This window comes from Cryptomeria japonica, chromosome 10, assembly GCF_030272615.1.
Source record: "Cryptomeria japonica chromosome 10, Sugi_1.0, whole genome shotgun sequence".
NCBI lineage: Eukaryota > Viridiplantae > Streptophyta > Pinopsida > Cupressales > Cupressaceae > Cryptomeria > Cryptomeria japonica.
Window position 1 is genome coordinate 268,642,227 of NC_081414.1, and position 72,089 is coordinate 268,714,315.

Below are 72,089 nucleotides of genomic sequence, written 5' to 3' on the forward strand. Positions count from 1 at the left end.
CCCACTATTTGCAAACCCTACTCTATACCGCTGGTCACCAAAAGCATTTGTTTTGTTATGATCTTCCCAAACCCAGTTCGACCTTTTCCAAGCAAATGTATGTCTCTCGTTTTGGATCCCGCCACAACCTCCTTGTCAATTAGGCCATAAATCTCTCCTCAATTGCAACCCTAGCCTCTTCCTCAACACTATGATTCCTAACTATTTTCAAAAGTTTGTCAATGTTAATCTTCAAACACTTGATAATGTTTTTTATATTTTAAATTATTTTAATACTAGTAATAATTCTAGATTTTTGCATGCAAATAAATTTGTTTTCTATCAAAAAATATCATACCAATTGCTTTCCTATTTTTCTACTCTAAACTAACCATACTATTGATAGGAACTTACGCGTTGCATCTCTTGTTAAACTGAATGTAATGTTTTAGTATTTAAGATTAATTTAACTTTATTAGGCTTTCCTTTCCTATCGGGTAGAATGAGTAAAATGTTGGTTTATTTTTTCATGTTTATTACAAATTACATTAAGCTTTACTTAGGTGATCAGTTTACTTAGGTATATTTATAGAACCATCACCAATGCAATCACATAGAGCATCTTAATATCACCAAATTTGAAATCTTAGGCATTAATGAAAACAAAAATAGCCTTTAGGACTCCAGATATCAGTCCAGCCTTCTATACATTTACAAGATCATAAAATAAATCTTCTTATAGCAGCCTTATTCTTCATTTACATAAAATAAACTACCTTTTATCAGTGTTGAATACTTAACACATAAGCCTTAAATGCATGATGAGTGGGATTTAGTTAGAGAGGAACATATGCACTCGAAGAATTTAGCTACGGTGGAAGGAACAAGACAAATTCCAGTATGTGTTATTTTTCTCACTTTCAATCAATATATTAAGCTAGAGATGTACAAAGACCTCTAGAATTTCCATACAAGACACCGCAAGCCTCGATACTCGAGCAAGCTTACAAAAGAGAGGAAAAATGGGAAAAACAATTTTATGTTAGTTAAGCCAAACATAATACATTCAAATTTGATGGACATATGATCTGGGACCTAATTTGAACCCATCTTTACGAGTGTTCCTAAGACTACCTCATGAAAAAAAATTCAAATTTAGACATTTACAACTATAAATTGAAGTGTCATGTTTCATGTTTGTAGAATAAATAAACTAGTTTATTGAATTCCTGTAGTGCTATCTAGAAGAATCAAAATTGCTCTTATTAATTTGAAAAACACCATCAATTCAAAATCTGTCAATTGCATTTTTTTAATGCAAAACAAATTCAAAAATTACTCCTTCAAGGCTTCCACCAGCCACCATTGATCGAGATCCTTGAACTTCACGCATCTTGAGACCGTGTTTTTTGGCTTCAGCGGCAACCATAGTGTCAATGCTGCAAAGAGAATATTGTGCATCAGTTAGTGATCTCAAAGATAACGTTACTTGAATTTGCTACTCACAATCATGTGGAGCATATGTATAAACTAGGACAGAAGTGACAGAAGTATGATACAAAAAAAATTCAGCTAGAATAATGTTTATTAGCTATATGGGTTCATCACCATGCGAAATGTTTATATGCAGGCCCTGTGCATTTTGAAGCCATTTATGACAATCTCTGTCCTCTCAGAGCTAAAAACTCTTGCCATCCATAGAAGTTAAAAGAGATTGCTGAAATTTACTTTAGAAATAGAGTTCACAGGTCCAGCTTAAGTGATAAGAAAGGTATGACACCACATGTTGTCATGGGGACCAACTTCCTCGTATGTTTTCAAATTGAACCCATGCCCCTTCCAACTCTTCTCCAAAGATAAATCACCATGCTTTAGTCTCTTTTAAGTAGGATTCATTAATCTTGATTTTTTTTTAATTGATGCCTACAAATTCTAAAGAAAGTTGTCCAACTGCCTCAAATATAACATCAATATCCAAGGACATCCATGAATTTCAGTGTTGAGGCTTAAATGCCATTGCTATGGTATGTAAAGCCTAAAAATTACACACCGATCCTCTAGTGTCAAGGGAAACCAGGCTAGATGTCAAAATTTAGGCCTTCATTGCTTGGCCATAACTAATCCGGGATGACTAATTGAAAACCCCAACAATGATGCTTGTCAAATATACCAGCATAATCATTACTGGAGGTTCTGTGACCAATAGAACAAGACGTGCACAAAGTTGTTATCCATTCATTACAAAATATAATAAAAGTTTGGATCTCTGAAAAACATGGAAGACAACTGCAGATTTTTTTTTACAAGGGCCCAACTCCCACATTGTTGTGCACATTTAAAAGATTGTCATTTAAACAACTAGAACCTAAGAATGTGACAAGGATATCCTGGAAGGTCTGCAATTGATTCATAAGTCACTCCAGAATTTCACCCACTAATAAATCAACATCTCATGAAAATAATATAGAAAACATACTCATTTTTCAAAAAACAAGCCAAATACAACCAGTTGAAAACCTTTCCTGAAGGAGGATATCTATGACAAAATTTAAAGCATCGATCTTGAATAGCATATGAAAATGTACTAACTTCTTGAATAGGGCAAGATTTCATCAAAACCTAAAGGTACAGAATTATATTATGATCCATAACTTGAAGGTACATGTGTTCTTTGACCACATGATGAAATGAAGCTCAAATGATGACTGCTTGCATCATGTAAGAAACAAAGTTATAGTGGACATGCATTGTGAAAGTATATAAATAGGCCTACTGTGGTATTCAGCTGGAGGAACCATAACGTTAATCGATAATCTTCCACTTATGCTTAAGTTCAAAGAGATCATAGAGAAACATAAAATGGCAATAGGCCTTTCAAAACTTTCTGAGAATATCATTTTCTATCAGCAAATGCCAATTGCTCAAGAAATAAGCCCTGACATTGCATAATCGTATTACACACACAATCAGTTTGATAGCTGCAAATTTTTCATAGAACACCCAAAGAACAAATCAAAAGCAAAACTAATCGGTGGACACATTGATTTCCTCACACAACAGTTGACTAGACAACATATTAGAGATTTGAAATATTTCAATTATAAGTTCATAGGCAGTTTAATCTCTTCAAACATGTTAAACATCTTACCATGCAGCATGATTTCCCAGAAAGCCTTTTTATAGATTTTCAAGAAACAAGCAAACGGAATATCATAGTCATATGCATGAAAATTAATTGCAATGCTAACCATTGGAGAAATAATTAAAAGAATGGAAGAAAAATAGTAACCAAATTTAAATCCAAGAAGGAACAATGTATTTCTTCTGCATGATAATGGAAAAAGGAATACCACTTATGAAAGCTAAATGTGTCAAATATCGTTAACTTATTTTACTTACCTCTTAGCCCGAGAAACATAGGCAAGCATAAATTTGCTGCAACGTTTGTGACCAAATTGTAGAAGTTGCTCCACTGTGTCAAATAGTAGAGGAATGCTACCTTGTTGAAAGCTTATGTTTGGCTAAGGATGCTTTCAAGATGATAAATCAAAATAACTAAACCAAGAACACAGTGAAAGCAGTCTTGGACATATAGATTCTCTTTCTTTTGCTAGAGCTTTTCACTTTATAAATTAAAAATCCTACTACAGAAAACTGATGTGGATATAAATGTCAGCCCCAAGAACAAGATCAAAGCCCTCTGGGAATTTCTCCAAAATCTTTAAAAGCTGATCGTAGTTTCCCCATTCAAGCTTTTCAGACGTCATCTCTGCAGCATACATACAAGTATAATGAGATGTGATAGTCTACCACTCCACAGCATGGAAACAAGAACAAGTGTCCACACTGGAATTCATATTTGTCCTCAGAAAACACGTACATAATTGGTCATTTGTTTCAGCATTTGATGGATTAGCGTTGCATATTATTTGAGATTTAATCACAGAAGATTTAATTTTTAAAAATAATCTTAACAAACTCACAACCTTCTAATAACTGGTGCTCTATCTGAAATACCATACAAACCAACAGTTTTAACTGCTCACAAGTCATTGTCATTTCCTCTATTGGTTAGCATGTCTCTAACCTGCACAAGATGATGTTTCAGCAGGTGATTGGAGTCCAATATTTTGTTTCAATACCTGCACACGCATAATAGTTGTGAATAAACAAGTTGACATCATGAATGTACTAATAAAGGAGCATATGTCTTGATGACTGCAATTCATGAAATGCTGAATACTTAATTAACTGAAAGAAGCCTAGATCATCTCCACATTCTGAGTTCATAAAAAGGTATTTTGTTAATGAAAATGGCAATTGCAGATTCTCTGCACCTATCAATTATAATATACAGGGGGTAATCCATCTCTCAATTAAATATCATTTCATTCTCCTCTTAATCAAATTAAACGAGGTATACTACAGCTCTATCCCTACATTTAAATAATGAATGGCAGTCAAGGATCCAGAAGTTGGATGGAAACAGCATTACCAAACTATTTGAACTGCAAGGACATCTTTCAAGCATGCGTTGGGTTATGATTAATCAAGAATTGGCTGTTAAATAATGGTTGGGCAAGGTGAGCATCACCAACTCTTCTTTCATATTATGAAAAGATAAAATTGATTACATCTATGGAAATTCTCTGCAGCTAAGTCGTTATGGATTTGACTTCAGGCTGAATTTCAATTCCTCTTTATCCATACTCTGTTTTTTCAAGGTTCTCTGTCTGGACACTCTTGGATGATTAGAGGCAGCACAAAAAATGTTCAGCATAAATTGCATTTAGCATCTCTGAACTTCTCGTAGAAATAATGATGCATACATACAAGAGTTAGCACTGATCTTCAAAACTAGGTTAGCATCTCCAAACATTAAAATGATCAAATATCATATTACTGTCACTCCATGAATTATTTGCTATCATAACTAGATTGGTGTGTTGCTGCTCGGGCCCATAAACTTTCACTGGGCTCACAACCCATGAATGCATCACTGCAGAAGCATAAGTAAGCTCTCGCCATTGGTTTGACATAGTTGCAAATCAATCAATGTAAGAATGGATAAATATAGATTTTTAGATAAGGCCAAGCTAAATGCCAATTTGGTGTATAAGACCTGTTGATGTGTTTTTTAGGCACATGCAAACACAAAATAAAATACCCAAAAGTATCTTATCCTCTCTTGAACAAAAACTCTCAAATGCTGAAGATTAGCTTAAGGATCACTTGAGAAGACTCCAAGGGTCATGAATGTAGGGTCACTACATGTGGATAAGCTCTGTTGGTTGATGTGATTATGCTGGAATCACAAGGGGACTTACGTTGAATTGTCGAATGCTTGAATTGCTAGAACTTGATCATCTGATGTTGCAATCTTGTGATGCTTTTTGTCCTAAACTAACTTGAATTGAAAAAAAAGGGCAAAAGGAAAGGGTTGAGAGAGTCTATTCTATGACCTAGAATGTAAGAAGATAGTTGGATGATTAGCTGGAATCCTACCGAGCGAGGTCTCATCATCAAACTGAACAATTTGAGCTCAGTGCAATCTTCTAAGGACGTTTCAAAGATGTTCAAATCATTAACATCAAACATCGTTCACCATTCAAGTTAACGCATAACAATTTGAATTTAAGCTCATATCACTCAAGTTGACCACACAAGGCGCACTTACAATCAGCAAGAGGCTAGTGTTATGGACAAAACAGATTCCACACAAATGCATTCAACAATTTCTTCCATTCAATCTAATCAACATGAAAATAAATTGAGAAGTAAAGATCATGCGAATTCTTGAAGTAACAAATCAAATTCACCATAACTTCAATGAAATCAATTGTTCTTTACAACAAGGTTTGGCAACAATCTTTGCCTTCTCCTAATCTAACTTCTATTCTAATCTAGCTATTCTTCTAAAACTATCTATTTGCTCATCATTCACTATTAGCTTTTACAAATGAGAGACTTGAGCCTTTTATAGTGCTCTCAATACAATTCAATGGTTCAGATCAATTTGAAATCAATGGTCGAGATTTTACAATGAAAACCCTAATTAGGGTTTGTTACAACAAACTCAGTTCTGGCCAATGAAATAATTACAACATTTTAATATAACCAATAGATGATAAGGGTAGGTGCCTCGAAGATTGTGCCATCATTGGTGAGTCAGGTACATTGAATCAAGATGTGCTGATGTGGAACTTCTTTGATTGGCATGTGGTGATTGGGATGATAACTACGATTCGACCTTCAACTTGCACTTTGTAAGCTTGATAGATCATCATGAATGGATATTTCTTGATACTCGACATTACCCAGCTTTTGTGAAGATGATGATGATCTTCTAACTTTGATTAACTCTTCTGAAAATATGCTCTTGAGGACTTCAATCATAGATGTGCAAGGTGTAGATCTTGATTTTGAAGTATTGATGTACTTCTGATGTCACCATTGTCCCTCTCCTTTGGAATTCCTTCTCTTGTGACTCCCTTCACATCGTTGATGTCGTGGATCATGTCTTTGTGTAAGTGAATGCTTCTTATGTGATCTCCTTATTTCTTTCTTCATCTCCTGCAAAACAAACAAGCAAGTATCAAATACACTTGATATATAGATTTAATAAGAGCATATGAAGAGAATTCGCCCTCGTGAAGGAGCACTTGAAGTTGTTTTTCACTCGTAGAGAGGAGCTCTTGAAATTTACTCCACCCTTGGTGTTCATTAAGTTGCCCTTGTCTTTTGAACTTGCTCTCCTCCCTTTTCTTGAACTTCGCTCAATTCCCTCCATACATGAAGTTCGCTCATGTTATTGAATTCATGAAGATCGCTCTAAGCGGTGTGCACATAAAGTTTGCTTCTCTCACCTCATGAAGCTCGCTTGTCTTCCTCAACTCATGAAGTTTGCTCCAATCTTCCAAATCATGAAGTTCCGCCTTGTGATGTTGAAAATCTTTCATGTAAGCTTAAATATGAGGATGAAAATCACTCCAAGTGGCGTGCACATGAAGTTCATTTGTCTCACCTTGCTTATTAAGTTCGCTCCAATTTTCAAACTCATGAAGTTCACTTGTATGAAATTCGCTCCATTTCCTTGACTCATGAAGTTCGCTCCAATTTTCAAACTCATGAAGTTCATTTCAAATTCTCAACTTATGAAGTTCGCTTCAATTTCTCAACTTCTGAAGTTCGCTTCAATTTCTCAACTCCTGAAGTTCGCTCCAAATCTCTAGGTCATGAAGTTCGCTCCAAATCCTCAAGTCCTAAAGTTCGCTCCAAATTTCTAGGTCATGAAGTTCGCTTGTGTTGTTGAGTTCGTGAAGTTCATTTCAAATTGAATCCATTCAAGGTTAAATGCTATCAAGTACTCTTCGCTCCTTTACTTCCAATTTTGTTCATGAAGGCTTAAAGGTGTAGTTTGCTCATGTGTGTTCATTCATGAAGTTCGCTCCAAATCTCTCAAGCATGAAGTTCGCTCCAAATCTCTCAAATATGAAGTTTGCTCCAAATCTCTCAAACATGAAGTTCACTCCAAATCCTGAGTTCATGAAGTTCACTCCAAATCTCTCAAATATGAAGTTTGCTCCAAATCTCTCAAACATGAAGTTCACTCCAAATCCTAAGTTCATGAAGTTCACTCCAAATCCTTAAGTCATGAAGTTCACTCCAAATCCTTAAGTCATGAAGTTTGTTCCAAATCCTGAGTTCATGAAGTTCGCTCCAAATCTTGAGTTCATGAAGTTCGCTCCAAATCCTTAAGTCATGAAGTTCGCTCCAATCTTTCAGGTTATGAAGTCGCTCCAATCTTTCAGGTTATAAAGTTCGCTCCAATCTTCCAATTTATGAAGGTGAAGTTCACTCCTAAGGCTTTAAAGATGAAGTTCGCTCCTGAGGTTGAGCTCATGAAGTGGATTTCAAATCAAGACCAAACTCCTCTTTGCTTACTTTCACTTACTCTCTCAATGATAACATACTCAACATGAGGTCTTAGGATGAGTTTTTGCTCTGTGGGAGGAGTGCAAGAAGTTTGCTACATAAGGAGTATATATGAAGTGAAGTTCACTCCTCAAGAGTAGCACTTGAAGTGACCTTCTAATTAACAATCCTTCTTCATTCATAATTGAACTCATGATATCTAGACTTTGTAAACTTACTTACTTCATACTCATGCAAGACTATCCACCTTAGTCCTGGCCTCCTCACCTTATATTCCCCTTCAAATGCAAAGGCTAATAGCTAAGGACATCAAACACTACCTAGAAAGCAGGAAAAAAAAGTGGGGGTCCCCATTTGCAATGGGGCAATGTGTGAATACCTCACAATAAGACCCCCCTTGCGCTAGCGCAGAAAAGGACTTCTTCCATATCAGTAGATATAAGGTATCAATGCATACCATAGGATTTTATGTTTGTAATGTTCTAATCACATATACATCAATCATGTCTAATAACATAATTATGTAACTTGCACAATGTGAATGACAACTGATCTAACTTCCTCTCTCATTAATAAATAAGCATGCACACACATTCCAACCTGTTGATGTGTTCACTAGGCACATGCAAACTCAGAATAAAATACCAAAGTATCTTACCCTCTCTTGAACAAAATCTTTTGGATGCTGAAGATTAGGCTTAAGGATCACCCAAAAAGACTCCAAGGTTCGTGTATGTAGGATCTCTACGTGTGGATAAGCCTAGTTGGTCGTTGTGATTATTGTTTCATCAAAGGGCATTTATGGTTCGAAAAGATTCAATAATTGATTAGCAGATGGTATGCAATGAGGTTTCTTCCTAAAACTACTAAGTGATTATCAAAAAAGGGGCAAAAGATGAGGGTTTAGAGGAATTCTAAGCTACTCTAGGATGAATGGATGAAGAGATGACACAAGTGAAACTCAACTAGTCATAGCATCGCCATACATGAACAACTCCACTAGAACTAGTGCAATCTTCTAAGGATGCTTGAAAATTTTCAAATCACTGCCAACCATAGACACCATCAATTGAATGCATATCAATGATTAAGCAATAATCGAACTTAAACACTTTTAAATGCTCCAGTTGATCACACAAGGCTTGCTTACAATTAGCAAGAAAGCTAGTGGTATGGATAACAAGCTTCACAATATATCAAATACAATATTCCATCATGTAATCTCATACTTGAACTATCATCAAAAGATTGTCTTGAGAAGATAAAAGAACCATGCAACAAGCTTTAAAGATTGAGCAAAAACACCATAACTTCAATGTTTCATTTATCCAAAAGCCAAACAACAACAATTCTTTGAGTCTTTCTCTTGCCAATATTCTAACACTATTACTCTCTCTCTTCTACTCTATTGCTATAGCTATTGCTTACAAATATCACTATTCAATATTAACTCTACAAATGAAATGAGTAGAGTTTATATAGGACTCCCGAATACAATGAACAACCGAGATCGAATGAAGATCAAGGGCCAAGATTTTGTCACCTAAACCCTAATTAGGGTTTAACATAAATGAAAACCCTATCTAGATAATTATCACCATGAATCTACCAATGAGAAAATAGCACATGCTGACACGAAAATCGAGGAAGCATCCTCCAATAGGAAGGCGACATGCCGCATGAGATCATAACAAACTTTCTTCTAGAATTTTGTTTCCTTTTTCCTTCTCCTTTCTGGCATGTTCAATGAATTTGGACGCCATGCTCTCAATTTCAGAAATTGGAACCTCAAATAGATTTTTCATACGTTCCTCTAGGTGAATCACCTCAAAAGTTGTAAGAAGTGTGACATCCCATCCATGCTCAAGTTCTTTAGTCTTGTCAATAAGGAACATAGCAGTGTGCATAAGATCCAATTATTTTTCTGTGATCAGTCCACCTTCTCCCTGAAAGGTAATTTTTATATTGCCTTCTAGTTCCTAAATGTCCACATCTGTCTCTATTTCTGCCCTCTTGTCAAGAATGATGCATATCACTTCAATTATCTTGTCATGAATAGGGTGGACGATATCTTCAAGTTGACTATATTTGTTACTTAATCTTCAAAAAGGAGTTTCTTCATTTGAAGCAAGGTCGACCACTGTAACAGATTAGGAGTTGATTCTTTCCTAATTATCCCTTCTTGTGCCAGCATCTGTCTAGGTGCTTTCCTTATTGCTTGCAACACTGGAATGGTGACGTCCTTAGCATGAGTAAGGCATCAACTGTCACCATGAGATTATGAACTATCTCAAGAACTTGAATGGCTCTACCAAGTATCTTCATCATATTTCTTACAAATTCATTAGCCATTGTGAAATATTTGCTGATCCAAACCTCTAGAAGTTGGGCTGAGTTCATCATTTTCTCCATGTGATCAACTGACTCACGGGGAAGCAAGGGAGGTGGTATGGCTGCCGGACTCCGATGTGTCAATGGCTATTGAAATTGTTGGACATAGTTCCTCCATGCATTGACCTCCTTTTCTAACCTTTTGTTCTTCTCTATTTCGGCCTTTAGTTTCTCATTAACTGCCTTGACTAAGTCGGTTGCTTCCTCCATGGCTTGTTCAGAAGTGAGTGGACCTAAGTCGAATGTCTCCAAATCATATTCTTCTGTCATAATCTCATCTTCATATTTATCTACTGCTAGGGTGGTAATCTGTATCTTTCTAGAACCTGTATCATCCCTTACTATCTTAGACATCTTTGGAGCTTTCCTTCTCTCGATGACTTCTTGAGGTCCATTTAGAAGACTTTCTAGATCAAATGCTTGTTCTTCTTCTTCTTCTATCACTTCTTTGGTAAGCCTCTCTTTGAGCCATTCGGGAATGGAGGATCTTCCTTCTCTTACTTGTACTTCTTCGAGCAATAGTTCATTCCTGGGAGGGGAAGTTGCTTCATTATTATCTCCTTGGTCTTCATCATCACAAATCTGGATATGTGGGGCTGGATTTGATGATCCTTGAGACATCTTTCCTTGATCTTGCCTATCATTCTTGTCATTTTGTATTGTTGACTCCATCAATTCATCTACTTTGTGGACCATGCCTTGATTGATCCTTCAATTTTCGCCTTGATTTTCTTTCTCATGTCTAGAGGAAGCACTAGGAGGCTGATCAGGATTTGTTCTTTGCTTATTCTTGGAAGTCTCCTTCTTTCGTTGTTCATTCTTTCTCTTTGATCCTTTTGAATGAGAAGTGTTCTCACTTACACTTGCTCTTTCCTCTTCTTTTGTCCTGATCTCCAAATTGAATGTCATGGTCACATCTTGCTCCTTCAGTTTTTGGTGTTGAATATCTACCCATCTTCGTGTGCAAGTCAAAACTTGATTCATCAATTCTCTCAAATTTGTGACTTCCTTTTCATCCCAATTGATCTTTATTCCTTCGTCTTCTTTCTCATAGGTAGATTGGATGCATCAACCACTATTATGTGCTTGATCAGCCACTCTATAGATTTTGCATTTTCTGATGAGATCAAGAGGCATCCGAGAGTGCATCTTCTTCTTTATTTCAAAGTCATCTTGTGCATTCATCCAAAAGTCTTCTACTTGAGACACATGCCTATACTTCCTTCCAGCCATTTCTTCTGCATTACCATGAGGATCAAAATTATCTCTAGAGGCAAATGGTGTAGACAAATAGAGAGATAATTCTGGCTCGGTGCTTTCAGCTATTTGAAAGGAAGGGCATACTTCTATTGAGTTCCCAAGTGTAATGGAATTAGTGATGACAGCTCCATGTTTGTAACTCAAGGATCTAGTACATGCTAACAATTGCCTTGCCACCTCAAGAAGTACTATCCTATCCATGGGATAACGTGGCAACATATAAGGAGGAGAAGGACATCCTTGGATCCTTATATATGTGAACTTGGGAAATTGAATAAACCATTCCCCATATTGTTTAACTAGTTCTTGTGCGTCTTGAGACAACCTTTGATGAATTCCTCCTTGTAGAGTCCTGGAGATGTGCATTGTGAAAGTATCATTGACCAATCTATAATGTTGTTTAGGCAGATGGTGCAATATCTCATAAGAATCACAAACCCTTATCTCTCTGGGCCCTCTTTCAACTCGGCCTCTATGCAGTAGTCCTGAATATTCATAGCTCCTTGCTAAGAATATATGATATATGAGCTCATGTGGAATGACTTGGTAGGAATCAACCTTCTCAATTGTACATCTAAGCAATTACTAATGATCCTTGCCCAATTAATCATTCCTCTCCCTTGAATAATGATTTGAATGAAAAGGAACATCCACTTGTCAAAGCAAAAGGCTTGAGAAGCACCTACAACTCGGCCAAGCAAGGTGATCAAATCTCTAAATTCTTCTTGAAAGTCAATTCGATGTGGCCCATTAGGTATCTTGTTCAAGCAAGGTCTACTCTTTTGCAACCAATCCCTATTGATGATTGATAGGCACGCGTCAGGACCATCTTCATAAATTGACTTGGCTCCTTCTAGACTTCTATAGATCATGTCTCTTTGTTCTGGTAGATGGAAGGCTTCACTTATGGCTCTCTCTGATAGGTAGGCAAGAACAGTTCCTGTTTGGTGTGGAGCCTGATCAGTCTCCAAGTGGGAGATTGTTGATATGTGGCGACTGATCAGCAAAGTACTGTACACTCAGCACGTATCCTCGTCGGGGTCCGGGGCCGGGCTGGGCCCCGGGAAAGCAGGCGTAGCCCGCTGCGGGGGTTTGGGGGCCGCGCCCGCCCCCGAGAAAAAAAAAATTTGTCGTTTTTTGTTGATGAAAACCGACATTGTAATAAAACCCTAAAAAGGCCGACTTTGTTTGTTGCCCTAAAAACGCATGTTATAAGCGGCTGGGATGCTTAAGGCATTGTAAGGTTGATGTACTATTTTTGCTAGATAATAAGAAAGATTGGACGGTTGTGTATGGTGGACGTAACCCATTCTGGGTGAACCACGTTAAATCTCTGTGTTATCTGTGTCCTATTTTATTTCTTTATCTTTTGTATTTAAATCTGCATATAATTGTTAGTTCATATTTGCTTCGGATCTGCTTGAAACCCTAACAGTTCCATCCTCAGCTACAATCATCCTTGAGTGTGAATCATAATGCTTGGCGCATTCGATCATCAATTCATGACATCGAACTGCAGGAGAGAAATCGGCTGCCTTGATGATGCCGCTCTTTATTATCCTCTTGGCTATAGGTGACGGTTTGCCAATGTATGGTGCCTCACGAAAATTCTTCACATTGAAATTTCCTAGATTTGTGTCTCCAATGTTGCTCCACCGGGATGTAATCTTGGTCTCCAAATCATCACTCTTTTGGTCTTCTTTGATGAGAGCTTGCCTTGATGACGATCCACTTGCTTTAGGTGCTGCCATGATTTACCTATGAGAGGCGGTCAAGTTAGGATCTTGGTGAATTATTAATGCATTAAAACCTATAAACTGAACCTTGCATCAAATATGAAATTAATTACTAAAAAGGTTCTAATTGACTTTGACAAAAATCATTACCAATCTAAACTAGACCTGCTCCTGTCCTTAAATCTGTCTAAATGATGAACTTACCTCTGATTTAAGAACTTTAGTCTAAAGAAATCTGATTAATGGTGACTGCTAATGTTCAAGAATTCGCTGTCCTTTCAATTTCTTGCTGTTCAAATGATGAATTCCGCCTACCAATCTGCTAGACTTCGACTTTGTTGATGTCCCCTTGTTCGATTTGCCTTGCTAATGATTTAATTCTGCTGTCTTGAATTCGAAATCTGCTGACTGCTGAAGGAGTTCGCTCAATAAAATTTGCTGATGATAGTGTTTTGTTTTGATGTTAGAATGATCTTGTGAATTCCCTTTATATATGCGATCGAGGCTAAGGATATGTCTCTTAGAATGCAAGGCCGACCTGATTTAGTGTGAATAAAAATGTAAATTATTTTTCATAATGCTAGCCGACTTGGTAAAGTTTACTTTCCTTTCAATCAATTTGAATTTTGAATCTCTTTAGGCGAGAAAATACTTACTTTATAGGATTTCGCTTGGGAACTCATGCAAGTTAAATACATTTTGGTCAAAACAGTGATTTCACTCCATGTCCTTGCTAAGGACAAGCCCTAAATGGTCAAGTTCGCTCTCTATCCTTTCCAAGGACAGGACCTATGTGGAAAAATAGCTCTCTGTCCTTCCCAAGGACAAGACTTAGATGACAAATTCACTCATCGTCCTTCTCAAGGACAAGACCTAAATGAAAAATTTCGCTCCTTGACCTTATCAAGGACAGGGCCTATAGTGATTTATCATTGGCTGGCCTTTGCAAGGTACGCCCATATTAACTTTGTCTCATTTTATATGGGGATCAAGATTAAGACAAGAAGTTCGCTCTACGTCCTTCCTAAGGACAGACCCTATAGTGATTGAATTCGCTCCATGACCGGCCTAAGGACAAGACAAATAATACATTTCGCTCTGTGTCCTTCCTAAGGACAGTACCTATAACAAAACTTCGCTCTCTGACCTTGCTAAGAACAAGTTCAAATCGATCTTGGACCCTTCTAAGGACATAATCAAATGCTTAATTTCGCTCCAAAACCAAGGTAAGGACAAGGCATAACAAACTCGCTCCAAAACACTCTAAGTTCAGTCAACCATCAGCAAGGAGAACAACTTCGCCCAATGTCCTTTCCAAGGACAGGACCTATATATCATTTTCGCTCAAAGACCTCTTCAAGGACAAAGTCAAGAGGTGAATTCGCTCTAAGACCAAGGTAAGGACAAGGTCAAGATATAAGGATTTTGCTCAAGAACAAAATCAAGATAGGAGAATTTCGCTCACCGTACTTGGTAAGGACAAGATCAAGATAAAATTCGCTCAATGACCTTCCTAAGGACAGGACCTTTATGACAAGATTTTGGCAAATTGTCTTAAGGACATAAAATTCACCCCTTCCTTTTGCATCAGCTTAAGTTCTCAACCTCCATATGAAAGCATCATGAATTCAGCCTCCCAAGAATGCCTATATAGGAAATTCGCTCTATGACCTTCGGAGGGGCAGGACCTAAAACAAGTTCGCTCTAGGACCTGAGCAAGGTACGGGTCAATACACTTAGGCAAATTTCAATCCAATGATGGTTTTGATGGAGACCTTATTCTCAAATTGGGGCAATGTAGGTAACCTTATGAGTAATACTTGACTTGACTCTTCAACTTTGCTTGACAATTTACTCCACTCATTCGCTAGAAAAGAGCATAGAGAGAGAAAATACTCCTAGAGAGGGCAAAACCTAAAAAAAAGAGAGGGGTCCCCATCTTGATGGGGCGATGTGTGATGTGGTCACAGCACAACCTATGCCCATTCACCATGTGCTCTCTTTGCTACAACATTTGGTATTAGTGTCAGTGTTTTGAGACTCGCGTGTACTTGCCCAGACTCGAGGAGTCTAAGGCGAACTAGGCTGGCCAAGTTTGAGGAACTCTCCCTCGGAGTCTTTCCTAGACTCGCCGAGTGAGAGTTTGGGCTAGTCCAGAGCCTCAGACTTGGCCGCATGGCAGGGATAGAAAAAGTTAACTTAAAAAAATTAAAACAATAAAGTTTTAAGTTTGCTTTTTTTACTTATAAATATTCCTTCACCCTAAAGGCAACATTGTTTCAATTTCAAGCCAAAGGAGAAGGAGAAAACAGAGTTGTGAGACAAATTTGGAATGCATTGTAGGTAAACCAGCAAGGAGTTGGAGCAAAATCAACAGTTGAATAGAATTTGTGCAGGTTCATAGCTACTGTTTGGTGCATCTAGAGGTGTCCATGAAGGATTGGAAAGAGCTCTCTATTAATTTCAAGCTAGATTTAAGATGCAAGTTTGTATTTTGAAGATATTTTTGTGCTTTTTTTAAACAAAAAATGCATTTTTCTTTTACATTTTGTTTCTTCTTTCCATTTTACTTTAGTAGATCAAAGAACATACCCTAGGTGTGTTCGATTTTTTTTAACAAACCCAAGGTGTTTTTGTTAAAAAAAAAAATTTAATAGTTGCAAACCCTACATTTTTTTTGTATTAGTTTAACTATAAATCACAAATGTTATTTTTTTCTATTTAAAAGTTATTGCAGCAGTTTTGTGATTTTCAAATTATCTTTATCACAATATCCCGAACCCCAATTAGAAGGGACCCTTGTTGGAAACATGCTGAAATTATGTTTGGGCAAAAGAAAGGAGAAGCAAAACATTTTTAATGCAAAAGAATTTATCATGCAGGAGGCATTAATAGATTGAAAAACCATCTTGCACATATACAAGTCCATGATGCTAATCGATGCTCACAAGTGCCTCCTGCCATTATGCATGAAGTGCAAGTGCAATAAGAAACTTTTGAGCTACAAAAAAAAGTGAAAAAGAGGCAACGAGAGGAGACAGCAGTCATTGATGGTAGTGGAGAGTCTTCTTCCATGCCTCCATTTCATCCATCTTCAAGTGCTAGGCCTCGTAGTGTTGATGTTGGTGGCAATGTTGGTGTTGGTAGTGGTGGTAGTGGCAATGTTAGCATTGGGCCTAGAGTTCAAAAATCTAGGATGGATTCATATCTTTTGCCACGCACTACTCTACATTCCCAACCGTTGATTGAGAGCATGTGTTGGAACAAGGGTATACATGATGTAGCTAAATGTGCAATTGGAGACTTTTGGTACTATTGCACCATTCCATTCCATGCAGCCAAGTAATTCTTTTTTGTTTGATTGTTTTAAAATTTATAGCTTGATTCTTTGTCTCTTAACTTTTATATTTACAGGTATATCAAATTCAAATTTAAACTCTCTGTTACACAATAGTTGTTTTATTTTATTCATTTGTGACATGTGTTAGGTCTCCTTATTGGCAAAACATGGTCGATGCCATTACTATTTGTGGGGCGGGCTTTAAAGCCCTAAGTGAAGACAAAAATAAAGGGCCCAATTTTGACACAAAAGGTGGCTGATGTGAAAGCCACAACAGAGGAGCAACAATTGATATGGAGGAAGAAGGGTTGCACTATCATAACTGATGGTTGGATTGATAGAAGAAATAGGACATTGCTTAATTTTCTTATTTCTTCCTCAAATGATTGTACTTCCTAAAATGTGTTAATTTAGTGATTAATATTTTTAATTTATGTTTTACTGAATCATTGATTTTGTTTCTTTTTTAGGTGGCATCATATTCATCAAATCTATTGATGCTTCAAGAAATACCAAAAATGCCATATTCCTTTGTGAAGCTTTGGAGGAGATTCTAGTTGAAGTGGGTGAAGAGAATGTAGTGCAAGTGGTTACAAATAATGCAGCATATTATGTTGTTATCGGTAGACTATTGATGGATAGGCATCTATCATTATTTTGGACTGCATGTGCTGCTCATTGCCTTGATTGGATCAAAACATTTGTGGAGATGGCAAAAATATTTGTAAATTCATATACAATCAGACATGGGTCCTCAACCTAATGAGGCAATTCACGGGGTAGAAGGAGTTGGCTCTTCCTAGCATAACCCATTTTGCAACAAATTTCATCACATTACAATCCTCGCTTCAATCAAAGGGAGCTTTGAAGCACATGTTTGTTATTGAGTGGTTGACTTCGTCATCCTATGTTAATAGTAAATACTAAATACCAATGCAGGGGTTGATGTGGCAAATTGGATGTTTGATGAGCAAGGCTTTTGGGTACCAGCTGCGAAGATCATAAAGGTAAATGAAAATCTAAATCTACATTATGTTTTAATTTTTATTCATGTTTTTCTTTTATTTGTTTATTTTTGTTCAAACTTAAGTTAATATTTCACAATAATTGTAATTCACTGAGCCTTTGGTAGTTCTCCTACGAGTTGTTGATGGGGAGAAGCCTGCAATGGGCTACATATATGAGGGCATGGATGGGGCCAAGTAGGCCAATAGATCCATTTATGCGGGAGTTGAAGCTAACTATTCTGCCATTTGGGAAATCAATGATAGGCGATGGCACGATCAGCTTCACAAGCCCCTACACGCAACCGCTTATTTTCTCAATCCAACATTCAAATTCTGCCCTGATTTCAAGGAAAATGAGGAGGTTCTGAGTGGGTCCCACATATTCTGATGTCGGGACACAAAAAGTCCACAAGATTGAGACCTTTAAACTTGCACAAGGAGATCCCTTTTCTCATTAAATATGCAAAAATACTCTATCAACATTGCAACCAAGTAAAAAAATATATTAAGGGCATAATTTAAGTTTAAAAATAAAAACTTTTCCTCTTTTTATATTATTATTAAATGTTGAAAGTTAAAGTTGGACAATAAGATAGATTTTTTTCTTTTTCTCATCTCAAATGCATGGTGGAATATGTTTGGTGCTAAGGTACCACATCTTAAAAGGAGTGCAATTAGAATATTGAGCCAACCATGCAATGCTTTGGGTTGTGAACGCAATTGGAGTATGTTTGAGCACATACACTCCAAGAAGCACAATAGACTGTCTATGCAGAGGTTGAATGATCTAGTCTATGTTCATTACAACCTTTGTCTTCACCACAGACAGATTGTGGGTAGTGACTCAACCCCCATCACACTATAGGAGGTCAATCCACAATCTAATTAGATCACTGAGGTTGAGGATCGTATAGATGAGGACCTCGATTGGGTTGGCTAGGTGGATAGAGGCTCTAAGACAATAGCCATGGCAAAGGAGGAAAATAGAGCACGAGCATACGCTTTGGATGTTGGTGTGGGTGGAACCAAGACAGAGGCAAAGATCATGGTTGCATCATCATCCAAGACCTATCTTAGACACCTTCATAGGAAGGAATCATGGTTGCATCATCTTCCAAGACCTATCTTAGACACCTTCATAGGAAGGATGCAGGATCCTCTAAGCCATAGACTTCTAGGCTCTAGCTTTTGTTTTGATATTTGTCTGAAACTTTTGATGCCATAGATTTCATATTCCATGAGTTTTATATACATTTGACATTATTTATATATCTAAGTGTGTTATTTCCTTTAGCTAAAATTTGCATTTATACTTATGTGATCGATGTATACTCATGTATGTGATCAAATTAGCTTCTATTTGATGATCTTATTGTGTCTGTACGGTTTATTTATGAAAGGGTGCATGAAACAAGTTTTAAATCCTTAAAATCTTTGATTTTCATGGGTTTTTCAATTTGCCAAGTCTATGTGCCAAGCCTGAATCCAAGTCAAAAATCAACTTGCGGAGTTCGAGTCTCGTAACTATGATTCTGACAATAAGTAGGAACCTAAAGCAAGCAAAAAAGAAATTAAGCAAATGGTTTAAGGAGTGGCTAAGCTATAAGAAAAAGAATAATTTGACTCAAATTTCTCTTGGAGACATAAAGAAGAATTCACAATTCTACACAATGGTTCCAACATTCCTAGTATCATGAAGACTCAACATGATGATAGCACTTGGGAAGGACATCAAGAGTACAATAGCATGGAGCTAAAAGAGATACTCTCTCATGATGATATGTTTTCTACAAGGGATCAATGTAGCATTTTTAGGGTTGCTTTGGAGTTAAGGCACCATCTTGAGATAAGGATTGGTTATGACGGAAGTATCCTTCCTAGTGTAGAAGCCATAAATGCCACCAAAAGATTTCAAGAGGGCTCTTTGAAGATTAGAGTGACACAATGGAAGCCATCTATACCACAAGAGGAATAAAGTATTGGGAATGGCAAACTCCTAATTTGGGTATGGGATTCAGTTGAGAGGTTTAATCATGAAACAGATTATAAACTTGGCTTCCAGCTTGCTGAACTTTTCAAGTCAGCAAAACATCACGAAGAGGTTTCACGCATGCCCAAGAGATATATAGTTGAAGAGCATACAAATATCAAGGTAGCACCGCATCAACATGATAGAGATTTTTTTAGATAAGTCGGCAAATGTTTTCAGTTTCACAAATAGAATGGAGAAATTTTCAGTTGGTGATTGAAAGGGAAGAAATTTCAGATTCTACAGATATCATTCCAACACTTTCCTTCTCTATTTTTGTAAGTAGATTTCAGTATTGCAGCTGCTATCCTATTTTCAGATTACTGATTTTGGAAGAAAATCAGATTGTGAGTGAAGGTTTCCGGTCTTGAACAGCTGTACTTATAGTCAATTTGACTTCATAGAATTGGGGGAAAATGTTGGTAAGTTAGTAATGTTGAAAGGGTTTGTCATGTCTACCAACATTATTCATATTTGGGAGGCAATGTAGGTATGTGTAATCAATTACATAATTGATGAGCATCATTCAGTTTCATGTCCAAGGGAATCAATTCAGATGTTTACCATATTGATTTTGCGATGAATAACTTGATAAGATATGCTCATCCTTTTGCCTTCAATTTATATGATGATACAAAAATCTGGGATCCACGAATTTATATGATTGGAGGATTGCTTCACAATGTAATAGAGAATGACAGATTTGCAAGGTTTAGTTGTATTAGAGTGGTGGAGCGAAGATGTGGTAAAGCATTCTTCAGGTTCATTCAAGATCCTGGTATTGACATACAGACTTCAAGCAAGAGAAGCAACAATTCCAAAGATTGACTCGGGAACCTAATCTATTCAGAGATTGCAGACAAGGAAAGGTTCAATTGTATCAGAGTGGTGCAGCAAAGATGTGGTGGAGCATTCTTTAGGTTCATTTGGGATCCTAGTATTGACATACAGACTTCAAGCAAAGAGAAGCAACAATTTCAAAGATTGACTTGAGATCCTAGTCAATACAGAGACTACAGCAAGGAAATTTTCTATAGTATTACTTGAGGACAAGCAGTATTTGAGCAGGGAGGATTGAAATGTCCCTTTTTAAAAAGACCTTGGAAAATAATTAAATAATTAAAATTGAGTTGTCGAAATATAATAAATTAAAAGACTAACTAATTTTAATTATTTAAAAGTGATTTAAGTTGTGTTGCTAGGCATCAGGGGCAAAAAAAACAGTTTAAAGGTCATGTTTTTGGTGGCAAAATGAAGATTAAAAGGAAAATTAAAATATCCTCTCAAAGAAAGTTATAAAAGGAACTGAGGGGAGGGAGGGAATTCATTCTGAAGATTTATTATTTCTCTTTTTGGGATTGGTGCATGTGACCAAACTCCTATCAGTAGGACGAAAACCCCAATGGTTTCTTGATGGATGAAAACCCTAAAGGCTGAGGACCAAAACCCTTTCCCTTCAACAAAAAGGTTACATCCAGGGATCAACAATAAGCTAAAGATTTGGAATTTGGGGACAAAATCCCTTGGACCTACTAGAGCAATTTCATACAAAATTGCATTTGTGCTCAATAATGGACTTAACCAGTTTGTACTGAAAACAGATATCTTTTATATGTTTTGACATGATTTTTGTAGTTCCAGAATTTAAAATTATGATTCAATAAGTTTTTGCAAAATTTTGGAAATTGGAGGATTACCCAGATATTGATTTTAGAAGGATCCATTGTGAGATTCATGAATATAGTTCTAGAAATATTTATATATATGTAGAATATATTTTGGGGAGTTTGGACAAGTTTCTTGTATTGCTATATTACAGCCACCAACTCAAATCTTAACCAAGTTGAATTAGGAAAGAATGGACGAAAATGACCAAATGTTGTTATCAGTTGTAAAAGAGTGATAATGCATGCCAAAATATCAATTACTGGTGAGTTCGTGTGGGTTTATTGAAGAGAAAGGTGACCATGAATGTGGAAGAAATGGTGTGGAAGTCGCACTATTCAAACTTTTGAGCATTTATTGCTTTCAAACAGACCAGGAGAAGATTATCATGTGATTTGTGAATTCGTTTTTGAAGTATATGTCTAGACATGACTTTGGGTGGACGCTTCGGGGTAAAAACAAAGCAGTCAAGGGTTTGTAACAGTCATGGATAGCATTGAGGACTATGGAAAGGGTTAAGAAATAAATACAAACCTAAACAAACACCCAGCAATATCCGTGACTCCTCCAGTCTGAAGTTAACAGAGGTTGTAACAGCTTTGAGGTGTTTATTACGAATCTATATGGGTGCAAATATAGGGACGTGACGTAAATTTTAGCCTCCAAATTACGACGGGTCATGGCATGAAGGCATTATAACAAGGATTCCAATATTTAAGGAGGTGGTGTGCATTCTTTCCAGGGTTTACCCCTCCAATACTTATCGCGATTTGATGTATAAAGTGGCATGAGGGTGTCTTCAGTGGAGTTGTCACCTATAGGGGGAAATTATAGAAAGTTCAATACTTTGTAGCCATCTAATGTGGGTCACACCAAATTTGGGAACTTAAGCCAATATTTATAACAGCAGCAAACCTTCACAATTTTATTGGCAACTTCAGCCTTGTCCATCTTATCCAGTAGTCCAACCTCAAAGGAGCTTATCTTAACCTTAGAGGATCATTCTAAATTCTCGATTTTGATTTTTTATGTATAAAAGCTTTATCAACTTAAGGAAAGAATTGCAGAAAACTTAGAGTTATTATAGTCTGGACTCTGAACCTCATTTGTGATTTTAATTTTTATATCTATTATGAGTTTTATATAATGTTACTCTGTTAAATTTGTAAGAAACCAACAATTGTCAGTTCGGAATTTGATTAAATATCCGAAAAAATAATAAATAAACAAACAATAAAAAATCAATGAGTAATACTACACAATGCTAGGGCTTGATGGTGGAGTCACCATCTTTTGCTTCTGATACAACACTAGTATCTGGAAACTACTCACCAAAGATTTTTGACTTGAACATTCTAACGCTTCTCTTAAATTCTAAGACACACAAAATCCCTCAACACATTTGGCAGCTTCAATGTTCACACATTCATATTGCCTTCAAGTTCTAATTTATATACTCTTAGCCCTAGAGTAATTAGCTCAATTTCTTCAATTAAAGATTCTTCAATGCCTTAAAGGTTGTTCTCATATTTCGCTTTCCCCATCTATGAAGGAATCCTCAAACTCTATCTCTCAACTTACCTTATCCAAAGGGAGTTGTCATGGATTTTTGACTTGGTTTGACAAATCAACCCACACTTCATTTGGTAGTGGTAGGCGTATGGCTATCTCCTCCCACTTTGCCTTTGTATATTTCCTTGTAGTGAAAATATTTTGGTTTTTATTTTCCCAACTCATGCTTTTTTTACTTCTACTTCTTTCTTGAGATGGACTTATTTGTACAGCTAGGGGTTTTTTCTATTAAATGTCTCCTCTATTCTCTTTGTGCTGCAATTCTTAAGGACCATCTAATCTCTTAATCCTGAACACATTGTGGTCTCTTCCAACGTTTGTTGCAGTCTAAGGGCATGAATATCTTAAATCAAATACAACTTTTAAGGCAACATGCCAAATGTTTGCTCTTTTATCAGATAAAACTAATACTTGAATTAACAATGCATACTAAATAGAGTGGTAAAAGTATATCTTTATTCACACATGAAGTTATTAGTACATAGTCAGATACAACTTTATTAACAACCTAGGATGTTTGGTTCGGCCCTTTGGCCCCCTAGTACTGGTCCGGTCCAAATTGGGTCCAAGTCTAAGGCCAATCCACTTGTGGGTCAAGACAAGGTCCATGCCCACAGCGGCCGGTTCAAACCAGACAAAACAAGTTAGAACTCGAGCCGGACTTGGGCGAATTCCAACAGACCAAGCATGAACCCGGTTGGAAATGTGCTAGCAAACACAATTTTTTTCAAATTTAATAAAAATTTGACATCCACAATGGCTGTATGCTTGAAAGTGCCTGGGATGTCTGGTTTGGCCCTCTGGCCCCCTAGTACCGGTCTAGTTTGAACTGGGTCCAGGTCTAGTCCGCCTGTGGGTCCGGATAGGGTTTGTGGCCATGGTGGCTAGTTCAAACCAGACGAACCAGGTTTGAAACTGAGTCGGACCCAAGTGAAATCCGACAGACCACGCGCAAACTTGGCTAGAAAAGTGTCGGCAAACAATTTTTTTGCATATTTAATAAAAAATTGACATTCACAACCCTAAAAAGTGGTTTTAAAATGACTTAAGTTGGGTTTTATGTCTCTTTAGGCGTGCAAATAGATTGTTTTCTCTTGAGCTAGAGCAAATAGGTGGCTAAGCAAGAGGGAGTTGGAAGATTGATTTGTGAAGCTTGATCAAGTGTTTGTGCTTCATTCCTACTCCTTTGCAAGCTTCTATTGGGTGAATGAGGTACGTTTTTTTACATTTTATTTTGCTTTTGTTTGTCTTTTAAATTTTTCATCTCTTTAATTCATAATTGTCCAAAGGATCTACCTATTTTTTTTTCCATTCTCTTGTTTTTATTTTGAATATGTATAAAATTTCTTGCCATAGGAACTACAATGGCATCTACCTCTTCCTCCATAAGCAATAATGAACAGCAACCAAATTTTGATTCTCCTTTGTCGAAGTATGTTGATATTATAAGATCCCTTCCAGGAGGTGGGGGATTCTGTTGGAAATGTCTGGGTTGTGATAAAGAAAGGAACAGTTCATATTTTTGGGTGGCAGGCCATTTGTGTGGAACACCTAGAAGAGGAGTCGAGAAATGCCCTGGAAAAAAAATGCTCCTATACCGAATGACAGTATTAAAATATATCATGGAGCATGAAAAAGCATAAGAGAGAGAAGCACGTAGACAACATATGCCCATTAAAAAAAATCAAAGGGAATGCAATCCCCATATTCGAATATTGTGATAGAAGACCGCCCCTTTTATATTACCATAGCTAAGCCTGACACTGAAACTCAAGCACCCCTTCCACACAAAAGAAAGGGACCTTTGGAAACTTCATTTCAAAATGAGAGTCGGGACATTGCCGACCAAGATATAGCAAGATGCATATATGCAAATGGGTTGCCTTTCAATGTTGTTCGCTCTCCATACTGGAAGAAGATGTTGAAAAGTGTCAATGAAGCTCCAAAAGGGTATAAGGGCCCCGATTATGAGAAGACACGCAACACCTTGTTGGAAAGTGAGGTCAAGGGGGTTGAGGATGCATTGAAGCCCATAAGGGATTCATGGATTGAGACATGGGTATCCATTGTTTCAGATGGGTGGAAAGATTCAAGAAACCGTCCCTTGATCGATGTCATAGTGGTGTCCCCTAAAGGGGTAATGTTTTTTAAATCCATGGATTGCAAGGGGAAAGTAAAAGATGGGCAATTTATTGTTGATATTCTCAGCTCTACCATTCAGACAATGGGACCCAGAAACGTTGTTCAAGTCATAACGAACAACACAAAGAATTGTAGACCTGTTGGTTTGTTAGTTGAAGAGCGATATCAGTATATCTTCTAGACATTCTGCGGTCCACTCACTCAATCTTATGCTACAAAAGATTGGGAATAAAATTGGGTGGATCAAAGAGGTGTATGTACAGGCTGAGGACATCCAAATGCTCATCACAAACCACCACATGTCTCAAGGAATTCTCAGATTATTCTCAAATTTGGAGCTATTGAAGGTAAATGAACTTGAAGTAGAAATTTAATTAAAAAAAATTAAAATTAGTATTTTACATTTTCTGATTTTAATAATTTGATTGTGTAATGTGTATTATTGTTACATGTTTGTCTCTATTTAATTGCATTTTTTTGCATTAATTTCTATTACAAGTTATTGAGACTCATTTTGCATCTAACTTAATTGTCTTAAGACGACTTGTGGAAGTGAAAGCGACACTTTGCAATATGGTGATCAGCAATAATTAGTCTATATGGAAGCAAAGCAGCATTGAGAGGGAAGAAAAAATTAGGCTAAGGATATCGGATGACTCATGGTGGGAAAATGTGGAGTATCTCATTCTGTTCACCAAGCCCATTATGGGCTTGCTTCGCCACATTGACATGGATAGGCCTTGCATTGGAGAGGTGTGTGATGGCATCGACTCAATGCTTCAGAAGATGAAGAAAATCATAAATGACAAAGAACAAAACCCTAAGGAGACCTGCAATTGTTGTAGAATGATGAACAAGATGACCACTCCTCTACATCTTCTTGCCTCTGCATTGACACCAAAATATTATAGCAAACAATATTTTGATAAACCGGGAAGGCTTCCACCATATAGAGATTTAGAAGTGTCTGATGGGTACAAGGCAACATTCCTTAGACTCTTTCCTGAAGATGATATGCGAGATTTGATTTCAAATGAGTTCATAGGATTTGATTTCAGATGAGTTCATAGAGTTTGTTAAGGCAAGAAGTCTAAGTATTGACGTTCTTCGCCATTGATTTAAGAAGGAATCTCATAGTTGGTGGTACCTCCATGGCCAATGATTCCAATTGCTGCAGCCCCTTGCAATCAAATTTAAATCACAAGTAAGTTTTATTTATAATTTTAATTTACTTTGTCTTCAAAGGTTGCTAGTAGTTTTATAACTTTACTACTTTAGTTTTAATTGTTTACTTTGTCTTGTCTTCATAGGTTGCTAGTTTATCTGCATCAGAAAGAAATTGGAGCACATATTCTTTCATCCACTTAGTAAAGCGCAATAGGTTGCAATCAAAAAGAGTGGAGAACTTAATATATGTGCATTCCAACTTCCGTCTCGTTTCACACAAGAAAAATGAATACAAAGAAGGGGAGTCAAAGATGTGGGATATGAATGCAGAGCATACAGACTTGGATGCTTCCACTTCTTAGATTGCAGTCGCTGCATTGGAGGACTTGGACAGCAAGAATGTTATTGGTGCAGCTGATCCCATTGGCCTTTGCAGTATTTGTGAATCAACTAATGCCATTGAAGAAGAAGAAGAATCCATTAGATGATTTAAACTTAGTATAAAGTTCCAATTGTTGCAAATTGAATTTTGAATCAATGATACTTGAACTTGATATTATCATTTTAATATTTTGATGTTGAACTTTAAGTATATGATGCTATGATGGTATGATCATGATGCTAAGATTACAAGTTTATGGTGTTTTTGTTGTTTATATGATATTATGTGATATTCTAATCTTAATTCATGCTTATAGGCTGCATATATATATATATTGTTGGCATTGCACACTCCAATGAGAATTGTAGATAATTGAAGGTATTGTCATTGATGTCAAAGGGGGAGTAGTAGAGAAGAGAAAAATCCAATGACTTAGAGATCATCTGCTCAGAGGGAGCACACAGTTTTGGTAAGATTTTTGGACTTCAATTTTTGGATACAATTTTGAATTTTTCTCAAGGGTGTTGCCATCAATGCCAAAGGGGGAGATTGTTGGCATTGCACACTCCAATAAGAATTGTAAATGATTGAAGGTATTGTCATTGATGGCAACCTTGCAATCCTATGGCACCGACAGACTCTACACCGGCAAATAGTTCACCGGCAGCGACAAAGATGATTACTGGCACCCCAGCCGATAGGATTTTGATTATTGTATTTTGTATTTAACTGTAATATCTTTTTGTAAGCCAACAAGGCGTATTGTAATAAGAATCATATATAAGTATGAGATCTTGTAGATCATTTTAGATGCGGACATGGGAAGATTATTACAGAAGTAATGTGCGAATATTAAGGCAGATTTTGGAGTAAGGTTTATGGTTGTTGTATGAGCTTAAACCGGTACTGAACCTGGCATAGCAGATGCTGAACTAAAGTAGTACATTATATTGGATTTGCATAATCCATTTTGTAAGTCAGTGAGACTTCCTTTTGTAATTAAGCAGTGAGCTTTAGGCAGTTGGCCTTCCTGCATGTGCAGGCCCCTATTGTAAGTAATATCCATTCATTGGCTAGTGAGTGAATATTGTGGGTCACAAATCCCACCAAGGTTTTTCCCACACCAGGTTTCCTCGCCAAAAATCTTGTGTTATGGTGTGTTTTCTATGTTGTGTTTATTGTTCATATTTACTCCATTGATTCTTGCTTACCGGTACATTGTTTTGGAATGCAATTTATTTAATAAGGTCAGAAAATTTGTTAACCGGTTAGATACTGATTCACCCCCCCCTCTCAGTATCTTTGGGAATCCTAACATATATATATATATATATATAATTTACATGTTTTTGTACTAACGAACCCAAACCCCATTTCAAAATTTTGCCGTACCAGTGAACTGGTTCTTCAAACCCAAACTTGAACCTGAACCCAAACCGGCAACCTAGCCTGAAACTGATTCACTTATATCAGATCTGTCAGTACTTCCATTAACAATATTAATTAGCCATTGGTTGCCCATAAGAATGGCTTCTTCAGAAATCTTTTATGTCATGCTACATATTCTCATTTTCTCTAATCTTTCGAGTCCCTTTATGGACTTTTATAGCTATCCTTAGGTGAAAAATTTAGTGTGTAATGGAAGGCTACAATCCTTAGATGATCATTCCACATGGTGGTTATCATTATACAAATGGTGCATGAATGGTTTGAACAATAATTTGGTAATTCTAGTAAAAAGGTAATGGTGCCCATTTTTAGTGGGTTATCATTTTTCTCTCATAATTTAACTTTTGTTGTCTCAATAGTAAATACATTGTAGCATGAATGAAAGAGATTACATTGCAATGAAGAGGAGAAACATTTCTATTGTGGAATTGCAAAGTGAAAGTCTGTTACTTGGCTTCATTGTTTCAATATACAAATCTGTGGATACTTATTCTGATTTGTAGCTTCCCTCACCATATGGCCTCATCAGCAATATTTTCTTACCCACCCTGTCCTAACTACAGCATGGTTTAGTACTCCAAAAGGAGGTCTGATCTGAAAATTTTCCTGCAACAGCATGCATTCAAAATTACAGTTTGATCTACTTTCCCAACAAAAAGGAAAAATGAGTGCTACTTGAAAATGTAGACCACACCCAAAATTTCTATCATATGGTAAAATGAGACAAGGTGCTGGAAATTTAAGGACAAAGTTCTCATCTACAGATTTATGCATGGGGCCTTTTCAATTTCAAATACACTCAAATCTTAGATCTAATCCATCTAGAGCCCTATAGGTTTGGTTGAGATATTTTGATGATGTCATAATGCTACTTCATGACACTCTTTTCTTCCCAACAGCAAAGCAACAGTCTATCAGGGAGGTTCTTTTTTTTCTAAGTAAACCTGGGCTATTTATTAAATGTTGGTCTCTAGCTTTCAACCCCACAAAAATTATTTTCAGTACCTTATTTGTTTGGATTAGACTGCCACTCTTTTCCAGTGAATATTAGCATGAAATTTGCCTCAAGAAAATCAGATCTCCTATAGGAGAGTAATTGGAACTGGTCATAGTTGGATGTTCCTGCCACTTGTGGGCTGAGGGGCGAGTTGTCATAGTTGGATGCTACAAGCTCTCAGGCTTGTTGACGTGTTCTTTAGGACAGCGTCTAACACAGAATAAAGTTTCCAACGGTCACTTCACTCTCTCTTGATCAAAGTTAAACCGTATGCTAAGATTCCAAAAAAGATCAAACAGCTAACTCCAAGCTTCCTTTATGCAACAGATGTGACTCAATTGGTTGATGTGATTTACCGGTAATCCAAGGGGTCTTACGTTTGGATCGTTCTTTAACTTCTTTGTTGTGGCCTGGAACTTCATCATCGGATATGGCAATTCTACGATGCTTCTGCTTCAAATGAACTGAACTGGAATTAACTGAAATTAAAGGGGAAAGGGTTAAATAGGTTCTAAATCTACTCCTAAGGGCAGCGATATCAACAGATAATGCTCTGATGGACAAATTCCAAGTAAAACAAGCTCTACTTCGCCAAGTTTAACTACAACTCCGCAAGAACCGGAGCAATCTTCTAAGGATTTTGAAAGATTCTCAAATCGAGAGAGTGCATTTGAATACCCAAAACGGCACAATCCAAACGATTGTCCACAACCAAACTTAACACAAGTTTAGTGGCTCAGGCTAACTTTACACTGCAACTTACAATCAGCAAGATGCAAAAAGTATGAACCATGGAAATTCATCAAACACCATTACATTCTCCATTGAAATCAAAGCACTATGCTACTTCTACTCCTAAGTGAGGAAGGTGAAACCATGCAAGTTTTGAAAAAATAACTTCAGTGGACACCATCAGAGAACAATGTTTCACTGTTTTATCTCAAAAACTTATCGCAACAATTTCATACAAAGCTCCCTCCTTTACAAATGAGGGGGTCACCCCTTTATATAGGCTTCAAGCCTTGGCTACATGCAAAACCCTAACTAGGATTTGACCCAAAAGATTCCCCATACATGATGCAACAAGGTGGGAATCAACAATAAATGCCCATTATGCCCATATACAATTAATTTCACATGCCCAAAAGGGCATCCATTTGTGCATTAAATGCACCATTTCCTCTCAGATTCGCCCAACATGTAATAAACGCTCCATCATCTCCGAAATACGGCAGTTACATGCAAAAGATGCTCCACCACTGCATTAAGTACAACCGCAGCCATGCAATGAATTAGCCACCACCATGGTCAAATATTCCAGTAATGAATGTGCCATTGTGCCTTCAAGCGATGGTTGCATGCAAAAAGATGCTCCATTTACTTAGCATGCATTGACTTAGTTGCCACTTGGCGAGACACCCTGGAGAGAGAAAACTCCCAAGAGAGAGAAAAGTTAATTCAAGAAGAATTTTCTTGAAGCTTTTGAACTTTCCTTGTCTTGAAGAAGATTTTCCATCAATTTTCACCATCTCCTATTTTTTAGGGATTTTCCACAAATTAGGGTTTCAGGTCCGGAGGGAGAGAATTCTCCTACAAATCCAAATCTCTAAAAAATTTGAAATTTGGATGAGATTTGGTGTCTAAACAAAATGGATTTTTTTTTAAATTTCCGAGGGGAAATTTTGCTTTTCTATCCATTCCTGACCTTCAATTTGCTCTTTGCCTTGGAAAAACTTTCAATCCTTGATATGGGCGTGGATTTCACTGTGTGAAGGAATTTGTTCAATATTTCAATTCTTTCATGCCTTCGGAAATTTTCAACATTTTACTTGGGTATGGAATTTTAACCTTGATGAGAAAATTCATCCTTTCCATGCTCTTCCTTGATACCTTGATTTTGGCACCTACCTTTGGACTTGGGCGATGATTCTGCACTAGTAAGGAATTTTGTGATTTTGAAGTTTTCCATGACCATCAAGTTTTGGTGCCCTAGTGGGTGTCTTGGGCGCCATTTCCATCTAGAGAGGGAATTTGTCAATTTGAAAGTTTTCCTTGACCCTATCACTTTAGTGCCAAACTTCCACACCTGGGCGTTGATTCCACTTCATGGTGGAACTTTCATGATTTTCATCATTCCATGACTCGTTGATTTTAGTGCCAGACTTCCTTGGGCGCTGATTTGACTAGGCCAAGGAATTCTTCAACATTTGGATTTTCCATGATCATCCAGTTTTGGCGCCCATCTGACTAACTTGGGTGCCAAAATCACCTTATGGCGGATTTTTGTGTTTTGAAGATTTTCCATGATCACATGAATTTGGCGCCCTACACCCTGTCTTGGGCACTGAATTGCTTGAGTGATGGATTTTCACATTTTTAACATTTTCCAAGGCACAAGTATTTTAGCGCCCAACCACTCAACATGGGCACTAATTCCACATAGAGGATATGGGCGCCAATTTCGCCCTGTGATGGAATTTCATGTTGCCCCTTCTAGACTTAGCCAGTTTTGATCACTTCCAGACTAGAATGCCATTTTGGAAATTGATGTGAATTTCCAAGCTTAGATGGTTTTCAAGCTTTCCATTCCTGAACTGATTCCCACACAACCAAATTTCGATCACTTTGCTTGCTCTTTGACTTTTCCGGATTTTAGAAATGATCATGCATATCTGGTCTTCAGTGTCAGCCTATAAGGACCTGTCACAAATAGACTTTCCAAAAATAGAAACTTTTTCAAAATGTTAGTGTTAGAGCAAAACGGGACACTGGGACACTTTCTAAAAATAGAAATTACTAAAAATAGCAAGTTTGATTTTTGGTGAAATTAGACCAATCTGGGAGGTAGTGAGATCCCTAAAAAATAGCAACTTTCTAAAAATAGAAAGTTGCTCAAAATTCACTCAAATTTCACGGGTAGGTTCCTTAAAGGGCCTTGATTCCAATGCAACATTCAGTTTTTCCAAAACCCTAAAGGAAAGGCCTCAAATCCAAGTCTGAAAGATGCAACCCTAAAATGAACAAAACGAGCTCTAGACTTAGCCAAATCTGCTCAAACGAGCTGCAAAATTGATCAAATTGACCCCCAAACACTTGCAAGCTAAGGAGACTGACGAGACTGCCGCAAAAAGACCCAAAAACCAAAACCAAAAGACCGAGAGGGCCTAAAAAGTAGGGATCCCCATTTGCAATGCGGCGATGTGTGAAAACGTCACAACAGGGCTTAGTTGGCTAAGCAATTCACTGACACCCTTTAGAGTTTTCCTACTGCACTAAACTATGATTGGTTATAGGATAGTTAGCTAGCCATAATATACTTGTTTACCGATCCAAGTATTTGTTCATTATTTCTTAAATTATTAATGATTAAATGAATTTACTTTAGTATGTTATTGTTAAAGATAAAGAATAATTATATTGTTGGAATTGTTAATTTTGGGCCTAAATAGGTTAATCCCAATTTGGGGACATTACAACCTGCAACTGGTAAACAGCCAAACAAAACATAGGTAGCCTTTCAGATTCAGTGAAGCTAAATTAATAGCACTCCCCAATATGAATCTCACCCATTCACATATGAATCTCACCCATTCACATAGGCACTGGGAAGACTGATTCTCTTGACAAACTCTTGTTGAAACAAAATGCATTCACAAAAAAACTGATAAACATCAACACTTTGGCATCCATTTTGCTATACAAAAGAAAGAATTCAGACAAGAGGGCATTGCTAAGTAGTAGCAAGGAACAAACTATAAAACATAGCCAATAATGAAATTTGGGGACCTAGTGGTCAAAGGTTTTTTTGAATGGCATCTAAGAGCCTTGTTCTAGATGGAGGAACAAACTGTAAAACTACTAAAGCATGGGAGCCCGAGCGTAAGAAGATATCCTTATCCTATGCTTTCTAGAAGAAATATGTTGAAGTTGAACCATTCCAAACTAGTTTTTTGTTCAATGTGTCTACAAGAATACAAAAACTTACACCAAACGAGGTTAAATTCAATGACATCATAATTGAATCCACATCAGAATCACACCATATAGGCTCATTTTTATATCTTCCGTAGATATATTTAAACATTGATATTCTTTAAATTTCAGCTTCTTTAGTTTGTGTAAGTCAAATTTAATTATTTTTATTTTAATTATTCAAGTATTAAATTTTTATATATTATTTTAATAGACAGCCTTCATTCACGGCTCCTAAGAAAAATAAATTCCATCCTTGAAACTCGTGCCACCTCCCAGAAACGCAAAGAAACACTGATATTAATTGTAAATAAAAAAATAATATGAATAACAAAGGTTAGAATGAAAAAAATACATCCATTACTTCGATAAAATGGATTTTGATATAACAGAATCAATGCCAAGCATACAAATCAAATTGCAAAACAATGCTTCTAAAATCTATGATGACAGAGAACTTAGAAACTTTCAACAAACTGTACTTCATGAAATAAAAAGGTGAGGTTTACAATGAAGTAGGGTGCTCCTAGCAGACCTTGCCTTAAGAACAATGTCATTATGGTCCGTCATGACAACTTGGCGGCAAAATTTGCTACAAAGAAGTCCTGTCACTCCTGCAAAATGGTAAAGAACAACAATAATGAGCATCCAGTAACTCTTAAAATTTCAATTGGTCTAAATTCATGCAAACATTTAAACAAAATAATGTTAACAAAACTTTAATTGTATTAATTAGAATTGCACTGTGCATTGTTCAATGTACTTTAGGAACATGTTGGAGAACATATTTACATTGCAGAAATATGTAATAAAGAAAATGAAAAGACAAAAATCAAGCCCTCAAAAGCAAAAAGGATAAACAACTACAAGAAAGCTTAAAAATCTTAGCAAGCCTTGCATGAGTCCCTTCTAGGCATAAGATCATTTCAAAGTGAGCTATTGGACATAATGCATAACAGTTAGACATCAAATATGAAAAATACCCTTTTATCAACAAATTCCTTCTATCCTTCCCACCTACTACTATGATTGATAAAATGGATTGGATATAGCTTATCCATGTATCAATTCATCACTCTCCAGTTTGAGCATGCATACACTCACCATTACCAAACTTGGGACCTTGCCACTTAAATTTGTTAGTGGGTAGATTAATATCCTCACTTACCTATCATGTCCCTTCTAGGTACAAGTAGAAGAAAGCTTAAAATCTTAGCAAGCCTTGCATGAGTCCCTTCTAGGCATAAGATCATTTCAAAGTGAGCTATTGGACATAATGCATAATAGTTAGACATCAAATATGAAAAATACCCTTTTATCAACAAATTCCTTCTATCCTTCCCACCTACTACTATGATTGATAAAATGGATTGGATATAGCTTATCCATGTATCCATTCATCACTCTCCAGTTTGAGCATGCATACACTCACCATTACCAAACTTGGGACCTTGCCACTTAAATTTGTTAGTGGGGAGATTAATATCCTCACTTACCTATCATGTCCCCATCCTCTATAACTCATGTAATGGATCAAAATACCCATTTCCAAATTCTAGCAATTCACCTGATCCCATTTTATGTGAAGTTCTTCCCCTCTATCTCCCAAGTGTCTACCAAAATCACTCAAGTTTCCTAAGTGTGAAGGCACAAGAAAGACCCTAAGTCTATGTAAGCAATGGGAGTTGCAGAGTTACCCTCCCTAGCATGCCTCTCTTCTCAAATCTGCTTCTCTCCATATCTTTTTTGGAATGTCGGACTCCCCCATTATGATGCCTTCCAATCATTCCCCTCTTTTGCTCCTTGCCTTATTGGAATTTCGGAGTTTTGCATGCAATCATCCCTCACTGCCAAACCCCAATCCTCCTCATACCCTAATCCAACAATTAGACTCCTTCCCTCCAACATAGCTCACCTCCCTTCAAACTCTAGCTTCCAACGAAAGGCACAAACCATGAGCCAACACCGACCTTCAAACTTCAACATTCCCACCATTTTCCATTGTCCCTTTCCACCTACCACCCTCCACGTCAAAAGTGTCATTAATGTGTAGGGTGAAGATGTGGTTCCCCATGGGATTCCACCTAGCATCGACATTCATCCCAGTCCATTTGTAGTTGGACTGCATGGACATCTAACAAGGTACACTACAAGGAAACCAACAATTGTCATTAATGCAATAATTAGGGCTTTCAAACCAAAGGAACTCCTTGCCATACTTACTAAGGATAATCACAAGTCACAAGGGACTCTTATTCACACCTTTAAGCTCGTTTTCACACAAGGGAACACCATTTTCGACTTGACATGAATGAAAACAACTCTCAACATCTACAAGAAGCCATTCCCACATGCCAAGCCTAGGACGGAGATCATTGTGCAGTTTTTGACACTCTTCCTAAGAGTCTTAAGTCGATAGAGACAAGATCAAAAGGCATCTTGGAAAAACTCAACACAAACCCTAACCAAAAATCATTGAGCACTTGTGTTCAAGCATCCAAATCTAAGGATGAAAACCCAGGGATCTATGGAGCTTGAGGGATGAAAACATTGTAGATCTCATGTTGAAGGATGAAACCCCAATGGTTGGAGGAGCAATCTCACACAAAGGTAATGTTCAAGCATTTATGGCAAACAATATTGGTGGTAATGAACTTGCACAACACTTATATTTGTTGCATATGTAAGCAATGGTGTTTCAGTTTGTGTTAGTTGGTATGGTGAAATATTATAACATTTTGCAATTCTATTCCATTTGATAGATGATGTGTAGTCCAATTTTCCAATAAACATTGTACCCTTAAGTTATTGTCTACCTAAAAGGATATTTTAGATAGCTTTGTTCTTTCTAAGTATTTCTATTTTATAGCTTCCCTAAGAGAATACTCTCCAAAACTACTTCCAACACATTTGATGACATCCTAGAGTCATTCAATTCTATCTTGGCTTAACACATTGCCACACTAATCTAAAGGCTTCCCAAATCTTCGATGGCTCTCACTTTCTTTATTCCTATTATCTTTGCCCTTAGGACATCATAATTGCTCAAGGAGCTCTTTAAAATCTATTAAGTCTTCCAAGACTACAAAAAGCATCTTCCTAGAAATTGGCTTTGTCCCTTCCTATATTATCCCAAAATAGCTAAGAGTCAATAAAGTCATTTGAAGATCTAAAATTCCACAATTTATAGTTTCCTTTGGCCCCTCCTACATTATCCTAGCATATCTAAGGCTTGACTACAATAATAGCATCATAAGATCCAATGGAATTCCACAATTTTCAATACCTTTAGTAAGAAACTAAGGTAATCTTCTAAGGACTAAGGCAAGTAATATATAAAATGCAAAAGCCTACTCAAAAGTTTTCTTATTTCCCTTATAAACGATTTTTTCTCAAATTTTCTCTTCAAATAAACATGATTGAGGTTAACACCACCCCAAGCTTTGGATACAAAAAATTATCTTCCATACTAGTCGAAAAATATCTTTAGCATCTTCATCCTCATTTCACAAAACTAGTTTACGTATGTCGCTGCAAATTCTAAAAGGATCCCACAAAATTGACATAAGATAGATAGAACTGGGTAGAAGATTTGATAGGAGTGATTGAATCTTATCTACAAAGGTCAACCATTTCCATTTCCAACTACGTTTAAAATTTTTCAAGAAAGTCATTCTATAATTAAACTATATTTCTACAATCAAGAATAACTCCCAAACAAGTGGTGGAAATATTGCATCATCTATAGTGTTAAAGAATAGTACGTTAGGTAAAAAAATAAACACATTACACATTTTACTACTGAAATAAGAATTTTTGGTAATTAAGTAAAAGTCAATTATTGGAATTCACCCATTAGTTGAGCACAACTCAAATTTTTTATTAGGTAATGCCAATGAACTGATTCAGATTCTCTGGCCTCTATTTGATCTCTCAGTCTCTTCCTCAATTTATTGAACGCCTCAACAGTAGGACTGCTGCTCCTTTCCCTTGCCTTAAGATCAGCAACATTCACTTTGCTTTGAAATGCTTGCTCCAGCAACCTTCTGCTAATCTATTCAACCTTTTGCTCATGGGTTTGCAAGGAACCCATAAGCTCATCCACAGAATTTCTATGACTACAACTAGAGGGTTGAATTTTGCTGAAAGACTCCTTAGAAATTGTAGCATTATACATGATTGGAACACCAAGTTTCCAACCAAAATTTAGATATCAAGCATTTTGTATTTTAAGTTTCTGCTTTCTAGCTATGCTCTTCCTTAGTTTGCATTGTTATAAAATAAAACAAACCTTCAACATTGCATTTAATAGAATTTAGAATATTTACTATATATGTGAGAAGTTTTAATTTAATTGGGATGCACTAGAAGCAAGACATAAAGTGCAAGAGGCAATTCAAAATCCTAATTGAGTGTATTTAGTGGAAAAGAATATGAATTTTTGAGTAAGCTTAACTTCAGATTAAGTAAAAATTTCTAAATCAAATGCATGTTTATCTATAAAGAAACTGTCAGCTTACCAACACCAGAACCCAGTTCAATTACAGAGCACCCAGTAAGAAAATCTGAGTTCTGAGCAAGATGATAATTCAGCAGCTCTGCTCCTGGCCACACTAACTGTCCCGTAAGATCATAATCCGCTGTCCATCCAAAGGTAGTGCAATTAAAGAATGTGAAAAAATGGATTATTGACAATTAAGTAATAAATCATTCCACAAGAAGTTTTCTTGGCACATAAATGCAATATAATGAAGAGCCCATTTAAAATTAATAGCAGAAAATAAGCCAATTTTATTGATGTTTGAATTGAAAAACATAATGTAGGTCATCAAGATGACAACTTAAGCATTAATGGATCAAGCTCCACATTCAACATAAGACAAGCCCCTAGAGCCACTGGAGTCAATGTCTACACAGCCAGACCACACTTCACCTTCCAGGTTAAGTATCAATCAAGAGAGTTTAAGCTAATAGCACAAGAACAGATTCTTACAACCATTCATCTTTTGAAACATATTGCAATATATTTTATTTTCATTCTCTCAATTCAACAGGCAGATAAGCTAACAAGAATTCAGTCCACACACAAAATTCCAACACATGTATGCATTCTCAACACTGTGCTATCCTAAAGGATTTGTCCAACAAGAATAACACAGCCTTGAATGTTTAAGTCCTTTATAGTGTTCCTATGTGATATCCTGTTCATGATGAATGGAAGAACTTTATTACACCTTGTCACTCTTGAATGTATAATGGTATTTTTGTGTATGTCTACTTCATCCCCATTGCATGCTCAACATAATTCACAACTTAGCCCATTGGTATTTTTGTGAATGTCTACTTCATCCATCTCTTAGTTTGTGGATTCTCCTGCATGCATCCATGGGCTCAGGATCACAAAAACACACACCCTACAAATGCACATGAGCATGTCCACACACAAACGTATTCAAACTATATAAAATGGATGATAGATCATAGTACCACATCCATAAATGTGTAGGGGTATACAAAGAAATAAATCAACTAGTTATTGAATGTGTGTGTGTGTGTGTGTCTGTGTGTGTGTCTGTGTGTTGTCCCAATAAAGGGAGGGTACACTAGTGTGTTGGTCTTGACTCTTGAGCCAATCAGATACATACAAATTAATGATTGGGTGATGGCTCTATGAACATATGTCCTTGTTATGATTGAACATTATAAGTGGGAATGGTGGTATCAATTATATGTTGTTGTTGTCGATCATAGGATGTGTTTCCTATTTCGTCACTTCTAGATGGCTTCTGTTGTGGATGAACATTCAAGTTAGGTGCCTAGTGGGCATGGCAAGGAAAACAAGTGGAGAGGGCTCCCATGTCAAGAAAGAGGAAGGTTTCAAATGAAGAGGCAAAGGTGACCTTCACGATTTATTTGGACAAGGAAATTAAGGAACCCGCTCTAAGGGTTTGGGTCATAAGTATTTGGGAGATGAAAAGGAGGTGGATGGGTCCCTTGCATTTTGCCATCCCAAGGCCCTGGGGAAGCTTCTGCTGTGTCCAAGCTACACTCAAGATCGATAGAATACATTTAATGCAGCGCAATCATTGTCTTGTGCATCTATTCTCTCTATTGTGGCTAGTTTGTTCCTATTACATGACGACATGAGAAATAGTTTGAAGCAAGATATCATCTACTACAGCAGCATTATGGAGCATTTACATGCAATCAAACAGCATGGTTTCAGATTTGTCTTCAAGTTGCAGTCAAGGAGATAGCAATATAGTTGAAGGTGGTTTCTTCTTGAGGAGGTTGTGCCTCTATTCTTTGGTTGTTGTGTGTCCAAGGAGGATGAAGTTAAGATGGAAGAGAAGAAAAAAGATGAAAGGAATGTGGTATGTTCAAACTGGAACTGTGATTGTATTAAGTCTTTTGAGGAGAGGCTTGCATAATTTGTCTTTGCCCTAGTTTTTGTTGACTAAACTCTATTAAGTTTTAGAATTGTATATGGGTAAGATAGTTGGGTTATGGCCTATTAAGGAAGGGAATCAATAGAGGGTAATGGTTGTGCCTGTTATGAACATGGATAGTATGTTAATCTTTTGTTGATAGCTCCAACCTAACTCTTAAGGGTTTTTCCCCATTTTTGTGGTTCTTGGACCTAAGCTAGGATATATATATTGTATTGGTGGGGAAAATTAGGGTTTTGCTAATTAAGATAATAAAACCACTAATCTTACTGAGCGACCAACACATTAAAAGAGGGGTAAATCCAACAGATCTAGCCACAATTCAATTAGGAAAATGGCTGAAATTCTGATTAGACTTACTTGATTGCTTGCCACCCCCTTTTAGTTGAAATTGGATTTGAATTGTGTGTTTTAGGATGAAGCAATGGATGGTTGAAATGAAACAGTAACAATGGACTGCTACAGATATCAAACAGACCCACAGATTGAGATCTGGGCAGGATAAGAAGATTAGAACCTGTCCTGAAAGTTCGGGCTGATTTTTTTGAGACCAGGTAGGTGGGTCGCCCTAGTCCTTTAACTCTAATGCAGACAAGTAGGATATGTTCTAGATCAAGTAGATGCACCAGATCCACTGTCAGAAGCTCAAGCATAATTTCCAGGACCGGGTAGGTAGGTTGCCCTGGTCCTCCAATTTTCACTCCGTAGAAATCTGAAACTATTTGTCATCGTCAACTTTGTCAGAATCTCTGATTACAGCTCCTAAGTCAATTCCCTACACATAGAAAGTGAGGAAAAAGGTTGTGGATAGGGGTTTTGTAATGTCCCCATTTAAATTTAATAATAACTAATAATAATAAAATCAAAATAAACAAGAATAAAAATAAAAATTAAATTAAAATATAAAAGAATATAATTAAATATAATTAAAATTTGATTAGAGTTAATGAATGATCAAAAGGCATGAAATGATAAGTTGCGACTCCCCCAAATATAAGGTATAAAAGGGAGAACAGACTCATTTGAAGGGGGATAATTAGGGAATCAGAAATGCAGATCTGATTTAAATAAGAAGAGCAGATCTGACTGTGAAAGGAAGATTTTGTTTTGAATATGAATCCAAGTAGAGTGCTCATAGGAGCCAACAGTTCACCAATCATAGGCGCATGAATTAATGGTTTTCAGGAACAACAGTTTCAGTCTGAATGCACATATGGCTCATAATCTGAGACAACAATCAAATATTGGCAAGTGCAAGAAGTTTTGTTCCCAACAACACATTGTTCACAATCTGAAATAGAGATCTGTTGATGTACGTTTTATCATATACTGAACATTAGAATAAAATATCCAAAGATACTCTATCCTCTCTGAAACAAAATCACTACTTGTGCTAAGATTGCGAGAAAGACAACAAGGCGACTCCAAGGTCTATATGTGCGAACGGGCGACTTTATGTTGGATAGCTTCCCTGGTTATGAATGTTGAAATACAAAGGGGACTTACTCTTGACTAATATCATTCACAAGCTAGGACTTAGACAAATATAGCAATGAATGCTCTCTCTTTTTATTTGGATTTTCAGATTTTGGACTTCCTCCAAAAAAGGATTAAAAAAATAAGGGTTCAGAAGTTCCATGCTACTTCCAAACTATTCCTAAAAACTCAAGAGACGGTAAAGACTGGGTGAAACCAATAACAACTCTTTGTTTCACCACACTAGGACAACTATGCAAAGCATGTGCAATCTTCTAAGGTTGTGCTTAAGATTTTTATACTTGTGAATAATACCATCAATCGAACAATATTTACTCCAAGTTAAGTTAAAGCATCCACATCATAAGCTCAGGCTAACTTTACACATTGAACGAAAATCATCCATCCAAAGAATGTATGAGCAAAGTTTCACCAATCTAAACTATCAAATCCTTCATTCATCTAACAATTTTGAAAGTAAATCTACTTTAAGCAAAACTATTCTATTGTTGAAGAAAGATATGCAACCATGTAACCACTTAATAACAATAAGATTTCAAAGCAAACACTTGCAAATGAACTTTTATTATTCAAGTAGCTCTAAGCAACAATTTCATAAATCTCTCCACACCAACAATGAAATGAGAGAATGAGAGTTTATATAGAGCTCTGAAAAATGAATGAATGGCCGAGATCAATCTAAGATCAACGGTCGAGATTAAGACGCCATAACCCTAATTAGGGTTTCCCAAAATAACACAAGAGACAAATGCATGCTAGACAAGTGGCGTGAGAATCTATCTTCTAGGAGGGCACATCCTTATCCTTTTGAGCAGCAAAATATTCAATGAACTTGGACACAATCAGGTTGACCTCCTCTATGGTGACATGTGGCAGCACATTGGTCCTGAATTCCAATCCATTCAAATCATTTGCACATGCAGCAAAAGCAATTACCCACTCCAATTCCTGTCTTTGGAAAGCATCTCCGATGGACAAGAGGCTTGATGCCTTAGTCAAATTCTGCTTCAAGACCGGTCCAGTGATGGCGAAGAAGATTTCCTATATCCTGAGCTTTAAACTTTCCAGCTGCATATCCTTTTCTCAAAATGTTTCTCTTTCAAGCATATTTGTAGCTACAAGGAGGATCTTATTTTGAATGTCTTTTATCTACTCCTCAGCTTTGACACTATCAACCTTCACTTTCTCCAAGACTTCACTTCATGCAACCAGTGTCCAGTGCCACCCGTTGAAGTCATATGCAATCACATTTCCATCAATTAATTCCTGCTTCGGAATTCCTTTCAATACTCGAAGGCACGGGATAATTATGTCTTTAACATCCTGAAGACCAACCCATGCTCCTGCCATGCTTGCAATCCTGGAGAGTAAAGTTTAAGTTTGTCCAAATGTTAATGCTAATCCTTCCATGAATGTGGCTGCCTCTTTACTTATATTTTCTGTCCATTCTTTGGTTTCTCTGGCTGTCACCTTTTCTTCCTCAGGATTTTCAGTTGCTCCTTGTGAAGGATTCAAAGGTAGAGGAATTGTTGCATCGCCTTGGTTAAGTGGCTTGGTCAGGTGTCGAATGTATTCCTTTAAACTCTCAATATCTTTCTTATATTCTCTTTTCTTTCTTACCTCCTTATCTATTCTTGCTTTCATGGAAGCGACTGAATTGTCTAAGTCTTCCACCTCTTGACCTTTGGTAGTTGGTCCCAAGTCAAAGGTGGTAATTTCATACTCTTGATGGGTTATATCTTCTTTTGACTTGTTTACTTTTGGTACAACAATCTAAACTGTTCGGCAGCCTGTCTCATCTCTCTAGATTGTGGAAAACTTCTTGGCAGGCTTCTTTGCAGCAACCTCTCCTAATCTAGCCAAAAAATCGGCCGTGTCATCTTCCTCTTCTTGAACTTCCACTATTGCTTTTATTTTCAGTCTTTCTTTTAGCCAATTAGGAATCGTAGGCTGCTCGATGCCTTCCTCCTCTTGATCATTCTCTTCACATGGCATATTCTGGCCTCCTTGAAGAGCGGAAATCATTCCCTCCTAAAAATTTTCGCCAAAATGTCCATCTCATTATCTAACTCCAATATTTTTGTGCCTGTAGGAGATGGAGGTTCTCCATCTTCCTGCTGGATTGACTCTACATTTTCCCCATGGATTGGAGAAGGAATCTTTATCTCAGCCAATGACTCATCAATAGTTAATACATTGTTTATATTCCCAGATGCGGCAAAACGAGATGGTTCATGCCTTTGCTTCTTCTGAGCAGATCCTTCATTTATAACTGTCTTGCCCTTTGTCCTTGAAGAGCTTCCAACTTCTTTCTTCTTTTTCCTAGAGTTAATGCTTTCAATGGGTTTGACATTTTGAGATGCTTTTGGATTTGAAGAATATGCTTCTATTTCACCCATCAGGTTATAAGTCAAGGTTATATTCCTTCGTCTTAGCCCATGAATTTGCTGATCGACCCACCACTTAGAATACTTGACCACTGGTCTCATTAAAGTAGACAAATTTGCATGCTCTGGTTCAGACCATCTCACAGGAGGAAGGGGTGCATTCTCATCATAGCGAGGCTGAGTGTATTCTCCATCATCTTCCAACTGATCCAGCACATGAAAAAGTTCAGTAGTTCTAATCAAGCTTACTAGTAGTCTGGACCATAGCCTTTTCCTAATGTCAAACTCATCAACAGCAATTGCCCAAAATTCTTCCAAGTCTACTCTATGTTTGTACCTTTCTCCATTTACTGTCCCAATATTGTTGTGAGGGTCGTAATCAACTCTGGACGGATAGACTGTGAAAGGGTACCATTGCATCTCAAGCCTGGCACTCTCAGTTGCCTGTGCTGCTGGGCAAGACTCTAGCATATCTCAAATAAAGAATGGGAATGGAAAAGATGTCTTTTGTTTTGCTCTTTGGAAGCCTTGATAAGTCTCCAACTGTCTAAGGACTTCAAGCAGGACCATTCTGTTGGTAGGATAGATTGGAAGTCGATAAGGACAACCAGTAAAACCTTGAATTCTTATGTATGTGAATTTTGGAAATTGGATAAACCAAGATCCATACTTGCTAATCAAACTCTTGGCTTCATGAGAAAGCCTCTGATGAGTTCCTCCTTGTAGTGTCCTTGTGATATGCATCATGAATGCATCATTTAACCGTTTGAAGTGGATCTTTTCACTAAGCTGCAACTACGGGTAACAGTCATAGGACTTGAACTAGTTCTCCCCATTGCCCACTACACCTTTGCAAATCAATCCTATGTATCTGTAATTTCTGGCCAACATGTAGACAATGTAGGAGCTCATGTAAAATGATTTTGTCCTTTCTAAGTTCTTCAACTGTTCATCTAGATTATCACTGATTATTCAGGACCAATTGAACATTTTAACTCCTGAGGTGATCTCATCGATGAAGTAATGCATCCATGTTTTGAATGGCGCACCTTGCGGGCTGCCTATTACTCTGTTCAGCGGTAGGATGATGTCACCATATTCTTCTTTGAAGTTTGTGCATAGTAGCTTCTTTGGCACTTTCTTGAGGGACGCCCTGGGCTTTTCTAACCATGACTTGTTGATATTTGTTGCACAGAGGTCAGGTTAGCCATCATAAAGTTTTTGGGTGTCTTCTTTAGTTTTATATGAAGTTTTGTTGTAGTTTGGTATCCCAAACACTTCCTGAATGGCTAACTCTCCAAGATGAGCTAAAACTCTTCCATCAGGTGCAATGATCTCTCTTTCTTGTGCGTTGTATTGAATAACACATTCAACCATCAATTCTGCACATTCCATGGTTGGTGGAAATCTAGCTGCTTGGACGATGCCATTTATCATCATCCAACGGGCAATAGGTGTTGGAAAATATTCATCGTGCCTGTACATCCTCTTTTTGAAGTCTTTGAAATCTATATGCCCAAGGTTGGTATCTATGACATTCTTCCACTTGGAATTGATCTTCAAATCCAGCTACAACCCTTTACTGGTGAACTTCATCTGAGCTTTCCTGGAAGGTACTCCCTTGGTGGTCATTGATCTGCAATACATATGAAAATTTAACATTATTTCTCGAGAAAGTTTTAATTCTGATTTTGGATGTTTTGTCTTAGAAATTCCACTTTCAGCCCATCAAAAAGCTAAATATCTGTGAAAAATCAGACTGAAAGTGGAAGAATTTGGCCAAGTGCTTAGTAAATTTCAAGAGATAAATGGTTTAGACAGAAGAAATCAATCAAGAATATGAATTTCTTGAACCTCTGGGATTTTCTTTGACTAATTTTGATGAAAATTTGTCTTAAATTTTGTCTTAAACTCAGAAAAGAACCTTGTTCTTTCTTCCAACACTTAGAAAATTTCTCAACTCAGAAATTTATCTGTCTTCCAGAATTCACCTTGAAAATTCACCTTCAAAGTCTATCTTTCACCCTCTGTAATCAAACTTCAACCTTTGAACTTGATAATGAATTTTGAAGTGACAGGTTGAGTTAATATAGAATTGAGAAGTTTGATTTTAGAAGCTTTAAGTGATTTTTTTGTTTTTTTGTTTTTATTGATATTCATCAAACTTGGACTTGTTTTAATTTTCTCAAAATGGAAACTTTTTAATTCTTTACCCAAGGCGAAATTCTTAGAACCTTCTAGATGATTCTCTTGAATTCCAAAAAAATTTCCAAGTGTTGAATTTATTTTCCCTTCGAAAATAATTCTAAGTGTTGGAAAAAGAATATTTTAAGTGTCAAGCTTTATTTTCCAGCCCGTTCAATCAATTGACCCTTCAATAGTTGATATCAAATTTGTCTGTCTTTTGATGGTAAATCTCATGTATTTTATACCAAATTTGTTTATTTCTCTAGCCATTTTCCTTTCTTCATCATGGCAAGTTGGTATCTTCATGTCTAACCCATAGGTGATGGGCGCACTTTTCATCTTGCTTAGCCATCTTCACATATTCCATTTATGCCTAGGTCGAACTTGAAGGTCTAATGTCTTGCCAACTTTCAAACCTTGTGTAATTTACCTTGCCACCATTTAATTTCTTTTTGAATGGACCTTGAAGTGTGTTTGGCCAAGAGTGGGCAGACTTCATGAAAGCTTGGACATCTTTTTCATAGGCAAGTCGGACTTTACTCTTCATTGGACAACATGCCAAGGCGGACTTGGCACTTATTTGGACGTGCTTACCTTGTCTTGCTCTCATCCTTTGCTTTTCTTTAATCTTTTATCTCCTTGGGCGGAGTTTGCATCACGTTGGATCCTCTTGAGCGGACTTTATCTATGCTTAGGCCAAGGCAGACTTGGCTTGTCTTTTGCCATCTCTGCTTTATGTTCTTCACCTTGGGCGGACTTGGACACTTTCTAGCCATGGCGGACTTGGAAACTTATTAGACATGCTTCTCTTAGGCGGACTTTACCCTTGGTTTAGACATCTCTTCATCTTGGCGAACTTTGCTCAAGTGTAGATAGTGCTAAGAGGGCGGACTTCATGCTTTATTGGACACACCTCTTCATGGCAGACTTTGCCATTATTTGGACAAGTTTATCTTTCTTGGTCTCGAGCGAACTTCAACCTCCATTGGACAAGGCGGACTTTGCTTTGTCTTTGGCATGTTTGCTCTTGCTTGGGCGGACTTTACCCTTTCCTTGCCATGCTAAACCTCTTGGGCGGAGTTCATAGTCCATTGGACAATCATGCTTGGGTGGACTTCACACTTCCTTGGACAAGGCAGACTTTGAGGTGTGCTTGCCATGTTCATCTTTGCTTCATGCCTTTCATCTTGGGCAGACTTGGAGCTTCACAGGCCAAGGCAGACTTTGGACATGTGTTTAGACTTGTCTTTCTTACCATGCCACTGACTTAACCTCATCCTTTCTAACTGTAGATCAGAGTTTACCTTTCATCTGCCAACCTTCTCCCTTGGCCAGGCGGACTCTGAAGCAGTTTGGACAGCTTCCAAGCTGGGTGGAGTTCATGAGTGTTTGGACATCCTTCTTCATGCCTTGGCGGATCTTGAGTTCCATTGGATAGTCTAGTCTCTTGGTTGGGTGGACTTCTCCCTACCATTGGCCATGTCTTCTATGTGCTTGATTGGACTTGATGAAGGTTTGGACATTCTTTGCTTGAGCTGGTTGGACTTCCATGCTTGCTAGACAATGGTTGTTGAGGGCGGACTTCAAGGTCCATCAAACTTGTCCAAACCTTGGGCGAATTTTGTACCTTAAGCCATGCTCACTCTTGGACAATCTACTTCATAGTTATGAACACAAACGAATTCTTTTGCTCAACCATAACCATACCTGGAACTTCTGGAACAAACCCTAGCTTGGGAGCTTTTTCTCTGCTTTTTACACTTAGAGACATAATTTTTTGATTCTGAAGACATGGGTAGTGATGACATGACCTAAGGGACCAAACCCTAAACCTACTTTCAAAAAAGCAGAGAAAAACAAAAAGCAAAAAGCAAAAAGCAAGCCAAAAAAGTTGCTTCCCGGATTGGGTCCAAAGTGCCAAAAAAGCAAAATTCCTAAAAAATAGGAAGGTGTCAAAATTGTTTCAAAGCAATTACGATCTTCATCCTTCGTGCCTTCTGAGCACTTTGACAACATCCTGATAGTGTTCTGAGCACAAATTCTCTATTTGGCTCGAGGTGACTCTTGGAAAAACTCAAACTCTAAACTCTCAAAAATAGAGACTTATGAAATTGCAGAGCTAAGACCAAAACCCTAAAAAAAGCAAACTACTGGGGGTCCTGTTAATGTGTTTTTTATGCACATGCGAACACAGAATAAAATACCCAAAAGTGTCTTATCCTCTCTAGAACAAAATCTCTCAAATGCTGAAGATTAGCTTAAGGATCACTTGAGAAGACTCCAAGGTTAATGAATGTAGGGTCACTACATGTGGATAAGCTTTGTTGGTTGATGTGATTATGCTGGAATCACAAGGGGATTTACATTTGAATGGCTGAATGCTTGATTTACTGGAACTTAGGTCCTATCTACTCAATTGGAAGATAAAAAAGAGCAAAAGAGATGGAGTTTGTGAAGTCTACGCTACTCCTAAAGCCTCGAATGTAAGAAGATGAGTGAATGACTAGATGGAATCCTACTGGACAAGGTCTCACCATCAACTTGAACAATTTGACACAAGCTCAGTGCAATCTTCTAAGGACATTTCAAAGATTTTCAAATTATTACCATCAAACATTGCTCACCATTCAAGTTAACGCATAAACAATGGATGCATAACAATTTGAAGTTAAGCTCATAATATTCCAGTTGACCACGCAAGGCACACCTACAATCAGTAAGAGGCTAGTGGTATGGACTAGGCAGATTCCACATGAATACATTCAACAAATTCCTCCATTCAATCTAATTAACATGAAAGTAAATTGAGAAGTAAAGACCATGCGGGTTGTTGAAGAAACAAATCAAATTCACCATAACTTCAATGAAATCAATTGTTCTCTACAACAAGGTTTGGCAACAATCTTTGCCTTCTACTAATCTAACTCCTATTCTAATTACTATTCTTCTAAGGTATCTATTATTCTATTCTATTCACTATTAGCTAACTATTAACCTTTACAAATGAAGAGTTTGAGCCTTTCTAGAGAGCTCATTTACAATGAATGGTCAGGATTGAATCTCCATCCATGGCTAAGATTTTACAATGAAACCCTAATTAGGGTTTGTTACAACAAACTCTTCTCAGCCAATGAGAGAATTACATTCAAAGAGTGTGGACCAATAGATGTTGAGGGTAGTTGCATTGGAGTTTGTGCCTTCATATATGAGCTTGATTCATTAAACTTAGACGTGTTGATGTGAACCTCTCTGATTGGTGGAAGGGATAACTGGGCTGCCACTTCAATCTTGCACTTGTAAACTTGATTTGATTCATCATCATGAAGGGATCTTGAGGGATATCTCTTGATACTCATCATTATTCAGTTGCTCAAAGTGATGATGATGATGAGAAGCAAACTTTGATTAACTCTTCTGAAACTATATGCTTCTTCAATCATGCTCGATGTAGGTCTTGTGATGACTTTGGTTGATCTTCCTTCATTTTCGACATACTTGATGAATGATGCAACTGGTTGAATGCAGTTCTTCATCGTACTGACTTCGATTCTTGGATTCCTAAAGGGAATTCAAGATTGCAAAACATCCTTTCATCATGTAGGTTACCCTTCCTTTATGTTCTAGTGCCATGAGGTAGTTGGATGATTTCTCCTTTGCACTCCTGTGATCTCTCCATGTTAATGTGATAGAATGAGAACCTTGAAGATATCCTGCTCCATTGCTTACAGCTATTGAACATTTGAAGTCTTTCAACCTAGTAGCATTTTGAGTCTTCTTCATGTTATTGAGGTGGTGAGAGGCTTTAAACACTTTGAGATCTTCTCCTCCTTGATGTTCTTGTGTTTGTTGATGAAGCTTCTTGAAGGGGTTCTCCTTGTATCTTGCTTCATCTCTTGCAAAACAAACAAGCGAGTATCAAATACACTTGATATATATATTTAATAAGAACATATAACGAGAATTTGCCCTCATGAAGCGACACTTGAAGTTGTTTTAGCGCTTTTTGGGGAGGAGCTCTTGAAGTTTACTCCACCCTTGATGTCCATGAAGTTGTCCTTGTCTTACTCTTCTTCATTTTCTTTAACTTCGCTCATACCCTTGAAATTGTGAAGTTTGCTCATGCAGGTCAAATCATGAAGTTCACTCTTGCATGTTGAGTTTGTGAAATTCAATATGAAATTCGTTCATGCATGCTAATTCATGAAGTTGAGATTTGCTTGTGTAGGTTTGAAGATGAAGATTGCTCTAGATGGTGTGCACATGAAACTTGTTTCAATCACCTTGCTTATTCATGAAATTCGCTCCAATCTTCTAAGTCATGAAGTTCACCTTTGTAGAAATTTGCTCCAAATCCTCAACTCCTGAAATTCGCTTCAAGATGGCAACTCATGAAGTTGTAAATTCGCTCCAAGATGGCAACTCATGAAGTTGTAAAATTCTCTCCAAGGAGGCAACTCATGAAGTTGTAAAATTCACTCCAAGGGGTGTGCACATGAAGTCTTATTTCCATTGCCTTGCTTGCTAAGCTTACTTGTCTCTTCCAAACATGAAATTCGCTCCAAATCTCTCAAACCTAAAGTTTCACTCCAAAATCCCAACTTATGAAGCATGAAATTCGCTCCAAGATGGCAACTCATAAAGTTGGAAATTCGCTCTTGTTGTTCAACTCATGGAGTATGAATTTCGCTCCACTTACTCAACTCGTGAAGCATGAATTTTGCTCCACTTGCTCAACTCATGAAGTATGAATTTCGATCCACTTACTCAACTCATAAAGTAAGAATTTCGCTCCACTTGCTCAACTCATGAAGTGGGAATTTCGCTCCACTTGCTCAACTCATCAAGTATGAATTTCGCTCCACTTGCTCAACTCATGAAGTAGGAATTTCGCTCCAAGAAGGCAAGTCATGAAGTTCGCTCCAAGATGGCAAGTCATGAAGTTGTAAATTCGCTCCAAGGAGACAACTCATGAAGTTGGAAAATTTCGCTCCAAAAGGTGAACTCATGAAGTAAGTGTTCTCAAATCCTTCACTTCATTCCTTTATTGCCAACCTTGTTTATGAAAGCTTGAAAGTGAAATTCACTCCAATCTCCTCATTCATGAAGTTTGCTCCAAATCCTTCAAACATGAAGTTCGCTCCAAAAGTCTCACTCATGAAGTTCGCTCCAGGGCGGCAAGTCATGAAGTTCGTTTTGTGCTCCAATCCTCTCAAGCATGAAGTTCGCTCAAACCCTGAGTTCATGAAGGTGAAATTCACTTCTGAGGCTTTGAAGATGAAGTTAGCTCCTAAGGTTAAGCTCATGAAGCGGATTTCAAACCAAGACCAAACTCCCCTTTGCTCATTTTCACTTAAGCTCTCAACTTCAATACCCGATAACTTGCTCAACATGAGATCTTAGAGTGAGTCTTCACTCTATGGGAGAAGTGTAACAAATTCACTACACAAGGAATGTTCATGAAGTGAAGTTCTTTCCTTTAAGAGGAGCACTTGAAGTTACCTTCAAATTGGCAAACCTTCCTGACTCATGGTTGAACTCTTGATATCTGGACCTTGCAAACTTACTTACGTCACACTCATGCAAGACTATCTACCTGACTCTTAACTTCTTAACAACCTAGATCTCTCTAATGCAAAGGCTAATAGCTAAGACTCAACACAACTAACAACTAAGCAAAGACGACTAACCTAGAAAGCGAAAAAGTGGGGTCCCCATTTGTGATGGGGCGATGTGTGAATACCTCACAACAGGTCCCCATTTGCAATGGGACAATGTGTGAAATAGGTCACAACAAGATCAAATATTGAAGTTTTGATTCTCTCGTCACAAATCCAATTCCTCATTTATCCCATACAATCATATGTCGTGGCAATCAGTTACTCCTAGTTAGCCGTACTTATAAGAAGGAAGATCAATTCATAATGAGCTTGAAGAAATATATCAGATCAAATATACTGATCAGACTCACAGCCTCAAATCCTATATTCTAGGAGTTAGAATCTATATCAAAACTTTCTTGGGATACTATGCAGAGATTATGTTTTATTAGAAGGCAGAGATGATAAGGATTATGAGAAGCGAATTAAATAAAATATTATGTCCAAGACAAAATCAAAGCATATATAAAAGATTATAGACAACTTTGGGTAATGCTGGTTGACTTCTTAAGCATCCAGATTGCAACGACAAAAATTGAACAATGAAAACGTGAAGACAACGCTTTGATTAATGACTTTATTAGACAATGATTCACATAAAGGAAATGTTCCATCTGTATGTTAATGGAAAAAAGTCAATGATTAAGATGAAGCAATTGTATTCAGAGGTAATTGTATTGAAGCGGATGTACGAAGCAGCGACTTCGTAACATCGACAAGATTGTTAAAACAAAAACTACAAAGGAAATGTTATGACAGTGATTAAGGAGTTTTGGTTGGTCACATATTGGCATACAAACCACGTGTTTATACAAAGGAACAGCGATTAAAAGAAATTGTGTTGAAAAACAATGGTGATCATTTATTAAGTGAAGGACACAAATTTAAACAAGGTTGTATGAAGGATACAAAAGGGAGATTCAAATCATTGTTTGAGGCAAGAATTAAAAAGTATGAAGTATACAAAGAATAAAATATATACTACAAGTGAAAAGAATAAGTAGATGCTGTGTGAGAAATAATATTATATGAGATCTACATATAAGACAAGAAGTTCATACAGAATAGAGGAAAGGTATGTGTATTAAAAAGACTATTGAGCATAGGCACCAAGGACATGGATGAAAAGTAAGATTGCAGATTTATGGAAGATTGTATGAACAGATTATATAAGGAGATAGTGAAGAATTTTATGACAGACTTATGAGAATATTGTAAGAAGTTCTATAGAAGATTTGTAAGGAGATGATAATCAGTTTATGGGAGGTTTATGATCAGCATAAATCAAAGAAAGCTATTGAGATAAGTTCTATCTTCCAAACTATTCTTAGAATTTTAAGTTAAATGTTATAATGAAATGTATTCAGATTTGATTAAATTATATTTATTAATATATTACAACTCTCATCTAAGTTAGAATTATTGTCTCGGATATAAAATATGGTAAATCCCAAAAGGGCACATTATAGGTTTGCAAACCCTAGTTTAGGAATTAACCTTGAATTGAATAATGTAAATACTGAAGTAAATGCTAGGAGATGTGCCTCGGATCTACAATGGCTGATGAAAAGATTGATGATGCAATGCTCTTTAGATTAGATCACAAATTTTGAATGTAATAACATGACAAGCACACTAACATGAAAGACCTAATCAAACACACATGCTTGCATGAAGATTGATGTAACTTTGCTCCATTATGCTTGAAAGGATGAAATGCTGCCTTAAAAGCCTAAAAATGCTTATGATGACTGCTTGACAGATGCACGAATGATAGGGTATGTGTATTATGGAGTCTTAGATCTCAAATGAATTGATAAGATGTCTTTATATAGGATTCCCTAGGTTCAATAACTGATTAGGCCGACCTCCAACGGTCACATTGAGGCACAAGGACCAAAATCCATTGGGGAGGGGGAGTGTCAACCCACATTTCAAATGGGTTCTGATTAAGGGGGACCAAGGTGCCATGGCGCGTTGGTCTAGACAAGGGCGCCACCTCCAAAAGTAGGACAAGCAACCAATAAATTAAGGGAGACATTGCCATGGAATGGAGTCCACCTAGCCATGTAAGCAAGTGACATCAAATCCGGAGTAAAATGGGGCCAAAACAAGCCTAGGGGGAATGAGGATAGGACAGGCTAAAGTAGAAGCACAAATATGAGGTGTGAATTGTAAGATGAAATATTTCTATAAGGGTCATCTTAGTTGGTATTTAGAAACTCCCTTTTATGTCTTTCGTCTTTAGTTAGTTTTAGGAAGTTTCCTTTTTGTCTTTCGATTCGTTTTCGATCATTTCTTTTATAGAAACATTGCTTGTACTCTCTATTTAAGAAGCTTTCATCTCCTTTTGTAAATATCAAGTAACGAATTATCATTTCATGATATCAAAGTGGGTTAAGTATTTTGACAAATTTAAAAAAGAAAATCATGGGTTACCTAGAATTTATTTCCAGAAATGTTTTTGAATCAATTTTTTATGTAAAAATCATGGGTGCAATTCAAAGGGTTTCTTCTTTGAATTCACAAAGGGTTTGAAATCACAAGTCTTGTTGCAGTCTGAACGCAAGGGCTTTGTTTTTAGTTGATGATCGTGGCTCGTTTTCTTGGCTCGTGGTTCATGTGAAAGAAGGCGTTTTGTTTCAAATCGTGCAAAGAGTCTGAACGTCGATGTCGAGTTTTCCTCCTATGCATGCAACCGCAATACGAGTTGAGGGTTTTTTAGCCGCATTTCTAAACATCATCAACACCGAGATCTCAACAGTTTTTTATCACATGACTTCTGCTATCATTTCCAAGATGGTGTGTTTTATCATCTGCAATGGGTTGTTTTATTTGCCACGGTTGTGACCTATTTTCCATGTAGCGTGTTTTTTGTTTTACTGTGAAATGAAGGGCTTTGGTCGCAGTGCAAGGATTTTTGTGTTTTCTAGGTGTTTTGCACGACTTTTTGAAAAATCATAGGTTCTTTCTTTGCTGGAGGGGTTTTTAATTTTAATCCACAAAAAATCATGGAGGGTTTTGGCCAATTTTCTCTTCAAAAATTGTGGCTTTTTTGTTCTTTTTTGTGCGATTTTTTCACATAAAAATCATCGGTTTTCTGTTTTCCATGGCTACGGTATCAGCATGCAAAGATTTTATTTTTTTTGGAGATTTTTTGAACAAAAAACGTGGTGTGCTCTCTTTCTTTGCGACAACTGTGATGGTGTTTTTTCTATGTGAAGGGTTTTTTATACCACACGAAGGGCTTCTGGCCATGTCTTTGTTGCTGCACAAAGTCTCTTGTTCTACAGCGCCTAGGGATTTGTGCCAACAGGGTTTGACGATTTTTCCACAAATTTGTAGTTTCTTGCAGCTTGTTTTGGGTCGCACCTAGGGTTTCTAGGGCAAACGGTGTTCTTCAAGAAAAAAATTGACATTTTTTTTTACAAAATCATGGGTTTTGCTTTTTTTGCCAATTTTTGGCAAAATTGTGAAGTTTTTTGAGAAACTAGTTTCGGATTCCATATAGCAGGAGGGATGGCTCCGTTACCCAACATCATGTTGGAAGGATGGTTTTCATTTATTAGTCATATGAAGAAGTTTTGCAGAAAAGGAGGGTCTCACCAGCGAGCTCATGTCGCAAAGCATTAAGAAGAGAAGGTGGCAGCCTTCTTTTCATTCATGACCAAATGACCTGCAGATTATATCAAGTCTTTTGTAGGGTGGTTAGTAGAATGACATTAAGGGAGGGTATTAAAATAATATATTAAGATTTCTATAATGGTCATCTTAGTTGGTATTTAGAAACTTCCTTTTATGTCTTTCGTCTTTAATTAGTTTTAGGAAGTTTCCTTTCTGTCTTTCGTTTTTTATCGTTTCTTTTATAGGAACGTCACTTGTACTCTCTATTTAAGGAGATTTCATCTCCTTTTGTAAATATCAATAACGAATTATTATTTCAACTTGGTCAGCCAAAAGGCAAACAAAAGGACCATATTAGCCCAAACAAAACCAAAGGAACGAAAGTGAAAATGGGACATGCAAAGGAATCAGAACTATAGATAAGAACATAGTTACTTCAGTTGAACAAGAACTTAGATAGGGAAAGAAATTTTCTAATCAAGAATATTCATTCTCATGCAAACCAGCATCAGTAATAAACTATAAATCACACTGTATACAAAGAGATTAGTCTCATCAACCAAATTTCTATATTAATGGTAATGCCATAATTAGAAATTGGGAGATGTATCCGATAATTCCATCTTCACAATCAGATATATAAATTACCAAACAAGTATATATCTATTTATTGTTAACCGACTATGAACAAATTAATGATTTTGAAAAACATGTTGTATAAAATATTAAAATTATTATTAAAAAAATAAAAATCAAAGGAAATAGAAAGTGTCAAAGAACAGATTTCCAAGTTAAAAGAAATGCCACTGCTATATCAACAGCTGTAACACAAACAATCTCATAAGAGAGAATCTTGTGATTTTCATTATAGAATATTTACTCAAGATGACCCATCGCATTTCGTTTTCAGGGGACTGAATTTGGACTTGATGTTTTGAGTTCTTGATCAAATACAGCTATGGAACAGACATTCAAGGGAGCAATATCCTTCATGTTCTCTTTAAAAATTTCTGTACTAGCGGCAATAAAAAGAATAAAAGTAAAGCATGAGAAATTTTTCCTCTGTCAAACACATAATACTGCTCTAGAAAACTGTAAATTGCTGAATACTTTATGTGTACATTTACAGGGTACAGGTTTTTGTTACAATTCAACATAATGGATTCTCAAACAATGGAACTTCAACAGCAGTAGTGAGATTATGTTATGTGCAAAACGACATTTGTTGTGTCCAATAGTAAGGAAAACTGATAAAATCTTCCAGAGTAATCCTTGGTAATTCAACTATGCAGGTTCGCTCTCGAAGTATTGGACTACAAGATTTGATTTACAACTGTCTGGACATAGGCGATGGTTTATCCATTGTAAATTTTCAATGTCTAAATGGTTCATATTCAAGCATCAGTCCAGATGTCTGTTAAGCTAAACTGGGCGTTTTACCTGGTGCAGCCTAATGCACCCCAAACACACTAGGTGCATTTGCCCTAGTTTGGGGTAGACCTCAGTAAAAAATCATTAAGAAAACTAAAAATGTCAGACAAAAAGTAAACACTTGTTTCATAAAAAACTCTAATATATATTATTTTTGACATTAAGTTAAAGTCAACTATTATGGTGGAAGTGTATTTCAAGTTTCAACTGATATTGTCAAGATTTACAGAGGATTTTGAGTTTCACTCAAAGAATTTTGAGTTGTACCACTGTGGGCAGAACGATTCCATGGAATATATTAAGGCATTAATTTACATAATATGATACGATATATCTGATTTACTAAGCTTCATAATGCTCATATGTTTCAAATTTCAAGATTGGTGTTTAATTTTTTAAATTATAGCATACCCAAGTTTTGGTAGCATAACCCGAAACTTAAGCCATAGTAACACTTCCCTAATCCACACGATTTGTGGAAAACAGAAAAAATTTGAAGCTGGCCCAAATTGTAGAAATCAAAATCATGATTCAAAGGCTCTTACTCCACGTATAGATACCGTGATTTGGTGGTGCATTTGTGAGATTAGGTGTAATCACCAGTTTTGAACTAGTGTATCCAAATAAACATTAACGGCCCTGAGCCTCACCAACTCAAAATTATATGCCCTAGTATCAGTTAACCCTAAATCGATATATTGGAGAGCATTACTCTTAACCAGCGTGATCTCCAATTTGCTGTTCCCCACAACCGTCCCAGCTTACCAAAAACCCACTAAAAATGATGTATGTTCTCAACTGATTGGATTTGTTTGCTATAATCGAGTTTCATATTCTCCACAATTAAAACAGCCTTGTGTAATCTACATTAGCAATACAGTACAATGTACAGTAAGAAGTAAAGCAGGAAATTTTAAAAACAACCGTACTGGAAGCAGACTCCAAACACAGGAGTCGAAGAACGTGGGAGCCATAGGCAAAAGTTCGTGTCTCGTAGCTGCATATGCAAAGATAAAAATATTAGAGAGGAATGAAGCCTGATATTGCATTAAAATAATAACAATTGAAGGTCGAGGTGACCTTTGATTTACAAAGAAGGCTTCGTCCAGCCATACGCAGTCGTCCTCGTCATCTTCTTCTTGGCCTTGTATGGTTGGTCTTTCTATTTCCATTTCTTCAATCAACGTGAGGCTAAAACGTAACACCGTCTTCTGCAGCTGAATGTATTTTCCAATTTTGACAATGGCCGGAGCAGCTTTATCACTCTTAGTGAGGTCTCAGCGGGGCTCTACAATGGTGCTTTTGATATAGCACATAGAACTCTCAAATTGTATGCTGGATTTCAAAAAAAAAATTGATTTTCTTTGTATACGATTTAATTGTTTATAATTAAGGATCCGTTTTTTGGATACTAACATGCACCTGTGGAAATCGTTTTATGTGGAAAGGTCAAAAAGTGGTCATTTAAAAGTGTCGTCTTATACATAAACACTTTTGTGTCAATAGTAGACAACTCATAATATCCAATATTAGTCCAATAGTAATGGACAAATGCCTCAGTAGTTATGCACAAATGTCCTAGTAGTGGTGCACAAATGGGCCAGTAGTGGTGCACAAATGAGCTAATAAAGGGCTCCTTTACAATCTACTACCGGGGGGTTGGATTGACAAAAAGGTGTCCACTATTGGAATTATGTCCACTATTGGTACCCTTCCCCTACCTCGTCTCAGGAATTTTTAAGTTGAAAGCTTTCCATTAAATCTAAGTAGGTGGTCTCTTAAATTTTTGTGATGAAGGGCATCCATAAAATACTTGGAAGACTTGCAATGTTTAGAGTCATTAAATAATTTTCATACATTTCTGAATTGATATTAAAAACTAGAAATGGCATTTTGGTATGTGATGGGTACACCAAAGAGGTGTAGAAGATGAATTAGGAAAAAATTTGGTCTCTTTTTTCATACATTATAAGTAAATAACATTAAGAGCACCAAATACATGTAAACTAAAGAGAGCGCCAAACACGTAAACTAAAGAGATGAATTGAAATAATGTTGAACAAGCTAACATATTGCAAACTATAAGCATTAACAAGTCTTACAAATAAAATAACTATCCATAAAGAGATTGTTGATTTATAGTTAATGTCATCATTAAGACAGTCAGTAGATTAATCATAAATGTAAATCAAAACCATTTTAAAATGATATCAAGAAAGTTATTATGAAGTATAAATAAGAAACTTGAACATAAAGTTCTACTTCCCTTAAGAAGCTCCCTATGCCATTGCAGTCTTCCTTGTCCTCCTCCTCTTCACGACCCCAACGCTCCGAGATTGACAAAACAAGGTTTGGGGAGATTGATGGAGAGTGGAATGTGGATTGCTCACATTTACATAACAACATAAAGATGTGTGGATAAGGATTCTGACATGGTGAGGGTGATATGATAATAGATTATGCACTCAAGAGGGCAACATGATGGATGCAATGATTTATGTATATGCAACCAAAAGGGCAGCATAAGTTTACGATGAAAAATGGATCCTTTGATAAAAGATAAGGGCTCAATTTATAGAGTTTGAGGCTTAGAAATGGACGGTTAAGATAAAAAGTGGGATGAAGGTCTCAGATTGAAAGGGAATGTGGTCCCATATTGGAAGGCCTAGCCTTGTGACAAGTGTCACAAGGAGAAATGGGGGGCAAGGGTAAGTTTGCTCACACATGTGTGAGCACATCTTGGGAAGAACAATTGTCCTAGGTAAAAAAGAGAAAGATGTGCTCACACGTGTGAGCAACCTTGGGAAGTCCAACGATCCTAGGTAAAATGGGAAGGTGTGCTCACACATGTGTAAGAAACCTTAGGAAGTCCAAAGAGTTGACAAGTGGAACACTTGTGGAAAGGAGTAGGAACTATGAAAAGGGGGGATATGACATATATGCCATAAGGGGAAAGTGTAGGGTGGCTCCATGAGGAGGAGCAATTATCATGCATGTGTGAGCACCCCTTGGTCAAAGATGATGTGGATGGCTGAGATAACATGGGTAGGTGTGTAGTATTTTAAATTAGAATAAATACTAACATAGATTAGGATTTGGGTTAATTAGGATAATGGGGGATTAAGATGTGGGTTTGTAGGAATTACAGAATTAGCTTAATTAATAATAAATTAATTTGGTTAAGTAGGATTAGGGATAAATCTTGGAATATTCCCCTAAGTCATAATTTGTTTATTGAAATAAATCAATCTTTGGAAGAAATGGAAATGGGTTATTAATTAAATATAATTTAATTAATTTAAAGGTAATAAGCATATAAAATGATCAATTAAATTAATCATCTGGTAAAGGGATAATTAATTAAATATTGATTTTAAAAATAGATCATTCCTTGGAGATGGCGTGTGTGAGTGTAGCAGGAGCCAAGCTAGGGCATTTGTGCCCTAGCCCGTGAGTGGGTGTGTTGGTCGTGCACAAGGGGGAGGGATGTTTTTAGTTATGCAGGGAGGGGAAACGATTGGTGCAGGTTTGTTTGGGGTTGGTGGCGACTCAAAGGTGGGGGTTGAGTGGGGGGTGTGGTGGCACGGGTGTTTGCAGCTGCGTTGTGTGGTCTTTGCGGGGAGAGGTGGGGTTTAGCTCAGGATCTAGTCTTGGGGGATTTTGAGTGGAGAGTGTAGCGGGGTTTTTAGGGGAGTTGGGATTTCTCTTCCTCTTTTTCTTGTTGGGTGGGTTTTGAGGCTGGGCGGGATGGCTAGTTCTCAAGAGGAAGCCTCGGGGGCTTCTCCCGGCCTGTATTTTCGAGCAGTCGTGGGTTTGCATTCTTTGAATCATGGGGTTAAGACTTTTGATAATAATCTCTTTACTCCTGACTCGGGGACTGCTGGTGCTGGTGTGTCCAATGGATCCCGGATTTTGAAGTTTAACGGTTGTCTTGAGAGATGCAAAGAGAGGCCGGAATTGGTAATTCCATTAGAGATGATTACCGAGGATGTGGAATATTTTTCAAAGCATTCGCTTTACTGCAAATTTTGGGGGATGAGGGTTTCTCTGCAGTTTATGGAGAATTGGGCTCAAAGGATTTGGACGTCAGAAGGGGAAATGGAGATTTTGCTGCTGGCAAACAAGTACTTCATGGTTACATTCAATTGCATGGGGGATCACAATAGGGTCTTTGAAGGAGGCTCGTATTTTAATAACCAAGTGGGGTTGTTCATCAAACCTTGGCATGCGGGGTTTAACCCTTCAGAGGAGCTCCCGAATAGGGTCCCAATGTGGGTTCATTTACCGTGTTTTCTGATGAAATGTTGCCAAGAGGATGTGTTGTGGATGCTCACTTCATTGCTTGGGAAGCTGGTTGGATCTTCAACGCAAACCTTGGAGAGAAAGGTAATGACTTTCACTCGTATATGTGTTGAAATTGATCCTAGTAAGCCTTTGCCAGATGCTATAGATATGTGTGTGGGTTCTTATTCTTGGGTCCATCAGTTGGATTATGAGAATTTACCATTTCGGTGTCGTATGTATCATGAGAATGGTCATTTGCAGTGCAAGTGCCCTAGGTATAAATCGATTGTGCGTCAACCTCAACAGCCTTCTCGTAACCTAGATGGGGTTGATAAAGGAAAAGTTGCCATGTCTAATGAGGTGGTAGGTGTTGATGGTTTTGTCCCAGTTAAGACAAAGAATAGGAATCAGGGACAAAAGAGGTCTTTGCATGAGAGACAGGAGGAGGATACCTTTAACAGATTTGAAGCCTTGGATGACCTTAGCCAGCAGGAGGTGAATTTGGGGTTAATTCCTTTGGATCAAAGTGCATCAGGGTTGGTTCCTGATAGTGTGAATTGGGATTCTACCAGGTTGGGAGTCAGCAAATGGAGATGGATCAGCTAGTAGTGGCTCAGTTGGGACCCATTTATGGTGCTAAAGTGAAGTTGGCTAGGGGGATGTTTCTCCTGCAACACAGAAATTGGAATCTGTTGGGGTCAAAAGTAATAAGATCTCCTTACATCTGGGTCTTCATCAGAAAGACATTAAAAAGTGAGCAACGAAGAAGATTTTGAAGGTTGGCAGAAAGAAGGACTTGGATAAGATCAAATTGATGGGGGAGAATCTAGCTGAATCAGGGTCAGTAAAGACTCTGGATTCTCATTTTTCCAATCCCCTGAAATGATTGTGCTATCATGGAATGTGAGGGGCTTGAACAGTGGCCCTAGACAAAAAGTTGTTTGGGAGTTGATAAGGAGTCATTCTCCTGATGTCCTTTTCTTGTAGGAAACTAAATTATATGTGGAAAGTATGTTGGGTCTGGTGCTGAAGCTATGGGGGAGAGGTGAGTGTCAATGTATTGGGGCATTTGGCTCCTCTGGAGGGGTGGCCTATCTTTGGAACCCCTCGAGGATTCATCCTATATGGTGGGTTGCTTCCAGATCTTCTTTATCTGGGGTTGCTTCTAGTCTTGAGACTAGGGAATATATCTTGTTTACTAACATTTATGCCCCCACTGATCTTCAGAGCAAGCAAAATTTGTGGTCTCATATTTCTTTTGTGTGAGGGTTGTTCCCTTTTCATCTGTGGTCTTGGAGTTGAGTGAGAAGAAGGGTGGTGTTATGCGATTGGAACCTTCTTCCTTCCTTCTTCGGGATAATATATCAACATTACATCTTGTTGACATTAAGCCTGGTAATGGTCTATTCACTTGGAACAACAGGAGGGTAGGGAAGTATTGGATTGCGGAGAGTCTGGATCGCTTTCTGGTTTCTAGTTTTTGGGTTGGTGGGGGGTGGTCCACATGCTCTGAGATTTTAGATTGGAGAGGTTCGGACCACTGGCCCATAAAGTTTGTGTCTTCTTTTGCTCGAGTCGCTCGCGCTATTTCAATCAAATTCTAGCTTTTTTTTTTACAGGATCCTTCTTTGCAAGATCATGTTGCAGAGTGGTGGAGGAAAGGGAGGCCAACCTTTGGCACTGTTATGTACACTTTTGCCAAGCAACTGCAATTTGTTAAGTTTCGGCTTAAACAGTGGAATCGTCAATGTTTCGAGAATATTTTTCATGCTAAGATAGCTACTCAATTAGAGTTGAATGGCATTACCAGATAAATAAGAGAGCATGGTTTGTTAGAAGCCCTGCATAGGGAGGAAGATAGGGCAATCAAGGCTTTAGAGGAGTGGGAGCTTAGGGAGGAAATCTACTGGAAACAGAGAGCTCGTATCGATTTGCTTCAAGCGGGGGATAAGAATACTGTGTTCTTCTTCAATTCAGTGAAAGCAAGAAGACATGGCAATTCTATTTTTATTCTGGTTAATGATAGAGGTGAGTAGTGTTTATCCTTGCAGGAGATTTCTAGGGAGTCTTTGCAGTATTTTCGGTCCCTTTTTAGTGAGGATACTCAGGGGGAATCGGAAGGGAGAATCAGGTTCTTGCTTGTATTCCTTCTCTAGCTACTAGGGAGATGAATGAGCAGCTTATGGGTCCTATTTTGTTGGAAGAACTTGAGAGGATTGTTTTTCACATGATAAGGGGAAAGCTCTTGGGCCGGATGGGTTTCGGTTGAGTTCTATCAAGATTTTTGGGATATTATCAAATTGGACTTATTGGAGGTGGTCCAAGAGTCCCAGAGGAATAAACAGATGCTTTAGGCTTTGAATGTGACTTTCATTGCACCCATCCCCAAGTGTGATGGGGCTAACTAGTTAGGCCAATTCCATCTTATCTCTCTTTGTAATGCGATTTATAAGATCATTTCTAAGTTGATAGCGGAAAGGTTCAAGAATTGGCTTGGGGGTGTCATTTATGAGGAGCAGAGTGGGTTCGTGGAGGGTCACCAAATCCTGGATGGCGTGGTCATTACTATTGAGACCATTCATTCTATGGCAGCCTCCAAGGAAAAAGTTATGTTTATCAAGATGGATATGGCAAAAGCTTATGATAGAGTCTATTGGTCCTTTCTCCAGAAGATTCTTAGGGTTTTTTTCTTTGCTAATGAATGGATCTAATGGGTAATGAGTTGTGTTTCGTCTACCTCTTTCTATGTGCTAATTAATGGAGCTCATACTGAGTTGTTTGGTGCATCTAGGGGTCTTCGCCATGGAGACCCTCTCTCCCCATACTTATTCATTCTTTTGGTTGAGGGTCTGGGGAGGTTGATTAAGAATAATGTGGGTCTGGGTATTATTCAAGGTTGGAGTTGGGATAATGACATGCCTCCTTAGTTCCATTTGCAGTTTGTAGATGAAATGACCCTGATGGGTCTAGCTCGAATCAGAGAAGCTATAAATCTGCGTAAAGTCTTGGATGTTTATCTTGCTGCTTCGGGCCAGTTGATCAATGAGGATAAATCTTCCATCCTCTTCTTCAACACACCTAGAACTATTTAGAGGAGGATTGGTCATATCTTGAGATTCCAGGTCAGTTCTCTTCCCTTGACTTACCTGGGTATTCCTATCTCTACTGTTAATCCTTTCAGGGACTCGTGGCAGGGTATCCTGGATAAATTTTGCATGAAGGTTGAACATTGGACACACATATGGTTATCCTTTGCTGGGTGGGTTCAATTGATCCGGTTGGTGGTTCAGGCTCTTCCGATTTATCGATGTATGCTCCAAGTGGACCCAAAGTGGTTTGTGAAGGGATTGTATTCTCTGGAAAGGAAATTCTTATGGGCAGGCAACTTGTCCTCCTATAAATGGTGTCTTGTCAATTGGGACTTGGTTTGTAGTCTGAAACAGTCAGGTGGGTTTGGCTTAAGGCAGTCTACTTTATTTGGGGAGGCTTTGGCAGCTAAATTGTATTGGAGGTGGTGTGTTGAACAGGATCGAGGTTGGGCTAGGATTTTGTCTTACAAGTATATGCAGAGGATCTCGAAGGAGGAAATCCCAAGATATCCGCTTGCGGGAAAAGGTTCGGCAATTTGGAGTACTCTCAAGAAAGGAGCTGCACTTATAAAGGAAATACTTTTTTGGATATGTAAGAGGGGGGAAGAGGTTCTTTTTTGGTTTGACTCTTGGGATGGATACCACCCCATCATTGATCAGTTTCCTAACCTTGGGAGTCTTTGCCAGAGGTTCCTGGAGGCAGGGTGGTCTAGAGTGAATGACTTTAAAGTTGTTTATAGGTGGGGGAAATTGGAGATGGAGCGGTGGAAGGTTCCTAATGAATGGTCGATTGTTGGTATGGATGAAGATTGTGTTGAGTTGCATGGTATTTTGCCGAGTAGACACTGTAGTTCTCTTAAGGACAGGGATAGACTTGCTTGGTCCCCAAATCCTAAGGGCGTTTTTACTATGGCCAGTGGGTACCAGGAACTGTTGTCCTGTAGATTGGAGGGGAGGGAGGTGCACTGGTAAAAATATGTGTGGAATAATTTCTCTTGGCTGAAGTGTAATTGTTTTGCTTGGGCTTTGACTTTGAATATATGTCTAACATGGGACAATATTCGCAAGTGTGGGTTCCTTGGGCCTTCCATCTGTGTTTTCTGTGGTAATGGGGAGGAGGATTCTTCACACCTGTTATTCAGATGCCCTTTCTTGCTACTAATCTGGCAATACTGATGGGGGGTGTGGAAGCACCCTTGTGTTCATGCGGATTCTTTGGTGGAGTTTTGGAGCAGTTTGGGTAGGCCTCCTATTTTGTTCTCTTTTCTCCAGATTGTCTGGTATATTGGGCCCATTTTCATACTTTGGCAGATCTGGCTAGAGAGAAATAGGAGGATCTTTAGGGAGGTTAGACTGTTAGTTCAACAAGTGTGGAATAAAATCATTGGAATGATCCGGGAGACACTGGAAGCTAAATGTGAGGTGAATTTTCCTCTAGATAGAGGAGAGGTTGATTTTGTGAGTAGGTTGGGTTTGCAGGAGATGTCTCCTGTCTCAGCTTGTGTTTGGAGAGGTAGATGTGCTATGAAGAAGGTTCAAAGGGTGGGAAGGTGGATGCCCCCTCAGGATGAGTCCATTAAGATTAACACCGATGACTCCTCTAGGGGTAATCTGGGTCCTGCTAGGTTTGGTTGTGTTGGTAGGGATAGTATGGGGGATGTGGTTTTCTTCTTTTCAGTGCATAAAGGGCAGCAGTCTAATAATTTTATGGAGGGATTAGCAATTTTCTATGCCCTGGAGCGTGCATTTGAGTTGGGGTGGCGGAAGGTTATCTGCGAATCAGATTCACAGATTATTGTTAACCTGTTGATTGAGCAGAAGGTGAGTGGGATTAATTGGCAGCTGGGAGGGATTGTTCACCAGATTTTATAAATTAGTGTTGTGATGGAGAAGGTGTCTTTCATCCACATTCCTCGTGAATGGAATAGAGCAGCTAATTGTTTAGATAAGTGGGCCTTAGAACATAGTGATGATTGGAAAGTTGAGGGTTGAGAGCATCTCTCCCTGAATTACTGTCAGGACTTGCATAAGATCTTTCCTAAGGATATGGATAGTTATGAGGCTAGTTGATCTTTGGTTGGGCTTGTGGTTCTTTTTTTGGTCTTTGAGGCTCTGGTTTTCTTATGTAATTCTTGATTCTGATTATCAATAAAGTTTTTACCCCTTTATTCAAAAATAAATAAAAATATTGATTTAATCAATTTTATGTGTATACAATTAACATGAAATCATTAACATAAAAATATGATCAATGTCCAATGGATCACTAGATTAGAGGCAATTCTATAGAAATTCATTGTTTCAAATACTTTATAAACTGTGGCAAAGTCTGAGAATATAAAATATTTGTTTATACTTGATAATACATGGTTGGTAAGTTTTAAAAGATAGTTACTTTGAAATGAACTTCATGAAAAGAATAATAATTAACTTAATATATGTAAATTTGTTTTTAACATCATGAATGACAAATGTTTACTTGAAATTTGTATAAAGTATTCAAAATTTATATTATTCAAGTGAAAATGAAAAATGGGCTATAGAAATATTACTCACATAATATTTTCATCTTGAATGACAAATGGATACTTGAAATTTATATATAAAAGATATGAAGTATTTTAAATTTGTATTATTCAAGTGAAAATGAAAAATAGGTCATAGAATAATAATAGAATTAATATATGCCCGTTTTTTGACAATTGGAAGTATGGAAGATAGTAACTCTAAAATAAATAATATATTTCAATTACATCTTCTTCAACCATGTCCAAATCACCTATATTTAAGGAATTCTTTTCTAAATGTGGGTCATGTCTATAGGACAGGGGAAAAAGGGAGAAAAGTGAATGTAAAAAGTGAAAATAGAAGGAAATAAGAGAGTTGAGGAAAGGATCGGTATATTAGGAGTATGTCTTTATAAAAGAATAAGTGTTTATAAAATCTAACTTGTATTTGTAGACGAGGTTTGAGAGATTGCCTCTAAAAACATCTATAATGTATTTTTAAACTTTAAGCAAAATTTTCCAAATATAATTATCACTAGTATAATTTATTTTTCCATCTTGGAGAGAAGAATATTTGTAACCATGGTATGAGTTATTTTAATCATTTGTAAAACAAATTTGCCCCCCAGTCTTTGGAAAAAAAATATTTTTAAATAAAAAATTAGGAGAAACTTTAAACATTTTAAAATATCTTATACACTTAAATGTGGAAAACTTTTCTCTTCGCAAATGTAATTCAATACGACTCAAAGTTACCTAACAATATGAATTTATTAATCGTTGCATGCATTACACATATGGAGCTACATGTCAGCTAGGTAGATAAGAAATTAGAGGGTTTCCATCTATAAGGAGTATGGGGTGAAGATTTTTATTCCAAGCTAATCTTCTGGAATGCTAAAAATATGTTCATGAAGGGTTGCCAGGTTACAATTTTTTTGGAGGTTGAGTTTAGAGTTAAGTAATTGGAGATATCTGATGCTAAAAATATGTTCATGGACTATGTTGAAGATCGAATTCATTGGTGCTATTGTTGTGGATCATAAGTTCAACTTGAATTCAAAGTTACCCTTGATTACCCATGCGCATCCTAATACTAGTAACTAGAGAGGAATGAGAAAGATATGAACAATAGAGAATGGTTTTAGAAATAGAAATGAGAAATGGTTTCATAATTTTTTCTTAGTTTTGGTGTTCTTTTTTAAATGTCAATGGTGTTTGATGTGTCCTCATTTAGAGATTAAAATTAGAAACAAAAAGTATCATCCCACCCCTTGGTTCGTAGCTGAAAAAGATGGAATAATTCATTTCAAAATTTTAATACAAGTTATTTATAATAGTTAAAAGATTTATTAGCACAGTGTGTTTAGAAAATCTCAAATGACATTCAATATTTTTCATGGAGGTTGCGAAAATATCAGGTTTGGAGCTTAAAAATCCAATAGCTTTGTGATGTTAGTATTATTTAGATTTATTCTTTGTTTTATTGTGATTAGATTGCAGTAGCCAAAAAGAGTTTGGTTTGGGTTCATCTCATTCTAAAAAGAATTCTTCTTGGCTAGGGTAATGTAATATTTTTCTGCAAACTCTATTCCTTTTTTTAATTTTTCATTGATATTTTTGACAACATGAAACAATTGTGTCACATCTTCAGATAAATTATTTGCCATATATTTGGAATTTGTGGAGAGAGTTCACTTTTGGTTATGTTCTATTTCATTCTAAATTAGTTTTGTCGTTTACTATTGAATGAAGGTATTGGTTCTATCATTTTATCTATCATATATGGATGTGATTGATAAGCCAATGCTAATGATAATTCTAGAATGAAAATAAATATTCTTGCACATCGTTTTATATTCTAAAAAGTTAATGGAAAGATTGCATCTAAAAGCTCAATGTTGTGTTCTTATTTTCACAGTCATTCTTCAATCTCTCAATTCCACTTATTTACATAATTTCCCACTGATAAAATTTTTATTTTGTGTTAACAGATGTTTATGATTTCGATTTGTAGTTAACTAAGATAAATTATCATAAAAAGATGAATTAAGGTAATTAATTAGCCAAAACAGAGGCACTTGATTATGGTCAGTAGCTTCTCTAAGATCTAGGGATCTACAAGCTAGTATGAACATGAATGCAAAGAAAAATAGCTCTTCTAGATGGCACTACTTTTATTTCGTTGTGTCTTAGCTCTATTATTAATGTTAAATATACCTGTACTTCTTTTCAAATCATTGAAGGCTATGCCAACGTATGTTCTCATATACATAAGAGCAACTGTCAAAGGGATGTAATGCAATCAATAGTGGGTGGTAGAAAAGAAAAATGAGTTGACAAGATGATTTAGATCAAAAAAGCTTGAAGACAATCATTTCAGAGGAACAAAGTGATTTCTCACCTAGGAGATTGATAGTGGAAGTTCTTATTGTGGTACATGCAACCATACACTTAGCAAGAAAAATAAAGGAGGCCTACATGATTTTCAAACTTGACATCCAAAAGGCCTACAACTTGGTGGATAGACAATTCTTGGTGAAAATTCTCAAGAAGTTTGGATTTAATGAGAGATGGATTAATTGGGTAAGAAGTTGTATATCTAACCCAAAATTTACAGTTTTACTGAACGAGGCCGCTCATGAGTTCTTTGCATCCTCTAGAGGTCTCAAGTAGGGGACTCATTATGACATTTTCTTTTTATCATCGTAGTGAAGGCTCTTGGAAAAAGTATAAAATGTTTAAGGAGGGAGGACAAATGTCAAGGGGTGTCTATGACCAATGGTCTAGACCCAGTGATGCATCAACAGTTTGTAGATGACACTATCTTGTTTGGTGCAACATGTAGAAGAGAAGCTAGGACTATCAAGAACTTCCTTGACAACTATTGTTTGGCTTTCAAAAAAAGTATTAATTAGATGAAAACAAAGTTTTTTGTTTTTAAACACCAATTCTACTTTGCAAAGAGACATAGTGAGAATCCTCAGTCAGAAAGTGGCTAACTTTTTGGGATGTTTTTTGGGGACGCCTTTATTCTTGGGAATTAATAAAAAATCTACTGGGAAAACTTAATCAATGGTTACAAGAGCAGGATGGAAACTTGGAAGGCAAAATGGTTGAACTCTACTCGAAGACTTCTAATGGTCAAGGTGGTCATCTTTGCCATCCTAGTTTACTCTATGGCATGTCTAAAAATTCCTTGGACGGTAGAGGATTCTCTTAATCAATTCTAAGGAGATTTTTTGGGAGCATAATGGGAGAATAGTAGAAGTTTCCATTGATAGCTTGGGTTAAGGTCTGCTCTCTGAAGGAGATATGGGGCACATGCATTAGGCAATTGATAATTATGAGCTTGGCTATGGGGGCCAAGTTGGTATGGAATCTGTATGCTAACAAAGAACAAAAATGGGTCAAAATACTTAGAAGGAAATATCTTGATTCAAATGATCCAATCACATTCTAACCACTTGTGACCCCCCCTAGAGGATCTGCTATCTGGAACTATATATTGGAATGCATGGATATTGTCACAAAGCACATCACTCGGGAAGTTATAAATGGATGAAAGGCCTCTTTCTGGACCAATTCATGAGGTGCCATGGATCCTATTACTAACCATCCCAATTTAGAGGATATTAGAACTAAAACTACTCGGTTGTAGGGTAGCAAGATTTGCAACTACGAATCCATAGTAATGAAAAATGGTATGGCTCAGTGGGATTGACACTCATTAGAAGCATTAAATTCTCCTCAAGACCAAAAGGAGGTGCTAGCAATGGTTCTAAAAAATATAACTTTCCTCCCATTTGATGACAGTGATGTGATTAGGTGGTGTGGGGTAAATTCTACAACCTATAAAGTAAAATTCGGGTATAAAGTGAAGTATGCTACAATTGCGAAGCAAAATTGGCCAAGAAAAATTTTATGGGACAAGAACTATCTCTCCAAAGTGGGAGTGTTCGATTGGATGGAAATCTAAAAGAAGATCCTTATTGAAGATCACTTGGAAAAGCTGGGTTTCATGGCCCAAAGCAATGTGTTCTATGCAAGAGCAACAATGAAACAACCAATCATATTCTATTGGGATGTCCATATACAGAAGCTTGTTCGAAATTCTTCATGGAGGAGATTAACTTACAATGCCCTATTCCCATGGACATTTCAAGGCATGGTTCAATATGTGGTCCCAGACATAGAGAAAAACAATTTTTGGCAGTCTTTGGCACGTCACCCCCTTGGCCATTATCTGGGATATTTAGAAGGAGAGGAATAGAAGGATTTTCCAATACAAATAAATGGAAAATGAGAGGCTCTATAGCAAGATTGAGGACTAGATTACAAAGCTAGTCCATAATGATGCATGAAATAAATCACTTAAGAAGAGTGTTTTCATGGACTAGGATGGCAAAATGACCAAATCTTTTTTGGGTCTTAAATTTATCCCTAGTAATGGGGTTGGGTTGATTAAGAAACCCCCAATAAATAGGAACGGTGTAAGGGGGACTACCCTTGGTGAAGGTTGGATTAAGATCAACTTCAACGGTGCCTCATATGGCAACCTTGATCTTAGTGGGGTTAGGTGCACTGCTTGGGATGAAAAAGAAATACAATTGCAGAAAGGTTTGTTTCTCTCGGTGACACTACCAATAATGTGGTGCAATTTAGAGTTGCATTTATTAGGTTATAGATGGGGCTAGAGATCGGTGCCAACTACATAAACCTCAAGGGAGATTCCCTTGTAATGGTTAATTTCATCTATCTCAATCATACCCTGAATTTGAAGTTTATTCATTGGCTCAGACCCATCAAGGATTTGCTTGATAGATTCATGAAATTCAAGGTTAGCCACATCTATTGGGAAGGCAATGACATGGTTAACAAATTGGCAAAAGAGGTGACTGACAATATGGTGAATTGAGTGTAGATGGAGATATTAATTAAGAGCATGGAAAATTACAAAATTGTCACTTGTGCATACTTGGATAGGCCTTACAACATGATATGTGAGGGCAGTTAATCCCAGTCCAAACCCTTTGGTGACCAAAGGATGATGATTTATGATTGTCGCCGATACAATTTAAATAATAGATGGTTGGTAGGACTTGGAGATATTATATTAATTATGAGATAGAGAGGGTGTAATCTTTTATTTGACACATTGGAAAGTAAAGCAAATGAGGAAGTAGGGTGAAGAGACACATGGTTTGCACAAAATAGAGGAAACATCACAGTGAGCTTATTGTGATAGATGCAACATGCTAAATATTCATGACATGATTATGATTGAGGGAAGATATGCTTGGAAAGATGAAATGATGGGCCAGATGACATAACATTTAGTAAGTCATTCAGAGACTTGTCATGGAGACATAAGGCGAGCAATAATAAATTGGAGATGGTGGTGGTGGGTGACTCATTTTTCTCTTGCATATTTTTAGCTGCCCAATATGGTGTGAGCGATGAACAAGCCTATTTTGGTTGAAGCAATAAAATGATAGTTGTCTTTTCTGGGGGAGGTGACGAATAAGAGAATGGTGGTTATTCTCTCTTCTGGCCACACTCTAGTGATGCATGTCATTAAACTCATGCTTGAAGGATAATTCTTAAAGTCCTAGCATCGCTACAGGGTTAATATCGATCTTATAGTGTTGTTCTTGGTAGTTTTACTATATATGGGAGTAACCAAGGATAGTGCCAAGAAGTTGAGTTAAATGTTGTTCAAACATGCATTTCTAGGAGAAATTTATGCGGTTTTGGATAATTTGGATGAAAACTTGCTCATCCCACTTCCCTTAAATTTTTACATGTCAAAGGGTTGTGGTGCAGAGGTGAGGGAATTCCCCATTGTTTGCACTTTGGAATTGGAGTTGTTGGAAAAGCGATGGGAAGAGATGGAGTGGAGTATTATTTTCCTGCTTCATTAGGTTGAGATTATTTAGGTCCCAGATGGTGAA

General features: G+C 37.2%; 1 protein-coding gene across 1 annotated transcript; it reads right to left on the reverse strand.

The window, feature by feature from the left end:
- Window positions 1–995: 995 nt before the first annotated feature.
- LOC131039153 (uncharacterized) lies at window positions 996–57,565 on the reverse strand. The gene is made up of 8 exons (XM_057971821.2): window positions 57,336–57,565; window positions 57,185–57,252; window positions 37,544–37,663; window positions 33,564–33,637; window positions 4,067–4,121; window positions 3,647–3,748; window positions 3,379–3,490; window positions 996–1,418 (listed from the first exon to the last, which is right to left on the reverse strand). The coding sequence occupies exons 1-8, from the start codon at window positions 57,425–57,427 to the stop codon at window positions 1,292–1,294; spliced, it is 750 nt and encodes a 249-aa protein (XP_057827804.2). The 5' UTR covers window positions 57,428–57,565; the 3' UTR covers window positions 996–1,291.
- Window positions 57,566–72,089: the final 14,524 nt, after the last annotated feature.

Coding starts and splice junctions, on each gene's coding strand:
- LOC131039153 (XM_057971821.2), bottom strand. CDS start 57,427: ATGGAAATAGAAAGACCAACCATACAAGGCCAAGAAGAAGATGACGAG. Junction 33,638..37,543: donor TGAACTGGGTTCTGGTGTTG/GTAAGCTGACAG, acceptor ACCATTTTGCAG/GAGTGACAGGACTTCTTTGT. Junction 3,491..3,646: donor TGTTCTTGGGGCTGACATTT/ATATCCACATCA, acceptor AGCCAAACATAA/GCTTTCAACAAGGTAGCATT.